This window comes from Ipomoea nil, unplaced genomic scaffold (genome assembly GCF_001879475.1).
Source record: "Ipomoea nil cultivar Tokyo-kokei standard unplaced genomic scaffold, Asagao_1.1 scaffold1952, whole genome shotgun sequence".
Taxonomy (NCBI): Eukaryota; Viridiplantae; Streptophyta; class Magnoliopsida; order Solanales; family Convolvulaceae; genus Ipomoea; species Ipomoea nil.
This window is the reverse complement of record NW_017618380.1, coordinates 953950-1013370: the sequence shown is the minus strand read 5'-3', so window position 1 is coordinate 1013370 and position 59421 is coordinate 953950. Positions and strand designations below refer to the sequence as shown.

Genomic DNA, 59421 nt, shown 5'->3' with positions numbered 1-59421 from the left:
TGATAAATTTTATCTTTTACCAAGTTGAGATATTTCAGATATTCAGAATTTGTTTGTTTTGTTTTGTTTTGTTTTGTTTTGTTTTATTTGTTTTTTGTTTTTTGTTTTTGTTTTTGTTTTTTTTTTTTTAAGCTTGTTCTAACTTGGAGGACTGTAAGTGGATTTGTGCATTCTTAATTCCGCATTGTGCATTTTCTACTATACTAATAAGAGCCCAAGAAAGTTAGGCCTATAATTGGTAGAAAAAATGGCGGTCACAGATTTTAATCAAATGAATGACTCAGATTGATTAAAAGATTGATCAGATTTAAATTTTACACTAAATTTCCTAAAATACCCACACACCGTTACTAATTCCGTTAAAATTTTAAGAATTGCCGTTAGTTCACCGTTAACTTACTCATTGATTTCAATAAAAAAAAAAAAAAAAAAAAAAAAAAAGTCTTAAGTTCGAACCTCATCCCAATCAAAGTTGGCATAATTAGTACTCTATTTTACTCTTATTAAATTATATAAATAATAATTTAGTAGTTACAACAAAAAATAATACATATGCATTTCTATAATTTAGAATTATGTGTCCACAATGCCTTTATTCAAAAAAAAAAAATTATTAATTATCAATAAATTAATTAAAAAAAATATTTTCATTAGTTAAATTGTCTTTATTTTTCTCAAATGTAAAAATTTTTACATTCAAATTCATCAATTGATTATATTCACTACATTATCTATTATGTTTTTTGTGCACTATTTTTCTAATTAAATATCAAAGTTATAATACAAAATAATGCTATATATTTATTTACCAAGTATTTTATTAATACCATGAAAAAATTAAAAAAAATATATAATTAATAAAGCCAACCATATTAACTACTTTGAGAGATTTTGTGACAAAGAAAGTATTCAAATCACACAACAAATTGAAGTGAGAACTACCTCGCAATGTCCTTGTTTGACAATCAGCAGTTAGCGGATTATACTAGCGAATTTGACCAGCGAATTTATTTAATTATTAACATTGGGTAGAAAAAAATGACCGCCAAATTATTAAATCAAATGAATGGTTCATATTGTTCAGGTTATAATTTTTTTCTTTTAAGATTTTCTAATTTATCCTTAATTATATGATTATCCATTCAACTTTTCCGTTAATCCACCGTTAGTCTAATTCTAATATTAAAGTCTAATATAGAATTATAACTACACTATTAATCTAATTCTAATATTAAAGTATTAATAGAACTTAACCACAAATCCTAATGTCGGAATCTCCTCAAACAATATTATTATATATTTAATATTTTATGCCCTAATTTTTATGTGTTCTCCCTTACGTCCCGTATTTGGTTTCAACTATACCTATACAATTATTTTATTGACAATTATAATCAATCTTGATTATATTATCTTGCATTTGTAAACTGAGAATTACCTATTTAACCCACACGGGCTTAGCTCAATGGTTTAGTGGGTAGTATTTGGGAGAAGAGACCAACGTTTGAACCTCGGCGGCGGCAGTGCGAGAATTATGTCCAATGTGGGCAGATTCCTTGTGCGTATCAGCATTTGGCCCTGTCTATTGAACCATTGAGTCACCGTGATTTACAACTTCCCACAATGCTCTGTCGGGCCGGAGTGTGGGGGGCCCTTGGGGTTGAGGACTCAACCTTTGGGAGAAGAATTACCTATTTAAATACGCAAATTCAACCTTCAATTATCTATGCATGAACAATTTCAATATAATCCTGCCTTAATATACTTTAAAGTACTTATTTAAAAAAAAAAAAAAAACATTGGGCATTATCCCAATCGCGCAATGCGCGTAAAAAACTAGTCTTAATAATAAATTGCGTATTGGTTATGACATTAGGTCATAGGTGTTGCCGTGTTGGATCATTCAAGCTAGCTTTCAGTTTCTTAAATTAATTGATTTATATGAAATTTACGTGCTTTATGTCGCAAAAATGGCAGGTAATTGTTGAATACTTGAATTGGTGGTTCATTTGGTTGTGCATTTATTTTAATTATTTAGGACTCGAGGTTGAGGAGTGAGGACTATAATTTTGTTATTTGTTAAAATGTCAATTGTTTATAATTCTAAAATGCTAAAGTTCTAATTGTTCAGCTATGGAAAAATAGTTCAAGAGAAAATCTACTCTTGCTGAATCATCTAGTCAAGGTAGTCTAACCGGGCCAAATGTGCGTCCTTGTATCCAGATAAATTTAGATCCAACTAAAAGAAAAAGCATCTATGAATATCATGTCAATGATAGAAATGTTGTGCATGATGGTACATACAAAAGGGTCCTTGTCAACCTCAAAATTATACATGTCCTACAAGATTGATTTCAAGTGCTAATTGAAAATTCAATCCTCAATGGTTTAAAGAGCATAGTAATTGGTTGGAGTATAGGATATCACAAGATGTAGCATATTGTTTATGTTATCTTTTCAAAAATAAAAATGGAAACCAAGGTGAAGGCGAATCATTTTTTATAGAAGGATTCACAAATTGGAAAAAAAGGACCAGAGAGGCTACGTGCACGTGTGGGGAAACACAATAGTGTTCACGAGACTTGTGTAAAAGCTTGTCAAGATTATAAAGATTTTATTACGCAGTCGGATGGGCCATGATTTGTTTAAGGATTGCTAGGTGCCATATTTTGATAAAGACACCTTCAACATTGTCCCAAATGAGAAGATCATACAAAAATTTCAAAATATGAGAGAACATAGAGGAGTATTATCTCGTATTTTGTCAAGACTATTAAACTTTGCATTTAGATTTATAATGTGTTTTGTATTTGAATTGTTTTGTATTCAAAGTATTTTGATGTATGAAGATGTCCTTTACTTTTTTACTCCACTAGACAAAAATCCTAGCTTTGCTTCTAATTCGGATATTCTTGATCTCTGTGGAGGTGCTCTCATTTCTCTATCTCTGTATTTCAAATTTCTCTTGAGATCTAATTGTCAAATTTCCCTTTATTTCTTTCTCTTATTTGATGGTTGTAATTCTTTATTTTTCAGCTTTATCAATATTGGGTGTTCAAGCAGTATAAAGAGATGGCAAGCATGGTTTTATGATTGTAAACAGGAACAGTATTCCCATCTACAAAGCTGAAGTGGGAACTGCAATTGAGGCAATGCATCTTTCTTTTCACTACTAGTTTGTGCCTCTGATGATCATCATTTTGCAATGGTGCGCTGACCAGTTTTAGGGGGCGTTTGGTTCAGGTTATATAAGATAAATAAGGTTATATTTCCTTGGGAATATAAGATTCTCATGTTTGGTTCAAGTTATGCAATTTCCCTAGGGAATGTAACATAAGGTTTTTAGCTATTGCAAGGGAATGAGAGATACCCTCCCCTTTCTTAGGTATTCTCACATTTCCTTGTCTTATTGCTAATTTTGTCATTTTAATCCATTGCCTCTAGTTAATTATTGTTCAAACTCTTAGTTAATTAATTTTAAATCATTTACTTCTATATTTTACCATTGTCTTATTTATTTATTTTAATTTTAAATTTATTAAAATACATAAAAATAGGTTAACATTATTCAAAGTAAAAATGATCATCATACCATTAAAAAAAAAAACTCTTCAACCAAACGCCCCCTTATATCTTCATTGTGCAATGGTGGGAGTTCATGAACTTTGAAAGTTATACCAAATTATGTCCTTTTGTTGTACTCGATAATAGACTGTCCAGTCTTAAGTTCATTCTTCTAGTGTAAGAAATGTTTTATTTTATATATTGCCAACTCAGAGTTACAGTAGTTAATATGCTAAACAGTACGGTTAACCTCTGTTTTTTGCATTAAGAAGGTGTTTTGGAGGAAAGTAGAAATTAGTGTTAATGTAAAGATTGGATTTTTTAGATTGCAATTGATCTTTCAATATGATATGAAAGTGATTTAGGATGTTAGAGAGAATGCATTTGATCTAAACAGGCACTCGACAGTGTAAAATTCTCCACTTTAGATTACTATTGATAAGTTTCTGAGAGCAGCTGTTCTGAAGTTAAAATTGATGTCCTCAAATTACAGTCTTGACTTTAATTGGTTTCTATTCCTGCAATCAATATTATATACACACACTGCAGCAATGCATTTCCAGTTTTGCTTCTTTAGTGCTTATCACAGAATGATTGAGAATCTATCTTTCCTTTTTATAAAGAGTTACTTCCATTATATTATTATACACAAATATTATCTTGAAGTTTGAGTATTTTCTTAACTTAGCCAGAAAGAAGACGCTGCTCTCCAACACCAGTTCAGAGTTGATGCTGCAGTGGACATTGTCCGTGTATATAGGCGGTAGGCAGTTCACACGCCTTGCTTGCCCTTAATTATTTTGTTTTCTTCAATTCCCTACCTTTCCATTCAGGTTTTTTTTTTTTTCAAGTTAATTGGTAATCAAGTGGTTAGGTATATGTGGGGTACACATTTCAACTTATTACTGATTGCTCAACTTGTGCACACAGAAACATTATTTGGGATTTTGTTATTTGCTGTTTTCACTAAACCTTTTTAGACTTATTTTGATACTAAGACTTGCATTGCTGAAGGCTGAAGGCTGAAGGCTGAAGCTGGTCTTCATGTATTTGGATGCTGTTAATAATCATGTTATAATAATGGAAAGATAAGATCCCTTGATAGAATATACCTTTCAGAGTAAACAGAAAGCTGGTAGAATTAAGGTTGGCAGCATATTAGCCAAAAGCAGCTGAAACCTTACCTTGTTGCGTTCCAGACATGTGTGTCAGGTAAATGAGAGACAATAAGACAAAAAACCCAGACTCTATTTGGTATACTATGCATCAGACCAGCTTATCTGATGCATCAATATTTTTGGGTCCCTCTCAATTCTGCTTTGTTAGGAATATAGCGGAATATTGCGGAAGCGAAGAATCGAAAATTGAGAATTATAGAAGTTAAATAATATAAATAGGGAAAAATATATAAATGACAAATAAGTAAATGGCAAAGGGAAAATATAGAATATATATATATATATTAATCTCTTGAAAGAGAAAACAAATATATATATATATATATATATATATATATATATATATATATATATATATATATATATATATATATGCTACGTACGTGAAAGAAAGGAAGGAGAAGAATGAATTCAAATTGATGTTTTTTACAAAGCAAAGCTTAGCCTATTTATACTAAAAATTAAGAGACATTTGCGCATGAAAGAAAGGGAGAATGCTGCTACGTGGAGGAGACATAATATGTTACATGGACGTGGACAACATTTTGTGGAAGATTAATTCTGCATGGATTTGAGGCCACAAATATTATTTTCCAACAATCTCCACCTTGGATCAAATCCATATTGGGATTAACAATTGGAACAGTCGACTAAACTCAAACACTGCTTGAACTTAGTAATAGGAAAAGCTTCAGAATAGCAGGATGGATCACCATCAACTTCCTGTGTGACTGAAAGAGCATAAGCAACCATGTTGGTTTCATCATCACTAGCATACCTAGCAGGTTTTTTAATTGTCCTCCTAGGACGATCCATAGCAATGGAATACTCTCGTTGTGGCTCGACGAGAGGTGTTGTGCTAGTAGATGCATCATCTTTAGTATTACCATCAGCAGTAGTAACACTATCAATAGGCCTGAACTCAAACTCCACCTTCTCACCAGTATTCTGCGTCTCATCTGTACTGGGAACTTTTCCAGAAGAAAGTAGTGCATTTTCGTCAAAAGTGATATCTCGACTCAGAATGATTTTCCGAGAATCAGGAGACCATAGACGATACCCTTTTGACTCAGAGGCATAACCAAGGAAAATGCATTTGACAGCTCTCGGGTTCAATTTACCCGTACTGGAATGAGCATAAGCAGGACATCCAAAAACTCTTAAGATAGAGTAATCAACAGGATTACCTGACCAAACTTCCTCTGGAATTTTGAAATCAAGGGATGAATGTGGAGATCTATTTACCAAATAGCATGCAGTAGAAACAGCCTCGGCCCAAAAATCACGCCGTTTCCATAACCCAGCATTAGAGGGCATACAACGAGCTCTTTCCAATAGAGTTCTGTTCAAACGTTCGGCAACACCATTCTGCTGGGGTTTACCAGGCAAGGTCTTGTGCCTGGCGATTCCATTTGCCGCACAGAAGTCATTGAAATCTGACTCACAGAACTCCAAGCCATTGTCTGTCCTGAGCTTCTTGACTTTTTTACCTGTCTGAGTCTCAACAAGTATTTTCCACTTCTTGAAAATAGAAAATGCCTGATTTTTATGTTTCAGGAAATAGACCCAGACTTTACGAGAAAAGTCATCAATAATAGACATAAAATATCTACAGCCTCCCATAGACTGAAATTTAGTTGGTCCCCATAAATCGGAATGTATATATTCCAATACATCTTTGGTACGGTGTGTAGCAGTAGAGAAACTAACTCTCTTTTGTTTTCCAAAAACACAATGCTCACAAAATTGTAATTTACCCGTACCTGAACCACCAAGGAGACCTTTCTTGCTCAGGAGATGCATGCCTTTCTCACTCATATGCCCCAGACGCATATGCCATAATTGAGTGAGATCCGCATCAGACATCGATGAGGATATCGCTACTGAACCCGTCACAGTACTGCCATGCAAGACATACAAGCTTCCAGAACGAGAAGCTTTCATGAGAATAAGAGAGCCTTTTATGACCTTCAGAACTCCACCTTCAGCTATGTACTTGCACCCCAGACTTTCCAAGGTACCCAAGGATATCAGATTGCGTTTCAAATCAGGAATATACCGAACATTGGTAAGAGTCCTGATAACGTTATCATGAGTTTTAATCTGAACACTTCCAATTCCACTAACCTTGCATTGGGTATCATTACCCAGCAAGACAACTCCACCATCAACCGGTTCCAGAGAAATGAACCAATCTTTGTGGGGACACATGTGGAATGTACAACCAGAGTCCAAAATCCACTCGGTTTCACTCCGTTTCTCACCGGAGCTAACAGATAACAAAACATCGCCTTCTGAATCACTTTCAACAACACTAGCTTCAGCGGACTTCTTTTCTCTCTCTTGCTTGTTTTTCAACTTGAAGCATTCAGTCACATCATGACCATGCTTCTTGCAGTACTTACAGGATTTGTTGGACTTGGATCTAGATTTTTTATTGCTACTCTCTGTTTCAAGTGAATGACCCCTTACAGTCAAGCCTTCACCTTTGTCCTCAGACTTAATGTCAAAGTCAAACTTTTCTTTGGACAATAGGTTTGACTTAACATTCTCGAAAGTAAGGGTATCACTACTATTACCATACAGCATAATTTCTTTGAAATGCTTGTATGATTTAGGGAGAGAAACAAGCAATAAAACAGCACGATCCTCATCGTGAATTATGACATCAATATTTTCCAAGTCCAATAAAATAGAATTGAATTCATCTAAGTGAGACTTAATAGAAGTACCTTCCGTCATACGGATTGTGTACAGACGCTCCTTCAGGCGTAGCGTGTTCGCCAGAGTTTTGGCCATGTAAAGCGTATCCAGCTTGGACCATAAATCTGACGCAGTCGTCTCACTTAACACCTCACGTAGAACTTCTTTAGACAGGCACAAAAGAATGGTTGAACGTGCCTTGTCATCCAGATCTTCCCAATCTACATCTGTCATTGTAGCCGGTTTCTTCTTCTTCCCAGTTAGCGCTTTCTTCAAACCGTTCTGGGTTAGAACGGCTTCCATCTGAACCTTCCAGATAGAAAAGCTAATTTTCCCGTCGAACTTCTCGATATCGAACTTGGTAACAGTTGACATCTTTGAAAATAACTCTCAATTAAACTTGGCTCTGATACCACTTGTTAGGAATATAGCGGAATATTGCGGAAGCGAAGAATCGAAAATTGAGAATTATAGAAGTTAAATAATATAAATAGGGAAAAATATATAAATGACAAATAAGTAAATGGCAAAGGGAAAATATAGAATATATATATATATATTAATCTCTTGAAAGAGAAAACAAATATATATATATATATATATATATATATATATATATATATATATATATATATATATATATATATGCTACGTACGTGAAAGAAAGGAAGGAGAAGAATGAATTCAAATTGATGTTTTTTACAAAGCAAAGCTTAGCCTATTTATACTAAAAATTAAGAGACATTTGCGCATGGAAGAAAGGTAGAATGCTGCTACGTGGAGGAGACATAATATGTTACATGGACGTGGACAACATTTTGTGGAAGACTAATTCTGCATGGATTTGAGGCCACAAATATTATTTTCCAACATGCTTGCAACTTTTATTTTTGAATCTCTGTTACTCATCAATTTGCGGCTGGCTGGACCTCCACCAGATTATCTGATCGCCTCAGCATAGCTTCCTGTTAGCCTCCGCTCAACAATTCTGCCTTTCCACTACTACCACTTGTTAACATCAACCGCTTATCACCACGTCAAAAGTTATAGCTAGTAGCGATTAGCGAAGGTGCAACTTTATTTCCTTATACTGTTATACATTTTCGAGGCGCGAGGTGTTAGACTTTGTCCTTTATGCCATTTACTGGCCTCCGCTCAACAATCCCTGGCCACCGACTGCTCAATTGTTATACCATGAACTAGTGTTCATATTGCATTGTGAACCCTGATTCAAAAATTACGTGTTTGTAGTTAACACAATTTGTATATGCAATTAACAATTTATGTACCTGTAAACAATTGAAAGCACGTAATATGATAATTACAGACACATAACATGATAACTACGGACACAAATTGTTAACTGCATGTACAAAATATGTTAACTGCATACAGATAAGAGGTTGGTTAACATGTTATGTGTCTGTAGTTAACATATTTGTACCTACACTTAACAACTGCATCTTATATACCTATAGTTAACAATTTATATGTCTGTAGTTATCATGTTATATGTCAGTAATTATCATGTGATGTGCCTTCAATTTGTTTACAGGTACATAAATGAATCATTACAGATACAAAATTAGAATGTCATTTTTAGATAATGGTCTACAATGTAAGATAGACCCTAATCCATGGTATAATTTGCCTTGAGTATTAAACTTAACCTTTACCAACCAAGACAGCTCAATCAACTAATTGTCAATTTAAAATAAGTTTAAAATTCAATTTAATTCGATGGAAGTCCCCGGATGAATGGTTTGATTTCTTTCAAATGAGAGGTATGGTACCGGTAGATTGTTGAGATATATCTTCCAACTGACCTATTCCACCAAAATTTTAAATGGGATCGGAGTTATCACGATTAGGGGCCTCATGGTATTGATCGCCGGCCAACTCTTTTTGAATTCGATAGCAACAGTAGAATGCAAAGTTCAATTCCTATAGAAGGGAGTGCAAGGTGTAAAATTTGATTCCTTTCAATTTATTAGAAGGGGCATATGAAATTGATAGATTATTGAGATACATCTTACAGTCTATCTCTTTTACTAAAATTTTAAGGTAAGAGTAAGTGAGAGGTTTCGACATTGTGGCCCCATGGCATTGGTCCAGGGCCAACTCTAAAACATTTATGGGGTACGGTGTTTAGTTGGATGTAATTGAAATTTTTTTCTTACCTTATTCAATGGCCATGCAAATAACAATATTTGGTCAGAGGGACAATTCTCTCATTTTGTTGAATTGCAATTTATGGGGCACCGGGATACCCTCATGATTTGTAATTCAATGCTTGTAATAAAGGAAAAAAGTGAAGAAGTGACAACAATATTCTTAGTTATTATTATTATTATTATTATTATTACACAATAACATTTTAGTATTTATACCATTTATTTATTTCCTTCTCATTCTCAATAATTCTATTCTTCCTTATCAAACAACGTAATTTGAATTCCTACATTATTCTTTTCCCAACGAATTACAATTCTTTTGCTCCCTAATTTCTTCCTCCCAATTGCATATTATGTACCGCTAATTAGAACCTAACATGTATTCAAGGTATTTTGGGTGAATTGAAGTTGTTTTGTCATTCCATTGACGCGACCTTCCGAGGTCTTTCGCGGAACTGGGCATGCCGTGCTGTATTCATGAGTGATGAGCGATGAATAATTGGTTGGGATGTGATGTGACGCATCATGCATTGCAATTTGCAAGCAAATATTTTATATGCAGGGTAGTCAGGGTGGGTTTCCATGCTTGCAGAGGAGCAAAAGCTTAATCAGATGCATCAACCATCATATCATTGTTTCTTTCATTTGTAAAAGATGAGATCAAACCAGCCCCGACCAATTCACTCATTTTTATGGAGTCGTTGCACAACTTTCTAGCCTCGTGACCAATTTTTTTTCAAAGTTAGTACCACCTTATTATTTCTTTAATAAACCAATTAGTAGCCGTAGGTTAATATGTATTAATTAAGTTATCTATACCAAAACTTATAAAATAAAGTTATGGTTATGTCAATTTCAAGTATTATAAGGTGTGTTTTGTGTTCTATATTGTGTATTGATTTACGAAAAATCTGCAATCACTATTCTAATGTGATCGAGCTTGGAATAAAGCATGTCACATGATTACCCTAGTCAATAAAAAATAAGTATAGGGTGAAACATGTCACATGAACTTAGTCAATAAAGAATCACTTGGAGTTAAACAATTTTGTAATTACTAAGTTAACTTATATAACAATTTGGCTGGAATTGCTTCTTTAATCAATAAGATATCCCCTGAGGTGCCGGAAATTCCATAACCAAATGGGATTTTAATCCATGACTCATTTGTGCATAGGATAATTAGAATAAGGTAGTACCAAAAAAACTTGTTATTTACTCTGATTTGATTCTAATAATAATCAACATATATAGATGATATTTAGATTGAAATAAATTTTTATAAATGTATAGTTCACTGTTCGATTTTACTTTGGTGAGGGTTAAACACAATCTAATAGAGTAGATAAAGATCACATAATGTCACACTTTCCTCATAAGATGCTTAGCTTTGAATCTTAGATTTGGTTTGTACATTGAAAATTGTTTTAGGCTTACAACTTGTGCAGGGGAGAAAACATCATATACACAAAAACTAAATTCAAAAATCTAACATTATAATTAAAAAAAAAAAAAAAAAAAAAAAAAAAAAAAAAAAAAAAAGATGACAAGAAAAAGAAAGGCAACAAAGATGTAATTTTTATTTTTACTTTTTGTCTTTTTGCTCCAAATCTCTGACACCTCGTTTTTATCGACCTTGAATGTACTTATAATCACCGAATTTCATGTTTCACCGATCCCCATGACCTCACCGGAAAACCCACGAATTTATCGCACCTTCCGCTTCCCGCCAGGATTCTTGGATCGACGGCGAGCTTTCTCCTGTTTGGCAAAAGGACCGCAGAGTCCACACGCCGAAACCTTAGGGGACGGCGGCTCTATCGCCGGAGATACCTTCCCGGTGCGGAATCCCCGCCCGCCTCCGTTGGATCGGCTCCTCTGGATCGATCCAGCGTTTCTCGATGAAACCATTGGCGCTGCCGACTCCGCCGCCGCCGCCGCCGCCGGCGGTTGCTCTTTGGATTGTTCTCCTGCTTGTTTGAGTTGAGGATCGGGTAATTGGTCTGTTAGGGTTTCCTCTTTCTGGTTGACTAAGCTGGCGAGGAACTTGTCGTCCCAAACAAGCCCCGATGAACCCTGCCGCCGAAAAGACACCGCAGACCGCTGTAACCCAGCCATCACTTTCTGGATCTTTAAATTCTCCAGCCCGTAAGCACTCTCGAGGATGGATTTATGGACTGCGTCTGACTTTTCTCCGCCTGTATGGTTATATATGCTACACACTCACAGAAAGAGAGAGAGAGAGAGAGAGAGAGACTAGTGGTTTACTCACAGAAGTATTCTTTGAAATAGAACCCAGCCAAACAGCCGGCATATATTTATCTAAAAACAAATTTATTTTAAGTTTATATTATTTTAAGGATAATGTTTTTCATCCTAAAATTATTATTAAAAAAAATTATTATTTTTTAGATAGAAATGTCAAATAGGTCCATTTACTATTAGAGTACTCAATTAACTAATCCTTATACAATGGATCAGGGTTCACAGTGGACTGTGGTCCCTGGTGCATATGTATATATTTTATTTTGTGATTTTTTTTGTGTCTTGTGTTATAAAATTTTGTACCTTAAGATTATGAATTCTATACCTGAAACAAATTAGTAATTGTGTCATATTGTTATGAATTTTTATGTCTTGTATTGTGAAATTTTGTGTCTATGAACACAAATTATATATACCTAAATCAGATTTGAAAAATAAGTAAATATATAACATGTGTAGGTGTCTTGTGTTGTGATTTTTTGTCTATTGTGTTATAAAATTCTGTACTATACAAGTATGAAATTTTGTACCTCGTCGTTTTGATCCAGGGTTCATAATGCTGTGTGAACCCTAGTTGTCCATGATATAAATTGCCTCAGTTAACCCTATAGTCTAAAATAAGAGCTAATTTGATACATAAACTTTCTAAAATTCTTGCATTTATCATTTTTTTCCAGGTTTCATCAGGTTGTCAGTCCATATTAAGCTCACATGGACATTTAGTTTTAAAAAAAGTTGTTGACATGAAATTTATTAAGGCTATAAATTAAAACCAAGCAAACTCTATCAGTATGTTCTTCATCTTCGACTTCTTTCTTCAGCTTTGTCTTCTCAAACCCATCTTCGACTTCTTTCTTCAGCTTCGTCTTCTCAAAATCGTATCAACTTCGTTTGTCTTCTTGGTTTGAAATGTATTCATCTTCGACTTCATCAGTTGTGCGAAACAATTTGGAGCTAGTATGAGCTTGCAATGTATTGTCGTTGTGGATTGAAAGCCCCAATTTGCACAACTCGCGATTATAATATAATTCCACCTTCTAGTGAATTTTCCACTTTGCGGTGGATTGAAGAAATCCCACCTTCCGTGTGGAATTGGAGCCACTGAAAAGTAAAAAAGATTCACTTTTTGGTGGATTGAAACCATGTCAAGGAAAATATTATTTTTGTTAGACACCATGTCAAACAAAATATTTTGCTAATCACATCATCTTAACCAGACGTCATGTCATCAAAATCTGATGGAACCTGAAAAAAATGGTAAATGAAATAATTTTAAGAAGTTTATGTATCAAATTAGCTCTTATTTTAGACCAAGAAATTGAGCACTTGTGAGTAGTAGATGTGCCTATTTGACCCAACTGTCTATTTTTTTTTATATATATTTAATAACCTATATTTTTCAGCTTTGCTAGACTATATCATGGACTCTATAAACCTGCCCCAAGACCTATGGAGAAAGTAAATCGCGAGTTGCATAGGTGGCCAAGTGATTCCAAGTTCTTCATTGTTGTATAGTAAACTTCTATGGCTATGTTTGGCAAACATAGTTGAAAAGGTAGCTGAAAGCTAAAAAGTTAGAAGTTAGAAGTTGAAAACTGAAAAGCTGTTAACTAGCTGAGTTATGCTTAAAAGTGTCTGGTAAAATTAGCTTTTTGATAAGCTGATAAATGTAAAAAGACTAAAAAAGATACATTTTCATAAAATTTAAATGATGTGATTATTATACTGTTTTTATATTATTAAATATATGAGTGATATTTAATTTATAAAAAAATTGTTTTTATAATATATATGAGATATATATTAAATTAAAACAAAAGAATTTTTTTTTAATTGGTAAGGGTAAAGAATGTCATTTATTTATGAACGAACCATTGGAGTTAGCACTTGGAGTTGCTGGGTGGTGAAGAGTTGCCGAAGAGGATGAATAAAAATATAGGAGAAGTGAAAAAGCCAAAAGGATTTTAATTGCAAAGTGTAAAATATGTCATTTATTTAAAATAATAAGGATAAAGATGAAAAAAAGTTATGAAGCTCCTGTAATATTTTTTAAATGCTACATATGGCTCTGTTTGCCAGAGCTTATTTAGGAGCTTATAGCTTATTTTAAGCTACTAATAAGCTATAAGCTCTGTTTGTTAATATTTCCAAAATAAGCTTATAGCTTAAAATAAGAACTTATTTTGGAACGCTAGTTCAAAATAAGCTAGGACCTCCCTAACTCTATTTCCATCATTGTCCTTATTATTTTAAAGAAATGACATCATTTACCCTTCCCAATTAAAATCTTTTTCTCTTCTCCCGCAACTTTTATCGCAATTATTATTATTATTATTGTTATTGTTATTGTTATTGTTATTGTTATTGTTATTGCTATTGCTATTGCTATTGCTATTGCTATTACTATTACTATTACTATTACTGTTACTATTACTAGATGAATGAGATTTGCAACACTATTGCTACTTCATTATCGGATGCTAGATCATGATTATGCTAATAATTTTCTTTCAAAATGTTAATTTTTTTTAAAGACAAAATGTTAAAATTTAATATGTAAACAAACTAATTTAAATTTTATGAAGATGTCCCTTTTTGTCTTTTTACATTTATTAGCTTATCAAAAAGCTAATTTTACCAAACACTTTCAAGCGTTACAGATAGCTTAACAACTCTTCAATTTTAAGCTCCTAGCTTATAGCTTTTTAGCTACCTTTTCAGCTAGGTTTGCCAAACATAGCCATAATTTAACTTTTCAAAAAAAGCTCTTATTTTAAGCTACTAGCTTATTTTGGAAACATTACCAAATAAAATTGAACTTATAGCTTATTAGTAGCTTAAAATAAGGTATAAGCTCGACCAAACAGAGCCTATATATACACAGGGACGGAGGCAAAGGGGGGGCACCTGCCCCCCCTCACCCCGCCCCACCCCTACCCTATATATAGCTTTGTATATAATATGTATATATAGTACATTATTAGTATAAGTATTATAAAATAGATTTTGTAAACAAAAGCTTTGATAGATAAGGTGGTAGGAAATGCGTTTGGGTTTCAAAATGGCTTGGGTTTGATTCCTTGCATTGACACTTTCTTAGTTTTCTTAACATATTAATAATGAGATGTATATATAACTTTCTTTATATTAATAATGGAATGTGTAATTTATAATGTGTTTTATATTCGAATTGTTTTATCAAATTAATTATTTTTCATATTTTGTTATAAATATTTTTATAAAGTTTTAATATGTTTTATTTTTCGCTATATCCAACAATATTTATTGTTATACTTCTTAAAGTGTTTCATTTTTTTTTCAAACTTTCTCTTTTATTTTAATTTTTTGGCCTCACTGAATTTTTTTTTTGAATCCGCCACTGACCATCCCTACTTCTTTCCGTCCCTGTATCCTCAACATAATTTCTGGCTCCGTCCCTGTATATACACGAGATTTTTACTATCATTAATTAGTCAAAATCCTATAATGATTCTTCAAATTCTCAGTAGAATTCAAATTTCCATTCTATCTTTACTGATGAATTTGCTAGAACCATTTCAAATTTTGAGTTAATAACAAATCTACATATCTAATAATAACAGATGAGTAACATATACTTGTCATATTGGAGGGAGGTAAATGCAAGTAATATAAACAATTAGATTTATAATAAGGACCATGCTAATATTACTTCCATTTACCTCCAATAGGTCAAGTATATGTTATACTTGCACTCCATAAGTTAATCAAAAGAGTTGTACTATAAATTTTTTGCCTGTAAATTATGTAAGTGAGTTTTTCTCACAAAAAAAAAAAAAAATCAAATAATAATTTCTCAACCAAAAAAGATATTTGTTTTGTAAAAGATTCTGTAATATGGACTATACATGGAACATATGATAGACAACTCATGAAGATATGTTACATCAAACATATTTTGTCTTGATACAATATGTGTAAGTGTATATATATACATATACAGTATACATGCATACATACATATATGTGTCTGAGTGGATATGATGACACTTTTGATCCCTGAATAGTTTCATTTTTAAAAATTTGATCAATGTAAGTTAATTTAAAAAATTCTAGCCCTTTAGTTGTTCATAATGTTGCACTTTTAGTCTCTAGTATTATATAATTGTCATACTCCATTAACATATGATGTTATATTTATCATTTAGAATTAATATTCACACGGTTAAAAATGACATTTTCAGATCATGGAGATATAGTGAAACGTTAACCATGGATATTGATTATAAATGACAAAAATAACCTCATAGAACAGAGTTTGCTAACAGAGTTTGATAATTATATAACACTAAGGACTGATTGTGCAACATAATGGATAACTGAAAGACTAAATCTGTTTAAATCAATTAACAAGGAGCACATTACCAAAAATGAAAACAATTTAGGGGCAAAAAGTGTCCCCCTCCCCCACCCAGACACATATATAGGAGATTGAAATGATAACATGGTCATCCTGCTATAAAAAATGAGATTGATCATAACCGACCATGAGGGTTCATCAATGATTGTGGGTTTAATAAAAAAAATTACGAGATCAATTTTATAATTATTACTAATTTACTATTTTATAAATTTATTATAATTTATTTTTTGAAAGTATAACTTGAATCAAATACTATAGAGTGAAAAATACTTAACCAAAAGCCTTTTTTTTTTTTTTTAAAGAATTTGAAAAAAATTTAAATTCCTATAAAGAAACACATTATCTATTCTTCTCAAACACAACATTTGTTGTGTTATTCAACCAGTTTGGTTGGCGTGAGTGGCAATGCACCCTCATTCTTTTAAGAGAGGTCGGGAGTTCGAATTAATCTGATCGGAAATTAGTCTGAATATGGTATGAGCTTAAAGGTACCTCTTACACTTAGGGCCTACCCATGACATCTCGGCAAATGGTACCTCTGCTTACTCATGACACCTTGGCAAATTATTCTGTGGACCGGGTCCAAAATTACACAATTTACCACAGACCTCGTGGTCTGACAAATTTTTTTTTTTTTTTTTTTTTTTTTTTTAAATTCTAAGTTGGTTTATACCTTTCCTTTTATGACACAACGCTCGTATATTTGATCATTTTTGTGTACTGGAAAGGTGCCTCATACAGTTAGGGCCTACTCAGGACACCTCGTGAGATGACAAAAAAGTATTTTATTCTTTTTTTTTTTTTGAAAATAATGATGGTGTATTATTAAATGAGCATAGAAATAGAATCAGGAGGGACAGAGTCCCAGTACAAAGATTGATCTTGATCAAAAGCTAACGAAACTAAAGTATGGGCAGCTAAATTTAATGTTCTAGTGATGTAATTTAAAGAACAATAATTAAATGACGATATAAACGTCCTGCACTGGTCAGCTATCATTCCAACATAGGATAAAGTAGTCGTTGAGTTTGAATGCATGTATGATGTTCCGTAGCTCCATGCAATCAGTAAGAAGGTCCACCTCCAGTGTATTGTGCTCTTTAAGCCATGAGAGAGCCTCCTTACAAGCTAATGCTTTTGCCATGAGAGGTGAAAAGGCACCAGGCAACTTGCCACATTTTGCCGCTACAAAAGAACCATCGTGGCCTAGTAGAACCACCCCATACGTTGCATCCCCCGTGGTTTGCCTGTAGCCAGCATCTACAAAGCATTTTAATCTGGCGTGTGTGATAGGTGTTGACAAAGCCGAGGACGCCGAGAGTTGCTGCCGCTGGTGGACCTGCCGATAGGCAGTCTCGGCCATCTTCGCGCGTCTCCAAGTCTGTCCAGGTTGCGGCAGCGCTTTGTCCCAAACGGCAGAGTTGCGGGCTCGCCATATATGGTAGAGCACACCCACGGCCACTCCTACCTGCTCTTTTGTCAAGGCGTTGAACATACTCATAAGCCATAAAGGAAAAGAATGCATCGCAATATTTGCAACAGGTAATTGTGAAACATTCCAAATCCTCCTAGAATAATCACAAGATATTAAGGCATGCATAACATTCTCATGTGCTAGATCACACATTGGGCATGCAGGGCTCACTTCTACCCTCTTTATAATCAAATTATCAGTAGTGGGAAGGATATCACATATAGCTCTCCACAGGAATGTTTTTCATTTAGATGGAATCTTCAATTTCCACATTGTAACCCATTTATCAAAAACACCAGGTTATTAGCATAATCCCCCACTATTCGCCTATAGGCATTCTTAACAGTGTACTCCCCTCTCGGGTTCCCCATCCAATACCATGAGTCCTCATAATCTGGACTAATAGGGATCATAGCAATTCTATTCACATCATCAGGAATAAAAAGATCAGATAGAATATGTGGATCCCAAGTCTTAGTTTGTGGGTCAATTAGGCCAGCTACCCCTGCCTCCCTTAATTCCTCAGGCATAATTGTTTGAACCAAAGGGCTGGGGTTGTTTGGTAGCCAGGGATGTCCCCATATGAGAGTTGTCTGTCCATTGCCAATCCTTCGTCGTATTCCTGCACACACCAAATTATGTGCTGCCATAATACTCCTCCAACAGAAGCTCGGGCAATTTCCTATGGTAGCATCAACAAAACTAGTTGTAGGGAAATACCGAGCTTTATAAATTCTTGCCGCAAGAGTAGATGGGTTAGTTAAGAAACGTCACGCCTGTTTCCCTAATATAGCCAAATTAAATGCACGCAGCTCCTTAAAGCCTAATCCACCATATTTTTTTGGGACACGTAATTTATCCCAAGCTTTCCAATGTATTCCTGTGCCTGCGCCATTACCCCGCCAGAATTTATTCATAATCCGCTCAATAGACAAACAAACTGTCTCATGTAGCAAAAATCACTCATTGAAAACGTAGGCATAGATTGAGCCACACTTTTCAACAAAACATCCTTACCAGCCTTCGACAACAACTTTTTATTCCATGAACCAATCCTCTGTTTGATATTGTCTTCCACATATGCAAAGAAAGCTGTTTTCCTTCTACCCACAAAGGATGGTAAACCCAAATATTTCCCAAAATTGGCTGCCTGCACAACCTCTAAACAGTTGGCAACTTGATCCCTGTCATTTCCTTGGGTATTCCGACTAAAACAAATACTTGATTTATTATAATTCACTACATGACTAGACAATTTTTCGTACCTTATGAGACATTGCTTAATAACACTGGCCTCTTGAATATTTGCCTTAAAAAAAATAATAGACTGTCATCCGCAAAAAAACAAATGTGACACAAGGGGGTGCTCCCCTAGCTACTCTACAGCCATGTATTGATCCTGTTATCTGTGCTCTCTGCAACAGCATTGAAAGGCCCTCTGCACAAATAATAAAAAGATAGGGAGAAAGGGGATCCCCTTGACTGAGTCCACGGGTGGGCGTTACACGTCCCCCAGCTTCACCATTGACCATCACAGTATAATTAACAGTAGTCACACACAGCATAATGAGACGAACCCAGCTATCATTAAATCCCATTACTGACAGCATTTTTTCCAGAAAAGGCCACTCCATTCTATCATAGGCTTTTGACATATCTAACTTGAGCGCACTCCACCTGTGACACCCCAAAAATCCAAATTCAATTCATGGATTAATTGAGTAATTAATCCTATTTCAATTGAGGAATTAATTCCTAAAATCATGATTTTTAATACTTGAGGACTAGTATTTGACTAGTCAACTTCAAAGTCATGTTGTACCTTGAGCTTTGAAGGGAGTTCCCTTGTTCCTTACACTTTCTAATGTTAGTAAGGGCATTCTTGACCTTTCACCAAGTGTTAGTATTGTAACCTAACCTAGAAGACATCTTCATTTCACCCCTTACACTTTCTAAAACATTAGCTCTACCTTCTCTCTAGAAAGGTGAGTAGCTTTTCCTCCAAGCTAAGTTGAGACCTTGCCAAGACTTCAAGATTTTCTTCCAAGATTCAACCTTTCACCTATTTGGGCATCTAGGAGGGTAAGATCTAAGTCCATCTTGTGTTTTTGGTTCCATCTTAGATGTCTTTTTTCTTAAAGGTAGGATCTTTATGATCTTTTGGTTTGTTCTTGAAGTGGGTTTGGAAAGTGAACCTTGTGGGGAGCTTGTTGAGGTGTAAAGTGAAGTCTTTTAGTCTACAAGAGGTAACCCATGCTCTACAAAATCTATTTTGCATACCTATGTGAATATTTCTTGGATTCTACATGTGTTTTGCTATGAAATATGAGTGTTGATGCATGATCTTGTGAAAATGCATATCTAGAGCTTGTGTTTAGGGTTCTTGTGTGCCATTGCTTGGCTATTCCTTTGATTCAAGTCACTTTATTGTATTTGGTGAGATTTGGCATGTTTTGGACTTGAATTTGAGCTTGGAGTTGGAAATTCCCGAAGGGATTGTTTTTGGTACAGGACGTGTACCCGCGGGCGGGGCACCACCCGTCGCCTCACCCGCGGGGTACAAGGCCTCGTGGGAGATGTTCCCGCGGGCGGAACCACGGGCGGGGCACCACCCGTGGGTCCACCCGCGGGGAACATGTTGTGGTTGTTGGGGGATTTGTTCCCCGTGATTCTTTTGACTCGGTATTTGGTCTTTTGACTTCCTGTTGTTCTTTGGTGGAACTATTTGAGTGTCTTCTTGATGTTTCGTATGTCTAGAACTATATGGTAGGAATCCATGTAGGCTTTGGTGTCTTGAATCGTGCTAAGTGTTCAACATTGTGTTTCGTTGAACCGTGATGTGTCTTGAGTGTTCCTCGGAACTACCTTTGGTTTATCTGTTTGATAAGCATGCTAGTTTGGTGTCTAAATGCTAGCGTGTGTGTTGTTTGTACCTTCCGATTGGTTGATGATAACTTATGTTATTCATCATTGTTGTTGTTGGGCTGTGACCCATTCCTTGATTGAGTATGTTTCATACCTTCGTTGTAATCCGTTGATTGATTCTCGTTGAAGTGTGATGCGTGTGTGGCTTTACCTGGATTGCACGATTAGTGGTATGGGACACTAGATACCAAGGTATTGCAGCGGTCCTCGTGGTGGCCGTGACGTGATTATGGAGTTATGGCCTGAGTGATGGGTCCACGTACTTCTTGGGAAGGCATGTGTTGCCGTGTGTGTGTACGGTACCTCGTGTACTATGAAATTGGTGGCTTTGTTGGTGGGAGACGACGGTCCCGGAGAGAAAAGGTTGGACTAAGAAGTACAGGGGTCCTGGAGGTAATGGTTGGAAAGAAGAAACAAGGTTGGGGGTAGCCATAAGGTTAGAACAGGGCATAAGGCAGGCATACCAACTCGTGATGGGTGATGTCGCGAGGGCTATTGTAGCCGGTGATGTGTGTTCTTCTCTTGTGACGTGTGTAGTCACAGAGGCATGTGTTGCCTTGGCGTGTGTTGCCGGGTGTGTAAGTCTTATTCTTTGGCGTGGTGCTTGTCGAGTTTTGATCTATTGAGTGATGATAGATCATGCCTTGAGTCTTTTGTGAGTCGTGTTGTTCTTGTGGTTTTGGGATGTGTTCCCGTGTTGTTTGTTGAGAGTGTTGAGTCTTATATTGGCTATTACTCTTGGTTTCGTACTTATATACTTATGTATTCTGTTTCGAAAATGGCTTTACAACTTATATCTTATCTATGTATGATATTTCACATGAATTGGTGGGTTACCAGCATTATTCGCTGACCGGGCGTCGTCCCATGTTTATCTTTGTGTTCTTACAGGTGATGTCTAGTCGAGCGCGATGTCTAGTGCCCGATAGTGTAGTATCTTTCCCTTGCCTTACGGCCTGTGAGCCGATTTAGCTTTAGACTATGAGTTTTTGGATAGTTGTATACCATGCAGATTTGGCCGTAGCGTATGTCGTGTTGATAAGCGTGGCATAACACCCCTGTTTTGGATTTTATGTTATCCAGTTACCCTTTTATCTTCCGTTGTGCTAGTGTTTTGTTATGATATCTGCATGCGTTAAGGCTTTTATTATAGCTTGTTTTAAGGGGGTGTTACAGTTGGTATCAGAGCCTAGGTTTGAGCCTAGGAAGGATTAAGTCTAGACTTTCTAAGTGGCTAAGCGTGGTTTGAGACCTTTAAGCGACCTTAAGAATCTAAGTGTTACGCTTAGGACTCTAGGTTGCGCGGTGAGGTTGTGAGTTCTCTTATCGTTTTCTGTTGTGTTGTATGTGTTTTGTTTTCCTTTTAATTTTGGTTCTCTTTAGTTAAGGCACCAGGTAAGGGTGCGAGCCTTGAGTTTCCTCCCGTGATCGTGCTGTTGCTGGAGAAGTCGAGGATGGCACCATCGAGACGTCGTGCAAAGTCTTCAGAAGCAGTCACCAGTGAACAGTTGGCTACGTTCTATCTTCGGCAGGAAGCAGACTCGTGGTGGATGCTTGAAAGGCCAGCCTGTAGACAAGATCCGGAGTTCAGTTGAGAAGACCTGAAGGTTAAGTTACGTGAGCGGTTCTACCCTGCTCAAGTAAAGGAGGCCTACCTTTGTGCAACCGACCCTACCGAGTTCAGCAAGTTCAGAAACGAATCCGGGAGAACCGTAAGAGGAAGCTTGACGGAAGTGTTTCACCGGTGGTTAGTAGTTTGATGGCTACCGATGTCGAAGCAACAAGAAGTTTTCAAAGAGATGGTTCTAAGAGAAGTAAGGCTCTCAAATCAAGCCGGAAGATCAAGGCTAAAGGAAGGTGCTCCGTTTGCAAGAAGTGTGGAAGTGACCACCCCAGGCGTCATCTGTCTTGGGAAACCGATAGAGTGCTTTGCTAGTGGCAAGAAAGGTCACCGGTCTACAAGTTTAAGAGGAAGACTTCAGCAAGCTCAAAACCAGTTGGTAGTGTGAGGCCCCGGTTGGGAAGTAAGCATCGAAGGACTCAGTGGAAGTAGCAATCAGGACCCGTGTACGAAGTCGGGACCTCGGTAAGGCAAGATGTAACACCCCAGATTTTCAAGACTTTTAAAACTTATATAATAAAGATAGAATCTCATTAAATCCCAAAATACGATACAAAAGAGTACGGGGTGCTAAGCCACACCTAAGCTAGAGAGCTCAGGTGCACAGGCGAACTAACTAATATCCTTAATAATGTAAACGCATAGACATGGAACGCAGGCCGAAAGGGGAAACTAACTACTTCTACGCTCCAAGTTCTAGCGCGCTCCAGTGACTTACTTTTCTGTGCCTGAAAGCCAAATATATCTGTTCAGCGAGAGATGCTGGTAACCCACTCTAACGCGTTGAAATACAATACATATAGAGATATATATAGATATACGAAAACCATTTTGAGCAAGAAGATATATCCTACGAACTCTAGCTTTTAAAACCGGGAATGACTCGACAGATAGGGGTACACACAATCAACAGTCATAATCAAGTATATACAATTCTCGACATAGGGCACAGTTATAAATAAACACAACCAATAATCACAATTAAACATGTATAGTTTACTAGCAAGAATCCTATGGTCACGTTTCCATAACAGTCACAACATCAATCCTTCCTATCTCATCATATAGCACACTTTGTTGGCGCCACAGGACCAATCGCATGCCCATACATGAGGGTCAGCGCAAATAGGTCTGACACGGCCCCGCAGCACCCTGCCCCGTCTCACATTACGGAGGAGTCGATCGCAACCGACTGATGAACCGCAGTTCTATATAATATTTATATACCTGACCGGTCTTTACCAGCCTGGTTAACAGTTGGGATGATTCTCAGCCCATTCAACTGCCCGTATAGTGGACCTTTGTCCTATATAATATTTATATACCTGACCGGTCTTTACCAGCCTGGTTAACAGCCGGTATGGTTCTCAGCCCATCCGACTACCCGTATAGTGGAACTTAGTCCTATATAATATTTATATACCTGACCGGTCTTTACCAGCCTGGTTAACAGCCGGTATGGTTCTCAGCCCATCCGACTGCCCGTATAGCCCGATTGATCTCAACCAAATCGGGGTAACATGCACACATAACACTTAGCAAGCACATGCAGCCCATATTAGCACATTGGGAAGGGGGGGAAAAACGTATAACGAAACCTATGCGTGGTCATCCACAACTAGGAATATTCCTAAGGGGTTCATACTTCTCATACCTGGGTCAACGGGATACCAATTCAACTAGCATGCAATATATAAGACTCATACAACCTACGAACGGTACCCGAAACATCAAACTAGACATAGGCACGATAGACGGAGTCCGTTGGGACACCACGGGGGTCGGGGAAACATCAAACGGGGAAGCCGGGGTCCCGAGTGTGGGAATTTCCAGCGGGTAGCCGGTGGGTGGGGGGCCACCCGCTGGCTGCCCGCCGGTAAGCACTGTTCCGGGCAGCGGGTCGCCGGCGGGCAGTTGCCCGCCCGCCGGCTGCCCGCTACCGGAGACGTCCCTTCTGGCCGCGGGTAAGTGGCGGGTCCCCTACCCCCCACCTACCCCCACTGGCTCTTTATACACAAAACGCCCCGGGAACCATTGTGGAACCCGAAACCATGCTTAGACACTTTACAACGCAATTAACGATCAACACGTAGACAATTAACGGATCAAATACGAGAAACGTACAGCACATAACCTATCATGCTTTTCTAAACATAATCGACACCCAAACATGCGATTTCCCCACCCGATACACCAAGAATAATATCATACGATACAACCTAGGGTTCTAATCACTTTTATACCAACAAGAATACGATTCGTCTTCTAATTACAAGATTCGGTAAGAATATCACATAAGCACCAAGAATGCCATACAATTATCAAGAACGACATATAAACATCAAGAACTCCACATAATCATCAAGAACACCATAATTATCAAGAATCTCCCAATATCAAGATCACCCATGGAATTATCCCATCAATCATCAATAATAATATCACAAATCATCAATATACAGTAATATAGGGAAATCCTACGGGGGAAATCATAGCTATGAAAATAGGTTTTGTTGAGACATGGGTTACTTCTTAGCCTTAATTAATTCCTTGGCTATGAAGGGTCTTTCTTTAAGCTTTCAAGCTTTCTTGCTTTCTTGATTTCTTCTAAGGGAATTCTTGGAGCTCTTTGGGGTGGTGAGTCGTTTATTGTGGTGGGGGGGGGGGGGGGTTCTAGGTGCCTCTTAAGTCCCCTATTTATATATTTAGGAGTCCTGGTTAGGAACTAATATTATAGGCTTGCTAATTCCATTCCTTTTGGAACTAAGGATTGGGTTTAGGGATAAGGGTCCATGGTCCATAGTGGACCATATTAATTAATTAAAGGGAATCCTAATCGTAGTCTGAATAGTAAAAGGCCTACTTCCTTTATTCCTAATAGATAACTAGGTCTAGGATTCCTGATTAGAATCTGAATAGTAAAGGGTTTACTTTCTTTATTCCTAATAGGCTTAGGACTCTAATTTAGGCAAGGGTCCACGGTTCATGGTGGACCTTATTAATTAATTAAAGGAAACCTAACCGAATTAAATCATATTTAATTAGTATTAACGGGATTAATTAAATAATTAATCCGGGATTGAAGGCCGTAACACGGGGTGTTACACTCTCCCCCCCTTACGAGAAGCTTCGTCCCCGAAGCTTGGAAGTCATTGCGGGGGTAACGAGTCCAAAGTAGTACGGTGGTCCTATAGCGAAAGCATTCTACGGGGAAACTGTATAATTGTATGTTTATATGTGCTGGGTTTTTGGGAACGATTAGGTTTAAAGGGCTAAGAGACTGGGTTTCAAACCTGAGGACAAAGTGAATTTAGGAATTAGGATCAAAGTTTTCAAGGTTGCAACTTAGGGTGCGAGGTTGCCACCTTGTATGGAATTGTTAAAATAGGGGATCAAGAGTGTGGTTGAAGGGTAGAAAGGGTTTTGAAATAAGGAGGGGGCTGATTTTCCGAGGGGGGGAAGGGAATTCGGCTAGGATGGGTTAAGGGTTCTTGATCTTCAAGTGACTATTCTGGTTTGATGCTTTGATCACGACGTATTGACGAACTGATGATCCTTCTTCCTTGGTGTTGGCACTTGCTTGACTTTAAGATCCTTGTTAGACCTTGCTTCCCAGGCTAAGGTTTCATCCTTCTCCCCTATCTTGAGGGAATCTCCCGTGATGATTTAACACTTACTTCTTTAATGCGTCCAAGGTCTTGACCAAGTTTGGTCAACCAAGCCAATCTCTTAGGGCGCACTTCCCAAATTCTTCCCAAAGTTTCTTGGGAGTCGGTAAACTTTGGGTTGATTTTCCCTTCTTATTGAATTTCATCTCCTCTTTAGTGAATGTAATTCTTAGTAAGACTTCATGTCTTCCCCGAGGTTCGACTAGTTGTGCCTTTTTGTGCTACTTTTAATGGTGAGGGTGTCCTTGCATGTTCTTTTCCTTTTGAAGCGCAGTTGGTTACCTAACCTCGTTGTGGAATGACTCGGTGACTTTACGAGTCATCTCATTTCCTTGTGGGTCCTTAATGACCCCTGAGATCTTGGCACAAATGTGCTTTTTACTTTTTGCCTAGCACCACGGACTACGTGGTTCTTGATTCCATACAACTTGTAAGGAGTCATCTGATTTGCTTGAACGATATCCATGGTTTGAAGGAGTCCCGGTCCATCCTTAGCATTTTGACTTTTAAGGTCTTTGTGAGTCCTTAGCACGAGTTCCCAACTCGCCTCCTTGGTTTGCACAATCCTTTATGCCAATCATCCCTGGTCGGTTGCATCGTAGAGTCCAACTTCAACCCCACGTGTAATGCAATTAGTTGTGCTTTTCCGATGGTGTCTTGCGTGTCAAGGTCTTTTACCGATGACACCATGTTTGGGCGACCCATGGTTCTTTACCCAAGACTCGCGTTCATCAATCGAGGCACACAAGTGCGCCATGAATCAATAAAGTGAGGAGTTAAGAAATCAGCACATTGTACCAGTGGGCGCGAGGTGGGCGGTCGTCCTCCTGCCAAGCTCCTGTTGGGGACCCGTCAAGGTCCCGTTGGGGACCCGCGGGAAGGTGACTAGGAAGAATGAATTCCTTCGGGGAAAATCCCAAGAATGCATAGATTCAAGTCCCGACAAGCCCCATGTCCGTGTGCACAATAGAAGGGAATTGAATACATAGGGTGGCCCATCGTATAGTTTTATTGATCCTTAGGTACGAGTTTATAGATGAGTCAAGACTCTCGCATGTTCTTTTTGCTCAGTAGGTCGGGTCTGGTTTCCAATTATCAACCTCGTCACCTTCACCGGGTGGTTGGTTATAAGCCAACTTTGTCTTTGCCTTGCTTGATTAATGATAAGCCTTCTTGGTTTTTCTTGGAGCTCGGCTTGTCGCTCGTTCTTTGTTCAGTCCTTTGGTGACCAAGTGCTTGGTGATGCATTTCTCTTCCTTGGAATGCATTGATTGACTGTCTTTGACGTCGCATGGTGTTTTGGCGATTTTGTGTGTTACATGTACTTCTTACGGTGTCTTAAAATCATCAAGGTCCTTATTCCCAGGTAAGACCCTTATCGCCGGGAGGCTCTAGTTGTATGATACTTTTCATGCGTCTGTCGCCTCTTCTTGTCATATCGAGTCCTTTTCGACAATTCGTGCTAACGATTGAGAAAAGATGTTGTTTATGTACTACTTTTCTTTCTTGCATTTAATTGGCGTTCCCGGTCTCCGGGCTGGGATAGTTGCGCCCATTCTTAACCAGTTCCGGAAGGGTTCGCTCATGCTGGAGGGAGCGGTCTCCCACTTCCGTTACTCCTTCTTTCAGGTTTGTCCCTAAATTCCCCGTTTGGTAGAAGTTGGCATTACTGGTGTAGGCTTTGTTGGGTGAGTTAGCTTCTGGCGTTAGCTTGTTTGAGTGTTGCCTTGACCATCGTTAATCTCTTCTTTCCTTTAGACAAACCCAATCATCCTTTTTGCCAAATGATCCTTTTCTTCCGAACCTTGTTCTTGTGTTCTTCCAAACCATCTTGTGCAAGGCGGCGGTGTCATTAGCTTATGAAGAAATTTGGCAAGGCCTAAGAGTAAGCCGTGTCTGAGTCGTGGTAGAGAGCCTTCTGTTCGACAAGCTTAGTGTACAGCGTCAAGCCGAAGTTTCGCCAGGAGTCGTGAACCCTTTTACCTCTTGAAACCGATCTTCACCCCTTGTCCCTTTCCGAGAAATCTTTCCTATCTCTTCGAGCGTCTTTCTCGTTTCCTTCTTAATTTGATTCTATACAAGATGACAACCTCGTTTTCCTAAGTTGTAATCTTGAAAATCTTGATTTCCTTCTTAATCTACGTTATTCTTGAGCCTCAATCTAGTACCCTTCATTAGGAAATCCTTTCAATTCTTTCAAACCTCGTTCTTGTTCCTCTCTTAATTTGACTCTGTTCAAGGTTACGACCTCATCTTTCCTAAGTTGTGACTTTGAAAATCTTGATCCCCTTCCTAATTATTGCTATCCTTGAGCTCAAACCGGATACCCTCTGTGGGGAAATTCTTTCAATCACTAAAACCCCGTTTTGATTCCTTACTCCTTGAGTTGTAGCGTCGTTTACAATTCTCTTCTTCTTAATCAACATGGTCCTCGAATTGTTGAACCTAAACTCTTACCTTGATCGTCCCTTTGAATCGAACCTCGTTCTTGTTTTCCCCGCTTCTAACGATTCTGTGCAAGGTGGCAACCTTATTTCCTAAGTTGCAACTTTGATGACTTCGATCCTACTCCTAAGTAACGTGGTCCTTGAGTTTCTGAACCCAAACCTTTCGCTATAATCCTTTCCGTTGAACCGCATCTCTTCTTGTGAGCCTTCTTTTCTCTGAGTTACCTTTCTCCTTTGTTACCGTTCCTGTTTTGGACCTTTCATCCGGACCGAAGTTTTGAAGTTTCAAGCGTTGCTTTCTAGAGAGTTGGAAGTGGTGTGCTAATGCAAGTGTTAAGTCGGTAGCCAGCATCAAGTTAGCCCAAGAGCCGGAGAGAAGGACATCCAACTCGTGTTTTGGATCTAGCAGTTGAAGCTTTTGTCAGAAGTGACAAATCAAGTTCAAGCAGATGCCGAGCTCAAGTTAAGTAGTGGGGGTACCTTGTCTCCTTTGGTTGAAGAAGCCAGCAGAGATCAGTTGAAGATGCAACCCTGGTTCTGTGATCCCGAGTGATCTGGTTTAGAGTTCTTGTGGTGTCAGTTTCTGTTTGTGGCTTGTTCCTTAGCTGAGCCGTCTCGTTTTGAGTAGATCGTTGGCTAGTTTGAGCAGGAGTTAGGCTCGGTGTGAAGTTAGCTTTCCTTTCCGGTAAATCTTTTATCTATCACCTTATCTTTCTTTCTTGTCTTACCTTTGTGGACCCTCAACCTATCTCTCAGCCTTGTCTCTCGTTTTGTCAATCGACGGTTTTGGTGTTGAACTTCGTTGTGACCAAACCTATCTATCTCACCACTTTAATTTGAACCCTTGTTTCCTGTAACCTCGGTTAGTGGAGAACATCTTTGTTGCTTAAAACCCCGTTTGCAACCCATCTCTTAAGCTTTGTCATCCGTTTCGCAAGCCGACCGTTTTCGTTGTGAAACCTTGTTGTGTCCCTTGCTTGTTTTGTTAGTAGGTTCGTTGGTAGTTGTTTGCTCAGATGTGCGTTTAGTCGTTTTCTCTTGTTTGCCGTGGTTGTTAGCTTGTAGTTTGAGTAGTTGGTTTAGTTGCTTTGCTTTTATGAAGATGCCGTTAGGGATGGCAATGTGCCCCGTCCCCGACGGGGATCCCCAATCCCCGCCCCGACGGGGACGGGAATAAGGAAAACTTTCGGGGAACGGGGACGGGGACGGGGAATGTAAACAATTCCCCGTCGGGGACGGGGATTCCCCTCCCCGCCCCGCCCCGTCCCGTCCCCGATTAATTTTTATAAATAAATAAATAAATAAATAAATAAATATATATATATATATATATATATATATATATATATATATATATATATATATATATATATATATATATATATATAAATGTAATGTCACTGTAGTACTGTACGTACTGCCTTGGCATTACAATGGCTATTGCATTATATATATATATATATATATGTATATATATATATATATATATATATATATATATATATATATATATAAAAATTAAAACTTAGATTTTTTTTAAAAAATTTAAAATTTTATTTAAGAGTTGACGGGATGGGTAATCCCCGTCCCCGCTTAATTCCCCACCGGGACGGGGACGGGGTTGGGAATTCGGGGACGGGGACGGGGAGTATATTCCCCCCCCCCCCCCCCGCCCCGCCCCGTTGCCATCCCTAGACGCCGTCCGTCGCGGTTAACCAGAGGTTGGACCAGCTTGAGGCCAGTTCTAGCCGAGGAAGAGCCGACGAAGAGTCTGATGAAGAATCCAAGGAGAGCACCGAGGAGTCGGAGACCGAGTCATTCTAGTGTGAAGCTGTGGCTATCTTGTTCGCCTTTCCTTAGTTGTTGTATCTTCTTAGCCGTTGTTGCCGTTTGTAGGTTGTTTGTTGTTCACTTTTTGCTTGTTTTTGCTTGTTGCTTTGTTGTTTAGTAGCTTAGTAGTTGGTATTGGTTGTCTAGTTCTTGGTTGTTGTCTAGAATTCGGTAGTTGTGTTGAGGCTAGAGTTCTTGATGCTCAATCTATCCGTTTGTTAAACTCTTGCCAATCTTTGAATTGAAATACCTTCTTTCTTGCTTTGGAATACTTCTTTGTTTTGAAATTCTTGTGAATTCTTTTGGAGTCTTTGACCAAAAGAGTTTGTTCTTGAACCTCTTGTCACAATGTTGTTTCCCTTCACCGTTTGCTTTTAATTCGTCGTACCCAAGCTTCGGGGATGAAGCTTCTTTGAAGGGGGAGAGGATGTGACACCCCAAAAATCCAAATTCAATTCATGGATTAATTGAGTAATTAATCCTATTTCAATTGAAGAATTAATTCCTAAAATCCTGATTTTTAATACTTGAGGACTAGTATTTGACTAGTCAACTTCAAAGTCATGTTGTACCTATTTCTAAAGTTGTTGGGGGATTTGTTCCCCGTGATTCTTTTGACTCGGTATTTGGTCTTTTGACTTCCTGTTGTTCTTTGGTGGAACTATTTGAGTGTCTTCTTGATGTTTCGTATGTCTAGAACTATATGGTAGGAATCCATGTAGGCTTTGGTGTCTTGAATCGTGCTAAGTGTTCAACATTGTGTTTCGTTGAACCGTGATGTGTCTTGAGTGTTTCTTCGGAACTACCTTTGGTTTATCCGTTTGATAAGCATGCTAGTTTGGTATCTAAATGCTAGCGTGTGTGTTGTTTGTACCTTCCGATTGGTTGATGATAACTTGTGTTATTCATCGTTGTTGTTGTTGGGCTGTGACCCATTCCTTGATTGAGTATGTTTCATACCTTCGTTGTAATCCGTTGATTGATTCTCGTTGAAGTGTGATGCATGTGTGGCTTTACCTGGATTGCACGATTAGTGGTATGGGACACTAGTCACCAAGGTATTGCAGCGGTCCTCGTGGTGGCCGTGACGTGATTATGGAGTTGTGGCCTGAGTGATGGGTCCACGTATTTCTTGGGAAGGCATGTGTTGCCGTGTGTGTGTACGGTACCTCGTGTACTATGAAATTGGTGGCTTTGTTGGTGGGGGACGACGGTCCTGGAGGGAAAAGGTTGGACTAAGAAGTACAGGGGTCCTGGAGGTAATGGTTGGAAAGAAGAAACAAGGTTGGGGGTAGCCATAAGGTTGGAACAGGGCATAAGGCAGGCATGCCAACTCGTGATGGGTGATGTCGCGAGGGTTATTGTAGCCGGTGTTGTGTGTTCTTCTCTTGTGACGTGTGTAGTCACAGAGGCATGTGTTGCCTTGGCGTGTGTTGCCGGGTGTGTAAGTCTTATTCTTTGGCGTGGTGCTTGTCGGGTTTTGATCTATTGAGTGATGATAGATCATGCCTTGACTCTTTTTTGAGTCGTGTTGTTCTTGTGGTTTTGGGATGTGTTCCCGTGTTGTTTGTTGAGAGTGTTGAGTCTTATGTTAGCTATTACACTTGCTTTTGTTCTTATATACTTATGTATTCCGTTTCGAAAATGGCTTTACAACTTATATCTTATCTATGTATGATATTTCACATGTATTGGTGGGTTACCAGCATTATTCGCTGACCGGGCGTCGTCCCATGTGTATCTTTATGTTCTTACAGGTGATGTCTAGTGCCCGATAGTGTAGTATCTTTCCCTTGCTTTACGGCCTGTGAGCCGATTTAGCTTTAGACTATGAGTTTTTGGATAGTTGTATACCATGCAGATTTGGCCGTAGCGTTTATCGTGTTGATAAGCGTGGCATAACACCTCTGTTTTGGATTTTATGTTATCCAGTTACCCTTTTATCTTCCGCTGTGCTAGAGTTTTGTTATGATATCTGCATGCGTTAAGGCTTTTATTATAGCTTGTTTTAAGGGGGTGTTACACCACCCCACTAAACCACACTGTTTCCTGTTCAGATAATGCCCCACCTCTACTGCAACAAGAATGTTATCCGTGATTAGCCTTCTTGGGATAAGCGCAGTCTGGGATTCCGAGATAAGGTCCCACAATAGTGGTTTCATCTTATTAGCTATCATCTTGGCCATTATTCTATAGAGAACATTACCCAAAGCAATCGGCCTCACATTCGCAACCGTTTCAGGTGTGTCTTTTTTCGGGATCAACACAATATTAGTATCATTCAAACCATCCGGGAAAACACATGTATTTAAACTCCTTACTATAAGCTCCGACACATCCTCCCCCACTATACTCCAAAAATGCTGGTAAAACCCTGGATTCATTCCATCCAGGCCCGGAGCCTTATCAGGGAACATAGAAAAAATTGTTACTTTAACCTCATCAACTACAAAAGGACGCTCCAACATAACATTTTGATCATGGGACACTCTTGGTTCAAAATTATCAAATAAAGGGTCAGAACAATTGGCGCCATTAGAAGCAAAAATACCTCTAAAATAATCCAAGATCACTGAATGCATATCATTCCCTTCCACCCACACCCCAGCATTATTTTTCTTACGAGCAAAGGCATGCCTGTGATAGAACTTTGTATTGGCATCTGCTCCCCGGAGCCAGTGCTGCTTCGCTCGTTGCTTCCAAAAAACATCCTCCTGGGCCTCCAATTGATTTAGCTGATTATTTATTTGTTGGAATTCAGCTAAAGCAGCCGGATCCCTTCGGTTTCTAATATCCTCCATTCTCTGCCGTAGCTGCCTAATGCGGTCTCCAAATTTACCCCACCGCATCAACTTTCCTCCACAATATTGCTGACAATTCAGCAACCCTTCAGACTTCCCCTCCTGCCACGCAGACATTACCACATCCCTACATCCCTCCTCCAGGAGCCAGGCCATCTCAAACCTGAAACCCCTCGGTCCCCTTCCTCTCCTCATGTTGATCGCATTAATGTTAAGGTAGAGAGCCGAGTGATCCGAAGCTCGAGTCCTTATATTTTCTACCCATGCGTTCTCATTCATGCCACCCCAGCCTGCCGTTGTCAAGACCTTATCTAATCTTTCTTCTATCCAATTCGGTGTCCCCTTACTCTTCTTCCATGTGAATTGGTGGCCTCTAATGGGCATCTGCATCAACCCACAGTCATCAATAGTCTCCCCAAAGCCGCGTAGAAGACTACTAGGATGCGGGTTTCCTCCCATTTTCTCATGCTGAAACAAAAGATCATTAAAGTCTCCTACCACTACCCATGGCAGTGAGGACCTACTATGTAACGTTTTCAACAATTCCCAGGATTCCCTCCGCCTATGTCGTTGCGGAAAGCCATAAAAACACGTCATGCGCCATATCTTATCAGATATAGATACTTTCACATCAATGTGGTTTTTAGAATAACTCAACAAACTTACCGTGTTATTCTTCTTCCAGAATAGAGCTAGACCACCACTCAAACCAGTGTTATCCACACAAAATGAACCATCATAACCAAGCGTGACACGGATTCGCTCTGCATGTTCCCGCCCCACCATGGTATCCATCAAAAATACAAACTCGGGCTTCTTACGGGACGCCAAGTCCACAACCTCTCGAACTGTGCGTGGATTGCCTAAGCCACGACAGTTCCAGCTTAGCGTACTCATGATGACGGGCGGGGCTAGGTACCAGCTCCCGCCATGGGCATGTTTTTTGAACTGTCTGTCATAGTAATATCACCGCCAATTTCCTCCGATATAGGGCCATCACCCGCAGCCTGCCGGCGGCGCTTTGCCGTTGCCACAACCATGTCCCCCTCCGACGTACTGTCCCGGCGTCCCCCACAATCCCCAGATGCCTTCACTGCCGTAACTGCCACCTTAACTCCCTCGTCAACCGCTCGCGGTTTACCACCAACCGGCACAAGCCAGCTCTCCCCAACCGCTCTAGGAGCGCTCCGGGATCCACCAACTCGCATATCCGGACCATACGGGTACCGCTCCACGGGGACTCCAGCCTCCCTAGCCCAAATACAAAACGTGTGCAGATGTCCCATCAAACCACAAAAATAACAAAAATTATGTAACCGTTCATAGCGAAAAGTTACCCAAGCTGCAGATTTGTCCCTCTTCATCAACGTCATCCGTCTTCGAAGAGGCTAATCAACCGGGATCGAGACACGAATACGGTGAAACGTAAGCCAAGGTGCCCCCTCAAAACGGTCATCATGCTTGACAAAAGTGCCAAGAAAATTACCCGCCTGCTCAAGAATTGATTGAGACGTATACCCCTTCGGCATGTCAGGCAATTGTACCCACATATCTATCGTATCAAGATGCACGTCCCTCGGGATTGCTCCTGCCACAACCTCACGACATATCAACGTGTTATTCTCAAACGCCCACGGTCCACCATTCAAAACGTAGTCCATGTCCATTTTATGAAAGAACACAAACAAGAACAAACCCCTCTGAATTTCCGTAACCTGTACCCCTCGGACTGGTTGCCAAACAGATGCCAAAACTTGGCGCATGAATTCCAATTTCACCATCTTTTGCGTTAAGAACCGCCCGACTATCCTACATGTCTCTACACTGCCTCCATCGTCGATATCCTCACCCTCCGGCGTGAAGGCAGCAGCCTCCTCCTCCTGTAACGCCCAATCCGCCCAGCTTTCAGCCAGCGCCTCTACTTCATTCGCTGCCGCTTCTTTAGACGTAGCCATGCCGCCTGCGATCTGCCGTCGAATCACTCCAGATGCTGGTCGTCATCCGGATGGAAGAGCCACAAAGTGTGCGAAAACCCTAGTGGAGAGGCAAAAACCCTAGAGAGAATTCTAGAGAGAGAAAAATTCTCCCAAGTTTTGATTTGATTAGCCTTCTTTTTAAAAAGTATTTTATTCTAAGTTGGTTTATACATATTTTATTCTAAGTGGTTTATACCTTCCTTTTATGACACATATATTTGATCATTTTTGTGTACTGAAAATTTTTACAACACCAATCTATACTGATATTCATCATAGTGAATACATTATGTATATCATATATGATTGTACAGTACTAAATATTATTAGTAATAATTTTCAATAGTATTAAATACAGTTATATATGATTATATATATCAAATAAATTAAACTAGTGAGACATTCAACGATATTTGTTACTTATAAATATATGTGAATACATACAAATTGAGATGGATGTAAGATTGCTCATCTTACCATTGTGAATTAGCTAGGTCACACATATTTTTTCATATCTTGTATAAATAAAGAGTTTAGAAATATCCTAAGAATATATGTGGATTATATTCTTAGAATTTTTTTTATGGTGTAATTAGCATTAGAACAAATATGGTAAGGACCAATATGGATTATATTCTTATGGATTTTCTACCGTGTCAATCAACATTGATATCTATTAGGCAAGGATCAATGTGTATATTCTTAGGGAATTTTGATGGTGTCAATTGACATTTGTATAAACATGGTAAGGATCAATGTAGATTATATATTCTTTTGGATTTTCTATGGTGTTAATCAACATTGATAACTGGTATACAATTATGTCTATCATATTTAATTGAGTTAATACCCAAAATCGTCCTCGATTATAGTGGTTTTTCTCAATTTCGTCCTAAACGACTTTGGTGACCTAATATCGTCCCAGACTTTTGTGTTTCGCTCAATTTAGTCCTCCATTTGTTATTCCGTCAAATTGGTGTTAAATAAAGGGACAATTCAGTAATGTCAATATTGATCTCTCTTCACTTTCAACTTGTGAAGTGCGAAATTCCTCTTTCTTGTACGAATTACACCCAGAATTACTCCCGGACCTGCAAATCAAATTTTATATTCACAGTTTTAGGAGTAATTCTGGGAGTAATTCGTAAAAAAAAAAAAAAAAAGATTTCGCAGTTCACATGTCTATGAGTAAAGAGATGCTAATATTAAAATTACTGAATTGTCTATTTATTTAACATCAAATGGACAGAATAACAAATGAGGGACTAAATTGAGCAAAAATACAAAAGTCTGGGACTAAATTGAGCGAAACACAAAAGTCTGGGACGATATTAGGTCACCAAAGTCGTTTAGGACGAAATTGAAAAAAATCACTATAGTCGAGGACGATTTTGGGTATTAACTCATATTTAATTGTACAATGTAACCACTAACCAGATACATCAGGATTATATATATTAAATATTATCGGTACTAATTTTAATCAACATCATAAAAAAAAATAAAATCTCTATATTCTTAATTTGAAAAATGACACATTTCGTCGCTCAATTATATCTAGCAGAATTACGTTGCCTTTTGTCTCTCATGTGTTTGCAACATAACTTTTTTTTTCTTCCATAAATTAAATTCTGTTAGGATTGGTTTAAAAATAAAAATCATTTTACAAACATTTGAAGAACAAAGAAAGGCACTTCATTGGGATTACTCTAAAGCCTTGTTCTAGCGGCAATGTGGGGTATGAATCCCACTGAAAATGGGAGGTTATTGGGAAACTTTGACGGATCGGAGGTGATGAAGACCCTTTATGCGCAGAGTGCATAGACAAGGGATGTGGGGAACATGAAGACTAACGAGGCGACTTGTGATTTACCTCATTTAGGGACTCTTGGATAGTGATTTGGGGAGCTTAGGATTAGTCTGATGTAAGTTGTAACCTAATGTATTAAAAAAAAAAAAAAAAGGCCGTTACTTCATTGACAAATGACAATTGAAGAATGAAAGCTGATAATGATATAATAAAAGAGATTAAATATATATGTTATTTTTTAAAAATAATTTATGGACAAAACTCACAAAAGTCATTAATTTTCCTTTTAAATTTCAATTTCTCTAAATTTATTTGAAAGTGCGTTGAGGGACCCATTGTTGATTTAGTTGGATCCATAGAAACGCATTTAACCAATCTTCTCAACAATATAATTATCAACCTCTCAGGCATGGGCGCATGACAATGCAATTATTATTGTGTGGACCATGGTCCACATACATATTTTGTATATCATAAAATAATGTACATTCAGTACAAAAATAATGTACATTTAATACAAAAATAATGTACATTGTATTCAGGAGATGTACATTATTTTTATACTAAGTATACATTATATTATATAATGTACATTCAGTACAAAAATAATGTACATTTAGTATATTAAAAATGTATTTTTTGTTATGGTCCACTTAACACTGTGTGAACCATGGTCCACACAATAATTTGCCATGACAATGTTGTGCGTCTCTATCACACACATATTAATGTACAGAGCCTCTTTTTTTTTTTTTTTTCTTTTTTAATTAGATATCCTAGTTTTGTTGGAGTAATGATGAAGAGGTAAATCAAGTCTGTTTAACATTGAGACCTGCATTCAACTATACACTTCTATTTAGGGGTGGGCAATTCGATTCGGTTTATCCAAATCGAATCGATCCGAACTAGTAATATATATATCGAAAAATCGAATGGTTCGGAATTCTTGTAAATCAAATGGTTCTGTTAAAAACACAAGCGAGCCAAACGATTTGGTAAATACTGAACCGAACCGAATACATTTTGGTTTTAATAATATACAATCTACATCTATCTACAAATCTAATAAGAGCCAATAATGTTAGGCCCTTAACTGGAACAAAAAAATGTCGGTAGTAATTGTTTCTTAAATTGAATGGTTCATATTATTTTGATTTTAGTATTTTTTTAATGATTTTCCTTATTTACCCTCTATTATATTATTTTCTTCCCTTAAATAACCCTGAATTCCGTTAGTATAAACTTTAGTAATAGAATATTCCGTTAACTATTTATTATTCTTAACCTACTCATCATTAATTTATATAAGAAAGGTCTTAAGTTCGAACCTCATCACAATTAGAGTTGGCATAATTGTTAAACATATATTATGACATAAACTTTGGTTAAATAATTAGCCCGACTAAATACATAACATGCATTCAAAGTTGAGCATTAAAGATTATAAATCAGGAACTTTAAAAATCATTTGATTTTCATTTTTTAAAAACAAATTTAGGTTACGTTTTTTTTATACGTTTAATTAATCTTCTTTTGATTATTTAGAATAAAACTTAATATTTCAATTATGTTTTTGCATTATTGGAATGATTTACGTCATTATGGTATTAATATTTTTTTGTATTTTTTTTATAATGGTACAATTGTACATTACTTTACAAATATTATACTATTATTTTTTTTATCGTACAAAATTGTTCTTACATTATTGTCAGACCTGCGCGGTCTAACTACAAAGTTGTTGATCATAAATACAATTACACAGGGACTCTAAAACGGTAGGACTATTTTCTAAATAATTGACAATGTTAACATCCTACTAGCTCCAATTGAACAAGTTTACGCATCAGAATTTTATCAATGCATGAAAACTTCTAAAGAAATTTGTAAGTTAATTTTTACTATATCATTATAACAATACAATTTCATTAGTTTTATTATCTTTATTTTCTAGAATTTAAAGATTCATTACCTTAAAATTTATTAATTTTTTATATTCACTACATTGTTCATTGTCTTCTTTTTACATTATCTTGTAATTAAATATCAAGTTATAATACAAAACATGTTATATATATTTATTTACCAAGTATTTTATACAAATATAATAAATATTAATATTTTGTTCAATACTTTCACATGATAACCTACGACACACATCTCACAACACGTGAAACATGTACGGAAAAAATTACCACTATTAAATATCAATAAGTGTTTGTAAGATAAAGATCGAGTTCATATTACAACTAAAATCTCAGTCATATACACAGCAAGACAAATCTAAAGATTCCTACACCATAATCTCATTGCATGATGAATCCCTCTATGTTGCCACCAGTAACCTAATTGCACATAACACACTACCAATTAAAAAAAAAAAAAAAAAGACATGTACTGAAGACGAAAACAATGACAATCCTACCCAAAAGAGAATTAAGAAGATCATAATTAGAGAAATTTAAACTAAAAGTAGTATTTATTTCGACTATCACTTTAAGACTAAGTATTTAGACTAGCGTTATTACAAAGTTGCAAACATTTATTTTAGTGACAATTATAATCAATCTCTCATATATTATCTTGAATTTATCTACTTTAAATTACCGATTTAAATAAACGAAATCAATATTTATTTATTTATGCATAAACGTCTCCTATATAATATTGCATTGATATACTATGAAATACTTATTTAAAAAAATCATTGGCCATTATCCCATTCGCACAAAGCGCCTAAAAAAAACTAGTAATACTAATAAGAGTTAATAACCAAAATGGTCACTCGACTATGCCGTAATTACCAATTTAGTCCTCAACTACCATTCTTACCCAATTAAGTCCTCAACTATGTAATTTTTACACAATTTAATCCTCTGTTAATTTGACTATTTGTTGAATTTCAAAAGTAGAGATAAAATTATAATGAGTTAATTCCAGCAATGGTCCTCCGACTATGTTGATTTTCCACAATTGGTCCCTGACTTTTAATTTGGACAATTTAGACACTTGACTTTTAAAACATTTCCAATGTTGATCCTTCCATCAAATGAAAGTTAAGTAGACGTTAATTTGAGGGGTAAAGTAGTCATTTAGCATGCTTAGAGTATAATCCATGTATCGTCTTCCTCCCTTCGCCACATACATCAGCAAATTAAAATCCCCAAATGTCCTCCTTGTGGGGTTGAAAACTACGAGTAGGCGCAGTAGTGCAAGCGATATAATACCTCATTCATTCTCTACCAGAAAATTATATGCCATGGGAGAAAGTGGCAACGACGATGACAACTGCGGCGAGGCATTCAATCGCAGTGGTGATGAAAATTTCGATCTGTTATCTCAAGATGTTGATCGGTTTGCTGCCATTCTTTCCGGCGTTGCAAACAAATTCAGTCCGCCCGGAAATCCCGACGTCGTTGACCGACATAATTGAGTCCAAGGTCACCTCCGCGGGAGAGTGTCGGAACAGGACGGCTATGGAAGATGATGTTCCGCGTTTTATGGAAGCAGTTAAGAGGTTGGCGAAGCTGAGGGATGGATTCGCGAAGTTTCTAGACCTCACACCCTCGCTGAACCGGACCAGCACCGTCTTGCATCTGGCGATAGCGTTCTTAGAAGACGATGAGACGATGAGGAATACCCAGAGGATGTGGTGAGGAGAATGAAGATGATCGCCGGCGCCATGGTTTCGACCGGATATGAAACGGAATGCTGCCAGGTTTATTCGATTGTGCAGTGGAATTGGTTTTCCGAGCAGATGAAAATGCTCGAATTCGAGAAGTTAGTTGAATATGGAGGACGTGCAGAGAGAACTTGTTTCTTCCGTAGCTTCTTTTTTTTTTTTTTTGTTTTGAAAAGCTAGATTATGTAACAGAACAGAAAGATCAAAGATGCAGTATATTATCATCTTCCTCTTCATATCCTCTTGGCCTTCTGTTTCTGCCTTTTGTTTATTTGGGAGGATCCAGGAGAAGTTGCGCATATGCAACATAGGTACTTTAGGGGGCAAGTCATGGTAAAGTGAAGCATGGGTAATTGATCCATGTTACACTAAATACACAAAGATGAGCATAAAGCTTTAATTCAAAGTTTCCTTTCCCATGATCCACTGACAGTTGATGCAAATGCATGTAGATCACCAGCGTAAAAAGTCACAAGTACTGGGTGTCAATCAAACTCAAACATGTAAACAAAAAATGACACCATCTTACCAGGGAAGGGAAATCAACAATCATCTTACCACTGATAGTTTCTGCCTTTCTGTTAATACTACAAAATTGCAGCGCAGCTACGGGTTAACACTATGGCCACTACCTTATCAACACAATGAGCAGCAGACAGTCAATCGCTACAGCCTTGAGCAGACAAATCAGGTGTGCACTGCACTAGTGCATATATGGTGTTGAAATTTGGTGCACTTGTATTTTAGTGCAAACTTGAGAAATGGACAGCCATCAGTGGCTTCGCTTAGTAGGCGGTCCAACATGTTCCTCAAATCTTGGTTGAACTTCGCAAGCTGAGAATTGAAAGACAATGGATTATATCTAATTTGGTGAAATGACTGCTTTACCCCTCAAACTAACATTTACTTAACTTTCATCTAACGGAAGGACCAACATTGGAAAGATTTCAAAAGTCAAGTGTCTAAATTGTTCAAATTAAAAGTCAGGGACCAATTGTGGAAAATCAACATAGTCAGAGGACCATTGCTGGAATTAACTCAATTATAATTCTACAAGATTTCTCCTTCCTTTCCATTTAGCGTCGATCGACTTCCCAGTTCCGACGGTCAAGAACGGTTGTGTGGGTTGCCAATAGGGAAATCACAATTTCGGATTCTTCCAGTGGAGTTGTTGCAATTAAAGAAGATGGAAATCTTTATGTTCTGAATGGTACTGGTGCCACATGTTTCTCCACTCAATTTGATACTAGTATACTACGGCATCTTCTAAGTCTTACGTTAGGATAACAAGGATTTTTGATTCAGGTAATTTAAGATGCTGATGGAGAAAGCTAAGAAGGAGGATTCTTAACCAATTTAATGAGTGGAAAGTTCATGAGTTTCGACGATTTACGCTGTAGTAGAACTCTTTCCATTGTCTTATCCCGAAAGGTTATCCCAAAAGGTTGAACACTTTCCATTGTCTGTGTTGGTACTTTAGTTCACATCCACATCCAACACAAATGAATGAGGCATGCAGAGAGATAAGGGTTTCTTGGAGGGTGGTTGACCTCTCTCCTACGCCATTGATTTTGTTGACTCAAAGTATTTTGTCAAAGTTATGTGCAAAAAGAATTCCAGTTCTATAAAGGAATATCAGTACTAAGAGGAATAGTTATTGAAGAATACTAGTTCTAAGGGGATTTGTTGTTGAAGATTTTCTAGTTCTATTTTGATTAGGAATAGTTTGTTATTCACGAATCTGTTAGGAATAGCTACTATAAATAGGGGATGTCCTTTATTGTAGATCTCAAGCATTCAACATTAATCTTGTGAGGTACAAGAATCTTTGAGAATAGGATACTAAATTCCCCTAGAAAGTAGTACATGTGTTTAGGTTTCAATAGTTTGGTAGGAAAGATCATTCTATTGTGTAATCTCAGGTTCCAAACATTGTACTTTAAATATTGAGCTTTTAGTGGATTTAGGCAAGTTCTCAAATTGAGAAGTGCCTCGCAGATTAGGGTTGTTTGCCCGAACTGCGTTACAAATTGTTTGTGTTACAACTTCAGTTTCGGTGCTGCGCTTTACAAATTTTCAATTGGTATCAAAGCCAAACTGGTTAAATTATTAGCAGGATCCTAATGGAGTTTCCCAGAGAAGGACTGTCAAGCACCAGGCCCCCTGCTCTCTTTGGTACAAATTTCTCCTACTGAAAAGCTAGAATGAAAATCTATATTTTGGCACAAGGAGAAGGAGTTTGGGAATTCGTTGAGAAAGAATGGAAGAATCCAGTTGATGATAAAGGTAATCAAAAACCTAAAGCAGAATGGAATGAAGAAGAGCGAAGAGAATATAATTACAATTCAAAAGCAATGAATGCCATCTATGGAGCGGTAAGTGAAGATACTTTCAAACTAATCGCTACCACTGGCATAGCTAAAATTGCATGCGATATACTATGTGATCATCACGAAGGAAATACTTCTGTTAAGCATTCCAAGCTGCAAATGATACAAACACAGTTTGAGAATTTAAAAATGGAAGAAGATGAGGATATCTCACAGTTTAGTGCAAGAGTTTTAGGGATTGCTGGAGATGCGTTTAACCTAGGCGAACCTATTCCTGAACCTAGGCTCGTCAAAAAGGTCCTACGTTCCCTACCTGAGAGATTTATGATAAAGGTTACAGCCATCCAAGAAAACAAAGATCTAAACACCTACAAACTCAGTGATCTAATGGGAAATCTTCAAACATATGAGCTTGAGATACTGCAAAAAGGGAAAAATAATGACAAAGGAATTGCGCTCCAATCAAAGCAGAAAGAGAGTCCAGAAATTGATACTGAAACCATGGAACAATCAATTGCTCTCCTAACAATGAATTTCAACAGAGTTCTCAAAAAATTCAACAAATTTAGAAGCAAAAGTGCTTCAATCAATCAAGGGAACTTCCCAACTGGACAAAATCAATCTATTTCAAAAGGAAGGGAGAGTCTAAAACCTGAAGGAATTCAGTGCTACGAGTGCAAAGGGTTTGGACACATCCAGTCAGAATGTCCAACATACTTTAAAAGGAAGAACAAAACATATGTGGCAACACTAAGCGATGACTCAGATAGTGAAGAAGACACCAACACTAATTTCGTAGCATTCACCGCAAATCATGAGAATGACAACGGAAACGAAAATGATATGCAAGAACTGCTAGAGTCATATACCCAATTGCATGCTAAATGGGAACAAATCATCAATGTGAATCTAGAGCTCATGCAAGAAAATCAGTTTCTAAAAGGTGAAAAAGAGAGAGAAGAAAAGCGCCTCAAAGAAACTCAAAATGAATTATTAGAATCTAAAAACAGAGAGGCCAAACTGTTACAAGAAATCAAGGCACTAGATGGAAGGCCTAGATCTCCAAATCCAGCGTCCAGTGAAAACCACTCTTCTGAAAATCCTGAGGTGTCACAACATCACTTTCAACACCGAAGGAGAATCAGATGTTATTACTGCCACAAATTGGGACACATAAAGGCGTACTGCTTCAAAAGACAAAATGATCTCTATTACAGACAAAACAACAGAGATTGGGCAGTACAAAGCAAAAATAACAGCAATAAAGTATGGGTAAGAAAGGAACAAACACAAGCTGTTGCGTATACCTCAGAAACAAGCCAAGAACAAAGTGTTTGGTATTTTGACAGTGGATGTTCAAGACATATGACAGGAAATCCACATTATCTTGAGAATATCCAGTACAAAAATGAAGGGCATGCCACTTTTGGAGATGGGGGAAAAGGACAGATTATCGCAAGTGGTACCTTGAATGTCCATGGACTGCCCAGATTACCAAGAGTCTTTTTGGTACAAGGACTCAAAGCAAACCTTATCAGTATAAGTCAACTGTGTGATGATGAACTCAAAGTAGAATTTTCCAAAGAGAATTGTAAAGTCTACAACAAAAAACATGAATGTGTTATGATGGGGAAAAGATCCTCTGATAAAAGCTACACATGGGATGGTGATCTAACCTGTCATTAATCTACCATCAATCAAACACCACTGTGGCATCAACTAAGGGGGAGAAAGAAAGAGACCAAGGTGTTTGCCAAAAATTTGACAAAGGGGGAGAATGTTGACTCAAAGTATTTTGTCAAAGTTATGTGCAAAAAGAATTCCAGTTCTATAAAGGAATATCAGTACTAAGAGGAATAGTTATTGAAGAATACTAGTTCTAAGGGGATTTGTTGTTGAAGATTTTCTAGTTCTATTTTGATTAGGAATAGTTTGTTATTCACGAATCTGTTAGGAATAGCTACTATAAATAGGGGATGCCCTTTATTGTAGATCTCAAGCATTCAACATTAATCTTGTGAGGTACGAGAGTCTTTGAGAAAAGGATACTAAATTCCCCTAGAAAGTAGTACATGTGTTTAGGTTTCAATAGTTTGGTAGGAAATGTCATTCTATTGTGTAATCTCAGGTTCCAAACATTGTACTTTAAATATTGAGCTTTTAGTGGATTTAGGCAAGTTCTCAAATTGAGAAGTGCCTCACAGATTAGGGTTGTTTGCTCGAACTGCGTTACAAATTGTTTGTGTTACAACTTCAATTTCGGTGCTGCGCTTTACAAATTTTCAGATTTCATCTCCAAAACAATTCAACAGCCCCCTTTCATGGAATTGAAGTATGGATAATGCTATACTAACATACCCCCAAATCTCAGGGTTTAGCCCTCAGATTTCGTGGTTCTAAAGCTAACGCTCTCATTCTTTCTGAGCTTCTTTACAATTTCATCAATTTTCCCTGAAACAGCAATAACAAAAAATTAAATGAGTGGAAGTCTGAAACTATGCATAAGGCTCCAGATGCAGAGAAAGAGAAGGTTAAAGATAAAAAGAAAGAAAAAAAAAAAAGGAACAATGAAGTTTCTGATGGTAGGAACTCGAAAGCTGATCTAAATGGAGAGGAAGGAATAATTTTGTAGAAGAGAAAATTTCAATTTTGGTCCACTGATTATTGGAGTAGTGTTAATTGCAACACTTGACTTTCAAACATGTTAATTTAGTACCTTAACTATGTAATTTCTATCAATTTTAGTCACGCCGGTCAAATTGTCGGCCAAATCTCAACGAAAAAGTTTAATAGGTCAAATAATGAGGGTATTTTAATCATTTTACTCCTCTTTTCTTTTTTCTCCGATGAGCTTCCCTGCATTTCCGGTGACAATTTCTTCTCCCATGAGCTTCTCCACTTTTTTTTTTTTTTTGTTTTCTGGCTGACTATCCTGTGCGATTTTAGCTCTGGCTTTGCTAGAGGCAAAGGGAGAAGAAAAAACAACACAAATAACAAGAAGTGAGTGCCTAGCACCTTGGAAATTTCCAGAAAAACATGTTTCTGTAACTCACAAGTTCTGAAACAATCTAACAAAAATCCAAAGCAAAACAAAGAACAAAATAACAGAACAGTCAATTCATAAAACGAAGAAGAAACATATATATCTAAGCATTCATCCACGAATTCAAATAGTGGACTCCACATTCCATTTAGACTAAAAAATCAACCAGTTTTTTTCCAGTTCCGATCTAAGCCTTCGGTGTTTCAGACCCACGAGCACTGGTACGAATCTCCACCCAACATTCTTTTCGACGGCAGTTTGGCGTTTGGAGACAGCCAGGTCGCCGGAGTTTCTAGGGTTCACGAGGATGAAAATGGAGAGAAACTCATCGAAGAAAAAATTATCGCCGGAAATAGAGAGAAGCTCATCGGAGAAGAAAGAAAAGATGAGTAAAATGACTAAAATACCCTCATTATTTGACCTATTAAATTTTTCCGGTGAGATTTGGCCGGCAATTTAACCTGCGTGACCAAAATTGATAGAAATTGCATAGTCAAGGTACTAAATTAACATTTTTGAAAGTCAAATGTTGCAATTAACACAACTCCAATAGTCAGTGGACCAAAATTGAAATTTTCTCTTTTGTAGAATTACAATTTTATCCTAACTTTTGACAGTCAACTTAACAGAGAACTAAATTGGGTAAAAATTACATAGTTGAGGACTTAATTGGGTAAGAATGATAGTCGAGAACCAAATTAGTAATTACGGTATAGTCGGCGGACCATTTTGATTATTAACTCTAATAATAATAATAATAATAATAATAATAATAATAATAATAATAATAATAAAAGAAATCAATCTAAGTCCCTTGATGCCTGCTCTGTCATTCAGTTCCTATTCTCACTGGTATCTCTTTTAAATATTTTATTTCGTATTTGATTTCTTTATAGCTTGTTCTCTACTTTGCACTTTTATTGTTTGTTGCAATTGTTCTTTACCTCATAATTAGTACCTAGTAGTATGTTTGAACTTTAAATTGCTATTTTGTTATATAATGTTTAGATTTTGACTATGAATTATGTGATTATGTGAATATATGTATTGGTTGGTAGTATGTTCGGAAAATTAGAAAATGTTGGAATTTGGGGATCTTAAACCGAACCGAAATCGAACCGAACTCTAATGTTAAAGCGAATGGTTTAATTTTTTTAAAATTGAAAAACTGAAGCCGAAGAAAACCGAACCAAAGTCCAAAACGTCCACCCCTATTTCTGCCCACAAGGAGTCCAACTCTAATCCGAACTCACCTTGTCACTGGAAGCAAGCCTTAAGGGGGCGTTTGGTTCGGGTTATCTAAGATAACCAACGTTATCTTTAGCTAGTTATATAACATTCCGGGATAAAGTACAAATAAACTACTGAACTATTTGGGAACTATCAATTAAGTCATCGAACTCAAATAACCCTCAAATAAGCCATTGAACCCCGAAAAAAAAGAGCAAATAAGCCATTGAACCCGGAAAAAAGAACAAATGTTTATTTTATTTACGTTTCTTCTTATTATTATTAGTATTAAAATTATCCACTTGGATACTATTATGTTTTAATGTTTATTTTATTTACATTTCTTCTTATTATTATTAATATTAATATTATCCACTTGGATACTATTATGTTTAAAGTAATTATAATCGAGATTTGATTGATTTATTTATTATTATTTTTCAATGGATCTTCTATTTAAATAATAAAAAAAATAAATTAGTTGTAGCCAAGATAAAACAATTTTGATTATAATTACTTTAAAATATATTAGTATGTAGTGGATTATAATAAAAAACATAAATAAAATAAACATTTGGCAATCCAGTCAGTAAAAATCTGGAGTTAACCTGTTAAAAATGTCGATTGCTCTTTTTTTTCGGGGTTCAATGACTTATTTGGAGGTTATTGAGTTCGATGACTTAATTGATGTTTTCCAAATAGTTAAGTGGCTTATTTGTACTTTATCCGATCCCTAACATTCCTGTGTTTGGTTGAAGTTTTCTAACATTCCCTTGGAATCTTATTTAGCCTCCACATCAACATTTTCCTTATTTTGAAAGGAATGTGATTCCCTTGGTTTCCTTAGGTTATGTAACATTCCCTTGCTTTTTTTTACAGACTCTACCCTCCACTCTTTTACGAACTCTGCATTTGATATTTCTTGGTTTCTCTCTCGCATCGTTGAACGAAATTATTTTTGCATGGTTTACTGATTCTACAATCCTTGTTAATGTTAACTTTTCCCTTAATGAGCAATTATTTTTGCAATCTTACTGATATGATTCTCATTATGCCTAGTATAAGAATTGGTTCTTTTGTAGTGAAAGTTAATACAAATTAAAATTGAAGTGCATCACACATACTCATGAAATGCAAAATTTTTGAACTTCATATATTGAAATGCATGAAAAATGTTGAGGGTATTAAAGTAAAATAACCATTATAGCATAAAGAACAACCCTTCAACCAAACAGCTTTATATTACATATCTCAGTTTTAACCAAACACAGAATTCTAACATTCCCAGCAATCCAACATTCCCTAAGGTAATCTAACATTCTGTGAACCAAACGACCCCTAAGTGCAATATTGCAATATCCCCATTCACTAAGGCCCAGGAGGCACAATACATTTTTCTGCCCCAATAGGAGTGACTTGAGTAAATAGAACATAATTCTTATGCTAAAAGATTATTACATATATATTTTATTCTTGTTAATATTCCCTCAGTCCAGTTCGTTACACATATTTTTTTAGTGTGATTTACTTTTCATATGTGATCTCATCAGTAAATTATTACCCAATAAGAGGTGCGGATTTCCTCATCTTTTAAAATAACATTTTTCCTTCGATTCTTTTTTAAACATGGCTGATAAATTTCTTGATCCAATTAATAAAACAGTCAACATCTTGGAAATCCAGCGACCCAAAGGAGAGAAATTATTGCTGCTCCTGCTGGACCATTTAACTTTTTGATATTAGTCCATGATTGTGAATCTTGAAAACCATTCCAAAGTATATATATATATATATATATATATATATATATATATATATAGACAGAAACAAGCATGCAGTTTATTATTACAAGTCAATATTATCATGATCACATATCATCTTCATCATGATTCATCATTATCATGATCCATGACCCCAAAGATCAACTCATGGCCATGGGTAATCTATTCTTTCAAAAGATTGAATTTTGAAAGACTAACTTTTTGTGTCCTTTTACTCCTTTTTAGTTGGTAAAAATATTATATATTAAAGCAAATCTTGAAAGTTAAATCGAGTTCTGAAAGCTAGAGTGAGAGTTATTGTAAGTTTTTAAAGTGTCATGAGGATGATTCGTAGGTAATTTTACATTTGGTTGTCAAGTATTAGTTTTGTTATATTTGGTTTAATTGGCCAAATCTTTGATGGAAAACAGATGAAATTTATCAAAGTATCCCATTCAAAGCCATATGTTTTCTCACCAAAAGCGCCAAGATGTTCCAGTTGGTATGGTTTTGAACTAGATATGTGATGTATTTGAACTCTTTTTATTATTTATTTTTAAATAAAAGATTTGGTCAGAAGGACTAAATGTGGCGACAAATAAAAGCCATGTACCAAAAGTAACAAAAATACTGAAGGTCATGAGTTTGATTCTTGCTAACACATTTCCAATCAAATCCATTGCATATTGTCTTCTTAGTGCGGTTTTTACCTCTCCTATGTGCCTTTGAGTTTGCAAATTAGACCTAACAATTTTAATTGTGTTAGTTAGTTTGACTATTATCAATTGTTTGTAAAGAAATGCGGTTAGCTGATACTAACTATTAGATGGTTAAAGCAACAAACACAATATATGCTATCCGCCAGTATTCAAGATCTTATACAAATATTTGAAAACCATTTTTGGTGTGAAGTTGAACTTCCATATATGAGTAGTTATCATGCATATAGTTGGTCGATCTGCATGCTTTCTTGAAGATGAACTTTGGACAGGAGGATTCAGAGGGGGGCAATGGGGGCAGCTGTCCCCCACCTCGCCCTATCCCCTTTTATATATATATATATATATATATATATATATATATATATATATATATTTACATATATATAGTAGTAATTTATGTATAAAAATAAAATGTATATGTAAATTATTAGATGTCTATATAGCTCAGTTGATTGTTCTCGCCCCCACTCAAACAAATATTTGGATCCGCCCCCGGATATACCATTTAGTTATGCAGCATTTTGCTTGTTTCCTTTCCATTAATAGGAATGTGAAGCATACCATTTCTTCTAGAATTTTAAGTGAAAGAAGGAGCACTGTCAATATGATATACAACATTAGGCTAAGTCAAGAATGCCAAATTTTGTCCGTACAGACAATTCAGTTGATCCTTGATAATAGATTATGCACAAGGACACATAATCGAGCTCTACAGACGTAATGTAGGAGTTACATTCAATGTGGTGGACTCTTTGGAGATACCAAAGCCTCTTACTTATCGTGATTTACCCTTCTACTATCCTATCGCCTATTGGACTGGAGTATAGGCTCGGGGGAGGGAATTACTTTTTCTTCCCTTCAGAAATGCAGGCGCATCTACAGCTGCTAGAATTCCTAAAAATGAACCGATAGGTTGCAGTGAGAAACACACAACCAACAAAATTCAATGTTAAAAAACAGTACTCAAAATACCAATTCTCTGCATTTCAGAAAACCAAAGGAACCATGAAGAGATAATCCAGACCAAAGGTGTAGATGTTCTTACCAGGAGGCAGGATTGTAGGAGCAAGGACACCCCATTATTCCTATTAATTACACTCCATACCTATCAAAAAAGAATCAAGATCCCAGTAAAAAATAGCAGTACAACTCTGATTAGAATTTAGTCAACAATAAAGAATAGTAGACTGGTTTTCTTTAATCATCATTCACTAATCAGGCAAATCAAAGGTAATCAGTCTTTTGTTTATTCTCGTTTGGTTTGGTGGTGGGCTGGGTAAGGACTGGTAAATGGACTACTTTCTCACGCTTTAGTATCTACAACTACTACAGAATGATTTATTTCCTAAATTGTGTTGCAATTTATTTTTCAATATATACTAACAAATAATCATTAAGAAATTCATCTCCATCTTGTTATGAAGTGTAGTCTTTACTATATTCATGGCAGAAAAAAATCATTCTGCAGTAGTTGTAGATACTAAAAGTGTGAGAATGAAAGTTACTACTCTGAACACAAGAGGATAGATGTTCGATTTTCTAATTTTCACCAACCAATAATCAAGACCCGTGAGCCGTCAGTCCACAAGGAATCACCATTCACCAAAGAGAAAACATTTCTTAAATATGGATAGTTCACATATAAACTTTAATTTGTCAAAACCCTTTAAACAACTTTAAATCAAAAGTGTGGATCAATAAGAAAAAAATCATTAATTTTAGAAAAATGAATATGGGAAACAAAAAAAAAAAAAAAAAAAAAAATAAGAAATATGTATAAAAGTTTTTGGCTTATACATATTTCAAGAAGAAGAAATTTTGAGCCTCTTAGACAATATTTGATTGTGTATGTTCAAGAAGAAGAAATCATATTTTTGGCAAAGGGCCCGTTGCAAATCAAATAAGATCTTGAAAACTTAGTCTAAAAATTTTTGTTTGGAGAGTGCAGATACTTTGGTAGGGCGGCCATATATATATATATATATATATATATATATATATATATATATATATGATGTAACAAAAATAAGATGTGAGCTCGGGTGTGTAATGTCGTCCTCAGGGAATTGGGGGCTATGGCACGCAATATGCAATCACAATAAACTAGGCACTAGCATAAGGAAATCAACAAGAAGCTAAGAAAACTACAAGTTTAAGGAAATGATAAGACTAACACATATACACAAAGATAAACACAAAATAAAGAAATAGGACTCAAGTTAGGGAGCATTATCATCTAGATGCATAGCACAACCTAAGGATTGGGGAAAATCACGCAACCAAGGAATAGAGGGGATGCACGTAGGAATCCTAGTCTATAAGTCACTCACATGAGCAAATTAACAAGGATTAGAACAAGGAATTTCCCCACTCTCGTGGTGAATCAACTCCAAGTTCTTCAAGAACACAAAGCATCTAAAACCCCCAATTTTCCCCATTTTCATAGGAAAAATCGGGTTTATGCAAGGAGTAGCTTGGAATCTTGACCCAACTCTCATTGAAGCCAAGAATCCTCCAAAACATGCCAATGAATGTTGTACACCAAGCATTAACAATATACAAACACAAATCCTTCATAAACTCAAAAACCCTAGGTTAGAGTTCTTCCCCTTTTTGCAATAATCACAAATCAAGCATCAAGATAGAAAACCCTAACTCAAGTCTATAAACTAACTACTCATGATTCAATAGCATAAAGAACACAAAAACATAAATGTAAAGTATAAACATTGCAAGATAAAGAGATAAAAGGGAGATGGAAACTTCACTAAGAAATTGATGGTAAATCTTGAAATCCAAGTGTTGAATCCTTGATTACAAGCTTGAAATATGTTAAGAAACCTAAATCTAAACCTAATCTAACACTACAATATGAAAGGAAGTGAAAGAGAGAAGCTAGGGCTCAACCATGAGTCAAAACCGAACTAAAATGAGTAAAAAACGGGATTTATAAAGTTGCAGATGGCTGGCCACGAACGTGGCCAGACCCGTGGTCACAAGGCAGTGTGCACTGCCTGTGCATTGAGTCTGTCTTTTAGGTCATTTTCACCTTCGAAACGTCTGAATTGGCCTTTGGTGCTTGAATCAAAGTTGTATCCCTTCAAGTTAGCTTTCTAATGACATAAGAATCACTTCAATTGGACATTTCTAGCTCGAGATATGATCAAAATACTATGACGTCGACGTGCAGGTCGGGAATTGCAATGCATTGATCTTTTGCTTCTCTTTTGCTTTGATTTGCTCAAATGACCAAGACCATTCAAAGCACCACCCTTAGGCTTCCTTGGAAGTGTTTTGCCCATCTCCATAGCTTCTCCTTGGCTCCCATGGACTCCTAATGCATCCAAAATGCTCCATTTAACTCCAATGTCCACCAAAATGCCTGAAAATACTCATCTTTGTTTCCAAACAAAACTCCTTGCAAAATAACACAATTTAATCATAATCTCATGAAATTTGGAATGATCTATAAGCAAAATGGCTTAGTGAAAGGGGGAAAAATATAGACAAATAAGCACTTATCAATCAATATATATATATATATATATATATATATATATATATATATATATATATATATATATATATATATATATATATATATATATATATTCAATTTAGAATAAATCCCTTGCACTCAATCTGCTTTTATCACGTTGTTGAAAATGAAACTACCATAACAATTCTTTTGCAAGACGAGAACATACATCTGATTTTGAATCCATCAAGGGGACGAATTACGCATACTCTTCAGTGAACATTTGTCTGTAAATCTCGTGAATACGAAAGGAACTGGATAAAAACATAGAATGCATCTCGTTTGAATATAGCAAAAGGTTCAAAATTCACACAAAAGTTGTTATTCCTTCCACAAAGAGGTGAAAAACTAAAAAAAAATAAAAAATTTAGGGGAAGGGGGGAGGGGCAAGGGCCCAAGGCCCAGTTACTATATGTTTCTCTAAATCCTCCGCCCCTACTATTAATATTTTTTTTGGGGGGGGAGGGGGGTGTCAAGGCCCCCTGGACTTACAATGTCCCTCCGCTCCTGATTGCATGTGATATATCTCTCTGGTTTACATAACACTTTACTGTTGAAATATTTCGTTGTGCATTCAAGTTGAATATCTTGTTATTTATTTGTTACTTGGAGTTGAAATTATCAAAGTATTATTAATTGTGAAAAAGTTTAAAAAGTCTATTCACCCCCCTCTAGACTTTTTACCACCCTTTCGGGACCAACACTTTTGCTTTCTTTATTATTTTGATTTCCAAAAGTGAGAAAGTGAGGGGCATAATTGGAAAACACATAACATTTACTTCAATTCCTTAAAAAGCGTGCAAACAGTAAATGAGACAATCAATTCGGGACGGAGGGAGTAGTAAAAATTAAATTAACTTACAAATTTCTTTATAAGTTTTCATGCATTGATAATATTTTGATATGTAAACTTGTTCAATTGGAGCTAATGGGATGTAACATTGTCAATTCTTTGGAAAATGGTTGTACCGTTTTAGAGTCTAGGTGTAATTGTATTTATGATCAATAACTTTGTAGTTAGACCGCAAAGGTCAGACAATAAGTAAGAACAATTTTGTTCAATAAAAAAATAATAATATAATATTTGTAAAATAATGTACAATTGCGTCATTATAAAAATACATATAAAAAAATATTAATATCATAATGACCTAAACCATTCCAATAATGACAAAGCATAACTGAAATATTAAGTTTTGTTCTAAATAATCAAAAGAAGATTTAATTAAACGGAAGAAAAAAAAAAAAACTTAACCTAAATTTTTTTTTATTTTAAAAAATGCAAAAAAAAAAAAAAATCAAATGATTTTTAAAGTTTTTGATATATAATCTTTGATGCTCAACTTTGAATGCTATGTATTTAGTCGGGCTAATTATTTGACCAAAGTTCATGTTAAATTTTATTATTATTATTATTATTATTATTATTATTATTATTATTATATATATATATATATATATATATATATTTATTTATTTATTTATTTATTTATTTATTTATTTATTTATTTATTTATTTATTTATTTAATACTTTTTAACATATTCATAGTATATGTTTAACAATTATTCAAACTCTAATTGAGATGGGGTTAGAACCTAAGACCTTTTATAGAAATTAATGAGTAAGTTAAAAAATAATAAATAGTTAACGGAATATTTCGTTACTAAAGTTTATACTAATGGAATTTAGAGTTATTTAAGGGAAGAAAATAATATAATAGATGGTAAATATGGAAAATCATTGAAAAAAATAATAAAATCAAAATAATATGAACCATTCATTTAAGAAACAATTATACCAACATTTTTTTTTTTTCAGTTAAGGGTCTAACATTATTGACTCTTATTAAATTTGTACTAGTTTTTTCACGCGCATTACGCGAATGAGATAATGCCCAATGATTATTTTTAAATAAGTAATTCGGAGTATATCAATGCACGATTATATATAGAAAATGTTAATGCATAGGTAATTGAATGTTGATTTTGTTTATTTAAATCAGTAATTCAAAGTATATATAAATGCAAGATAATATATAAGAGATTGATTATAATTATCACTATAATAAATGTTTGCAATTTTGTAATAACGCTAGTCTAAATACTTAGTCTAAAAATGATAGTCTAAATAAATACTACTTTCGATTTAAATTTCTCTAAGTCTTCTTTATTCTCTTTTGGGTAGCATTGTCATTGTCTTCATCTTTAGTACTTGTCCTCATTTTTTTTTATTCGTAGTGTGTCATGTGCAATTGGGTAACTGGTGGTAGCTTAAAGGGCAGCGTTATGCAATGAGATTATGATGTAATACGTTTTAGATTTGTCTTGCTATGTATATGATTGAGGTCTTAGTTGTACTATGAACTATTTATTATCTTGCAAGCGTCTGTTGATATTTGACAGTAGTAGTATTTTCCCCTACATATGTTTCATGTGTTGTGAGATGTGTGCCGTAGATTATCATGTGAAAGTATTGAAAAAAAATATTAATATTTATTATATTCGTATAAAATACTTGGTAAATAAATATATAACATATTTTGTATTATAACTTCGATATTTAATTACAATATATTGTAAAAACAAGACAATGACAATATAGTGAATATAATTGATTAATGAATTTGAAGGTATGAAATCTTTGATTTGTAAAAAATAAAGATAATATAATTAATGAAATTATATATGTTTTTTTTTTTATGTTTTTATAATGAATTTTGTTTTTGAATAAAGGCAATATAGACATCTAGTTATAAATTAATTAAATGAAAAAAAAAACTTAACCTAAATTCCTTTTTTTTTTTTAAATGCAAGAAAATGACCGCAAGTTACTGATTTATAATCTTTGATGCAACTTTGAATATTATTATTTAGTTGGGCTAATTATTTCACCAAATTTTATGTTAAATTTTATATCATATTTTTTAACATATGCGTAGTATACGTTTTAGAATTATGCCAACTCTGATTGGGGTGAGGTTATAACCTAAGACCTTTTTTATAGAAATTAATAAGTAAGTTAAGAATAATAAATAGTTAACGGAATATTCCCTTACTAAAGTTTATTCTAACGGAGTTTAGGGTTACTAGTATTGTACCTGTGCGATGCACAGCGTATAAATAAAATTTTAATTTATAGCGTTATAGTAATAAACAAAAATGGAATGGATATATGATAATTTCATAATTTGTTACTTGAAATCAGTAAATATAATTTGGTATCTATGCAATTATTGACCATATATATATATCTCAACCTAAAAGCACACCAAAACTGATAAATGTTTAAAAACCAAACCTAAAAGTTCACAAATCCTTCACTTTCTCAACTTTAACAACAAACTTCTTAAGACTTTTTTGAGCTGTGTTAATGAAAACTCACCACTGTCATTCACATCTTCATTTTCCTACAAAAATTTCTAAATAAAAAGATAAACAATAAATAAATTTAATAAAATTTGAAATTAAATAAAGGCAATACTAAACAAAAATACCAAACTCATCATCCCCAATATAACTTAATTAGATCATGTTAATATTGAATATTTACAAAGGCATTAAATTGAAATTAAATTGTTCTGCATTTGGTATTGAGTGATAGTACTATTTGTACGAACTAAATATTTACTAAAAATATACATTGATTTGTAATAAGACTACATAAAAATAATTTTACAATATAGAATGGTATCTCTAAGTGAAGAAACAAAAGGAATTCTACAAATTACTTTTCAAAACAAAAAGGAAATTTACAATTTACATAAATCATAATCTGTTTCATGCTCAATAACCTAACATTATTAATACACTAACAATAAACTTTGAAACCAAAAAACTCGCGTAGTTGACTAGTGTTGCTTTGTACTTTGTAGAATGGCTTGTAACTGAAAACATACTTAGTTCCTGCATCAACATAATAAAGAGAATAATAAAGACTTAACAATATACACATTCATAGGGTAATAAGAAAAAAAAAATGCTAAAGCAATCTTGAAAACCATTGCAATACCACGTAATGCTTAAATTTCTGTTGGCAGTTTCTTTGTTTATCTGTACAATAGACATATACAAAGAATAAGTTAATCATTAAAACTGGAAAATAGATTTAATACATACTTTCAGATATTTTTCTGTCAGCTGCATTGCTGTCATGCGTATTTGTTCATTGTAGTCTCTATCCCATAGAAGAAATGGCCCATTACCATCTTTATCTACAATCCTCACCACAAGGTGTGAGCTTCTTAATAACAAAATAGCATGTAATCTTTTCTGTCTAATTATGCATTTAGATATAAATACAACACATATCTATTTTATATTAATAGTCCTGAGTTTACAACCTCAAACCTAATGAATAAAAATTCAAATTTAATACTCTAATGAAATGTACCGTGGATATACAAGTATATGTATCATACCAAATGACAGTGACTTTTCTTTCAAAAAAAATGGCAATTACTTATCTCACATCATAAATGGTACTGATCACCAATTCACCATTGACCCACTGGTGAATTCATCAAATGTGTTCCCATTAGATAATCTTGTTATTGTATTCACACTCCAAAGAGGAGTTTGTTCATCGGAAAGACTAAATATGAGCATGCAAAAAGCATAATCCCTGCAATAGTATCTAGAATTAGAATAGAGAAAAAATAAATTTATACATATTGTACTATGTGGGTATGTTTCAAACCTATCTTCTTTTATTAATGTGTTTAAAGTTCTGTGGACAGTTCTAATTTTTTAAGAAGTATAGAAATCTATTTGAACTGTGCACACGAGTTTAATAGAGCATACATACACACATACCTCTTGATCATGAACAATTGATGGTTTCTCCGCCTCTTCTCGCAGGAACTTCATATGTGTTTTATAGCATTTCTGGTGTTCATCGGAGCTAAATCACAACCCAGAATGTACAATGGAGGTTATGGAGCCATTGGACTGTGAAACAATGAAGTATCAAAAGTTTTTTCAATGTTGATTAGCTTCAAGAATTGATCGAAGATAAGAAGTGTACAGACATATGGAAACTATAAATGGAAGACATATATAGGAGTCTATAGACGTTTGGGAATCCTGTATTCTTCTTTACATTCCCCAATGCGCAAAGGAGAGTCCAAAAGTTATCTGTTATTATTGCTTAAAGTCTTAAACTTCCAAAGTCGGCTACTGAATTCTGAATCATTAAAAATCTAAATTATTAATACTGAATATTTTTTAAACTTCCAAATTTAGCTAGAACTGGATTCCTGTATATATACACAATATATTTTATATATTATTATAATAATAATACGGCGACGTTTTCTTTTGAGCGGAAATTTGGCTCTATTGTGCATCCCAATACTTGTGGCTTTTTTATATAGTAAGAAGTAAGATAAAATTTAAGAGAATAAAATAATATAATAGAGGGTAAATAAGAAAAATCATTAAAAAATACTAAAATTAAAATAATATTAGCCATTTATTTTAAGAAATAATGGTAGGGACATTTTTTTTTGTTCCAGTTAAGACTCTTATTAGAATTGTTATTAGGGGGCGTTTGGTTCAGGTCATCTTAAATTACCTAAGTCATCTGAGTATGGTAATGTTATATTACCTTGTTTGGTTCAAGTAATGAGATTATCAGGTAATGTTATATTACCTGAAAGCTGATGTGGCGGTAATGTTTTAAGGTAATGTGATTACCCACATTTTTTTTTAGGTAATTTTAGATTACCTTGAATTATTCCAACTTTGCCCTTGTTAACTAATCTTTATATAATAATAATAATAATAATAATAATAATAATAATAATAATAATAATAAGAATAATAATAATAATAATGATGATGAAATTAATATATGTTTATATAATTAAATATACATATGTGTATATTTATATATTTCATTTTTTTAATATTTAAGTTTTGATATACACTCATAGATATAAATAAAAAAAACACAAATAAAAAAACACATTTATTTACCAAAAATGTTTTCTATAAAGCCAAACATTTTTGGTAAATAAAAATATATATGTTTTCCCGCCCAGGGAACCAACCGCGTTTTGGCTTGAAATGTTTTTCCGTTTGTGGGCACCACCAAAGAAATCTGATTTCACATATTTAATGCCTACCTTGAGACTTGAAATTAGTTGATTTTGGTATTCCATCTTCCAATGCTATTAATTGCTTTTTGACTGATGAAATGATTGAATGACAGAAAGTTTAGTTTTACAAGTTATGTGAAATAATGCTAAAAATAATAAGTACATCTTTTTGAACGAAA

General features: G+C 35.8%; 2 protein-coding genes and 2 long non-coding RNA genes across 4 annotated transcripts; 2 read left to right on the top strand and 2 right to left on the bottom strand.

The window, feature by feature from the left end:
• Positions 1 to 3233: 3233 nt before the first annotated feature.
• Positions 3234 to 4853, top strand: LOC109146959. The gene is made up of 3 exons (XR_002048535.1): positions 3234 to 3385; positions 4253 to 4327; positions 4563 to 4853. It is a non-coding gene; the product is annotated as an uncharacterized LOC109146959 (long non-coding RNA).
• Positions 4854 to 10967: 6114 nt separating this feature from the next.
• Positions 10968 to 11912, bottom strand: LOC109146958 (uncharacterized protein At1g15400). Its single transcript, XM_019294607.1, has one exon. The coding sequence runs from the start codon at positions 11735 to 11737 to the stop codon at positions 11327 to 11329; it is 411 nt and encodes a 136-aa protein (XP_019150152.1). The 5' UTR covers positions 11738 to 11912; the 3' UTR covers positions 10968 to 11326.
• Positions 11913 to 27987: 16075 nt separating this feature from the next.
• Positions 27988 to 41763, bottom strand: LOC109146943. The gene is made up of 3 exons (XR_002048532.1): positions 41636 to 41763; positions 41401 to 41402; positions 27988 to 27999 (listed from the first exon to the last, which is right to left on the bottom strand). It is a non-coding gene; the product is annotated as an uncharacterized LOC109146943 (long non-coding RNA).
• Positions 41764 to 42724: 961 nt separating this feature from the next.
• Positions 42725 to 43895, top strand: LOC109146932. Its single transcript, XM_019294583.1, has 3 exons — positions 42725 to 43229; positions 43281 to 43793; positions 43861 to 43895. The coding sequence occupies exons 1-3, from the start codon at positions 42725 to 42727 to the stop codon at positions 43893 to 43895; spliced, it is 1053 nt and encodes a 350-aa protein (XP_019150128.1).
• The last annotated feature ends 15526 nt before the right edge of the window (positions 43896 to 59421 follow it).

Coding starts and splice junctions, on each gene's coding strand:
- LOC109146932 (XM_019294583.1), top strand. CDS start 42,725: ATGAAAATCTATATTTTGGCACAAGGAGAAGGAGTTTGGGAATTCGTT. Junction 43,230..43,280: donor TCTAAACACCTACAAACTCA/GTGATCTAATGG, acceptor TACTGCAAAAAG/GGAAAAATAATGACAAAGGA. Junction 43,794..43,860: donor AGAAAATCAGTTTCTAAAAG/GTGAAAAAGAGA, acceptor ATCTAAAAACAG/AGAGGCCAAACTGTTACAAG.
- LOC109146958 (XM_019294607.1), bottom strand. CDS start 11,737: ATGGCTGGGTTACAGCGGTCTGCGGTGTCTTTTCGGCGGCAGGGTTCA.